Here is a 72,089-nt window from a genome sequence, read left to right as displayed (position 1 = left end):
GACGGCGACGGCGCGCAGCGACGGAGACGGCCCGACGGAGACGGCCCGACGGAGACGGCGACGGCGCGCAGCGACGGAGACGGCCCGACGGAGACAGCCCAACGGAGATGGCGACGGCGCGCAGCGACGGAGACGGCGACGACGCACAGCGACGGAGACGGCCCGACGGAGACGGCCCAACGGAGACGGCGACGGCGCGCAGCGATGGAGACGGCCCGACGGAGAGGGAGACGGCCCGACGGAAACGGCCCGACGGAGACGGCGACGGCGCGCAGTCACGGAGACAGCCCGACAGCGCGCAGCGACGGAGACGGCCCGATGGAGACGGCGACGGCAAGCAGCGACGGAAACGGCCCGACAGAGACGGCGACGGCGCGCGGCGACGGAGATGACCCGATGGCGCTCAGCGACGGGGACGGCCCGACGGAGACGGCCCGACGGAGACGGCGAAGGCGCGCAGTGACGGAGACCTCCCAACGGAGACGGCCCGATGGAGACGGCGACGGCGCGCAGCGACGGAGACGGCCCGACGGAGAGGGAGACGGCCCGACGGAGACGGCCCGACGGAGACGGCGACGGTGCGCAGCGACGGAGACGGCACACAGCGACGGAGACGGCCCGACGGAGACGGCCCGACGGAGATGTTCCCATGGCCCGACTGAGGCGTCCCGATGGAGCTACGAAGAGGTCCCGATGGAGCGGGAGAAGGCCCGACGGAGGGACTGAGAGAGCCCGACGGAGTGACAGAGACGGCCCCGACGGCAGGGTCCCGACGGAGAGGTTGCAACTGAGAGGTCGCGACGGAGCGATAGAGACGTCCCGAGGGAGCAACGAAGAGGTCGTGACGGAGTCGGCCCGACGGAGAGGGCCCGACAGAGACGGCGCGCAGCGACGGAGACGGCCCGACGGAGCGACTGAGAGGTTCCGACGGAGCGACGGAGACGTTCCGACGGAGACATCACGGAGCAAGGAGAGGTCCCGACGGAGACATCACATCCCGACGGAGATGGCCCGACGGAGACGGCCCGATGGAGACGGCGACAGCACGCAGCGACGGAAACGGCCCGACGGAGAGGGAGACGGCCCGACGGAGACGGCCCGACGGAGACGGCGATGGCGTCCAGCGACGGAGACGGCGCGCAGCGACGGAGACGGCCCGATGGAAAGGCGACGGCGCGCAGCGACGGAGATGGCGTGACGGAGACGGCGACGGCGCGCAGCGACGAAGACGGCCCGACGGAGAGGGAGATGGCCCGACGGAGACGGCCCGACGGAGACGGCGACGGCGCGCAGCGACGGAGACGGCCCGACGGAGACGGCCCGACGGAGACGGCGACGGCGCGCAGCGACGGAGACGGCCCGACGGAGACGGCCCGACGGAGACGGCGACGGCGCGCAGCGACGGAGACGGCCCGACGGAGACGGCCCGACGGAGATGGCGACGGCGCGCAGCGACGGAGACGGCGACGACGCGCAGCGACGGAGACGGCCCGACGGAGACGGCCCGACGGAGACGGCGACGGCGCGCAGCGACGGCGCGCAGCGACGGCGACGGCCCGATGGAGACGGCCCGACGGAGACGGCGATGGCGCGCAGCGACGGCGACGGCCCGACAGCGACGGAGACGGCCCGACAGCGACGGAGACGGCACGCAGCGACGGAGACGGCCCGACGGAGACGGCGACGGCGCGCAGCGACGGAGACGGCCCGACGGAGACGGCCCGACGGAGACGGCGACGGCGCGCAGCGACGGAGACGGCCCGACGGAGACGGCGACGGCGCGCAGCGACGGAGACGGCCCGACGGAGACGGCCCGACGGAGACGGCGACGGCGCGCAGCGACGGAGACGGCCCGACGGAGGCGGCCCGACGGAGACGGCGACGGCGCGCAGCGACGGAGACGGCCCGACGGAGGCGGCCCGACGGAGACGGCGACGGCGCGCAGCGACGGCGCGCAGCGACGGCGACGGCCCGACGGAGACGGCGACGGCGCGCAGCGACGGAGACGGCCCGACGGAGACGGCGCGCAGCGACGGAGACGGCGCACAGCGACGGAGACGGCGCACAGCGACGGAGACGGCCCGACAGAGACGGCCCGATGGAGACGGCGACGGCGCAAAGTGACGGAGACGGCCCGACGGAGACGGCGACGGCGCGCAGCGACGGAGACGGCCCGACGGCCCGACGGAGACGGCCCGACGGAGACGGCGACGGCGCCAGCGACGGAGGCAGCGCACAGCGACGGAGACGGCGCGCAGCGACGGAGACGGCCCGACGGAGACGGCCCGACAGAGATGGCGACGGCGCGCAGTGACGGAGACCTCCCAACGGAGACGGCCCGACGGAGACGGTGACGGCGCGCAGCAGCGGAGACGGCCCGACGGAGAGGGAGACGGCCCGACGGAGACGGCCCGACGGAGACGGCGACGGCGCGCAGCGACGGAGACGGCCCGACAGAGACGGCCCGACGGAGACGGCGACGACGCACAGCGACGGAGGCGGCCCGACGGGGACGGCCCGACGGAGACGGCGACGGCGCGCAGCGACGGAGACGGCCCGACGGAGAGAGAGACGGCCCGACGGAGACGGCCCGACGGAGACGGCGATGGCGCGCAGCGACGGAGACGGCGCACAGCGACGGAGACGGCGCGCAGCGACGGAGACGGCCCGACGGAGACGGCGACGGCACGCAGCGACGGAGACGGCCCGACGTCGCGCAGCGACGGAGACGGTCCGACGGAGACGGCCCGACGGATACGGCGACAGCGCGCAGCGATGGAGACGGCCCGACGGAGAGGGAGACGGCCCGACGGAAACGGCCCGACGGAGACGGCGACGGCGCGCAGTCACGGAGACAGCCCGACAGCGCGCAGCGACGGAGACGGCCCGACGGAGACGGGGACGGCAAGCAGCGACGGAAACGGCCCGACGGAGAGGGAGACGGCCCGACGGAGACGGCGATGGCGTCCAGCGACGGAGACGGCGCGCAGCGACGGAGACGGCCCGATGGAAAGGCGACGGCGCGCAGCGACGGAGATGGCGTGACGGAGACGGCGACGGCGCGCAGCGACGAATACGGCCCGATGGAGACGGCCCGACGGAGACGGCCCTACCGAGACGGCGACGGCGCGCAGCAGCGGAGACGGCCCGACGGAGACGGCCCGATGGAGACGGCGAAGGGGCGCAGCGATGGAGACGGCCCGACGGCGCGCAGCGACGGCGACGGCCCGACGGAGACGGCGATGGCGCTCAGCGACGGAGACCTCCCAACGGAGACGGCCCGACGGAGACGGAGACGGCGCGCAGCGACGGGGACGGCCCGACGGAGAGGGAGACGGCCCGACGGAGACGGCCCGACGGAGACTGCGACGGCGCGCAGCGACGGAGACGGCCCGACAGCGACGGAGACGGCACGCAGCGACGGAGACGGCCCGACGGAGACGGCGACGGCGCGCAGCGACGGAGACGGCCCGACGGAGACGGCCCGACGGAGACGGCGACGGCGCGCAGCGACGGAGACGGCCCGACGGAGACGGCCCGACGGAGACGGCGACGGCGCGCAGCGACGGAGACGGCCCGACGGAGACGGCCCGACGGAGACGGCGACGGCGCGCAGCGACGGAGACGGCCCGACGGAGACGGCCCGACGGAGACGGCGACGGCGCGCAGCGACGGAGACGGCCCGACGGAGACGGCCCGACGGAGACGGCGACGGCGCGCAGCGACGGAGACGGCCCGACGGAGACGGCCCGACGGAGACGGCGACGGCGCGCAGCGACGGAGACGGCCCGACGGAGACGGCCCGACGGAGACGGCGACGGCGCGCAGCGACGGAGACGGCCCGACGGAGACGGCCCGACGGAGACGGCGACGGCGCGCAGCGACGGAGACGGCCCGACGGAGACGGCCCAACGGAGATGGCGAGGGCGCGCAGCGACGGAGACGGCGACGACGCGCAGCGACGGAGAGGGCCCGACGGAGAGGGCCCGACGGAGACGGCGACGGCGCGCAGCGACGGCGCGCAGCGACGGCGACGGCCCGATGGAGACGGCGACAGCGCGCAGCGACGGAGACGGCCCGACGGAGACGGCCCGACGGCGACGGCGCGCAGCGACGGAGACGGCGCACAGCGACGGAGACGGTCCGACGGAGACGGCCCGACGGAGACGGCGACGGCGCGCAGCGACGGAGACGGCCCGACGGAGACGGCCCGACGGAGACGGCGACGGCCCGACAGCGACGGAGACGGCCCGACGGAGACGGCGACGGCGCGCAGCGACGGAGACGGCCCGACGGAGACGGCCCGACGGAGACGGCGACGGCGCGCAGCGACGGAGACGGCCCGACGGAGACGGCCCGACGGAGACGGCGACGGCGCGCAGCGACGGAGACGGCCCGACGGAGACGGCCCGACGGAGACGGCGACGGCGCGCAGCGACGGAGACGGCCCGACGGAGACGGCCCGACGGAGATGGCGACGGCGCGCAGCGACGGAGACGGCGACGACGCGCAGCGACGGAGACGGCCCGACGGAGGCGGCCCGACGGAGACGGCGACGGCGCGCAGCGACGGAGACGGCCCGACGGAGGCGGCCCGACGGAGACGGCGACGGCGCGCAGCGACGGAGACGGCCCGACGGAGGCGGCCCGACGGAGACGGCGACGGCGCGCAGCGACGGCGCGCAGCGACGGCGACGCCCCGACGGAGACGGCGACGGCGCGCAGCGACGGAGACGGCCCGACGGAGACGGCCCGACGGAGACGGCGCGCAGCGACGGAGACGGCGCACAGCGACGGAGACGGCCCGACGGAGACGGCCCGATGGAGACGGCGACGGCGCAAAGTGACGGAGACGGCCCGACGGAGACGGCGACGGCGCGCAGCGACGGAGACGGCCCGACGGCCCGACGGAGACGGCCCGACGGAGACGGCGACGGCGCCAGCGACGGAGGCAGCGCACAGCGACGGAGACGGCGCGCAGCGACGGAGACGGCCCGACGGAGACGGCCCGACAGAGATGGCGACGGCGCGCAGTGACGGAGACGGCGCGCAGCGACGGAGATGGCCCGACGGAGACGGCCCGATGGAGATGGCGACGGCATGCAGCGATGGAGACCTCCCAACGGAGACGGCCCGACGGAGACGGTGATGGCGCGCAGCAGCGGAGACGGCCCGACGGAGAGGGAGACGGCCCGACGGAGACGGCCCGACGGAGACGGCGACGGCGCGCAGCGACGGAGACGGCCCGACAGAGACGGCCCGACGGAGACGGCGACGACGCACAGTGACGGAGACGGCCCGACGGGGACGCCCCGACGGAGACGGCGACGGCGCGCAGCGACGGAGACGGCCCGACGGAGAGAGAGACGGCCCGACGGAGACGGCCCGACGGAGACGGCGATGGCGCGCAGCGACGGAGACGGCGCGCAGCGACGGAGACGGCCCGACGGAGACGGCGACGGCACGCAGCGACGGAGACGGCCCGACGGCGCGCAGCGACGGAGACGGTCCGACGGAGACGGCCCGACGGATACGGCGACAGCGCGCAGCAATGGAGACGGCCCGACGGAGAGGGAGACGGCCCGACGGAAACGGCCCGACGGAGACGGCGACGGCGTGCAGTCACGGAGACAGCCCGACAGCGCGCAGCGACGGAGACGGCCCGACGGAGACGGCGACGGCAAGCAGCGACGGAAACGGCCCGACGGAGAGGGAGACGGCCCGACGGAGACGGCGATGGCGTCCAGCGACGGAGACGGCGCGCAGCGACGGAGACGGCCCGATGGAAAGGCGACGGCGCGCAGCGACGGAGATGGCGTGATGGAGACGGCGACGGCGCGCAGCAACGAATACGGCCCGATGGAGACGGCCCGACGGAGACGGCCCTACCGAGACGGCGACGGCGCGCAGCAGCGGAGACGGCCCGACGGAGACGGCCCGACGGAGACGGCGAAGGGGCGCAGCGATGGAGACGGCCCGACGGCGCGCAGCGACGGAGACGGCCCGACGGAGACGGCGACGGCGCGCAGCGACGGAGACGGCGCACAGCGACGGAGACGGCACGCAGCGACGGAGACGGCCCGACGGGGACGGCGATGGCGCTCAGCGACGGAGACCTCCCAACGGAGACGGCCCGACGGAGACGGCGACGGCGCGCAGCGACGGGGACGGCCCGACGGAGAGGGAGACGGCCCGACGGAGACGGCCCGACGGAGACGGCGACGGCGCGCAGCGACAGAGACGGCGCACAGCGACGGAGACGGCGCGCAGCGACGGAGACGGCCCGACGGAGACGGAGACGGCGCGCAGCGACGGAGACGGCGACGGCGCGCAGCGACGGAGACGGCCCGACGGAGAGAGAGACGGCCCGACGGAGACGGCCCGACGGAGACGGCGACGGCGCGCAGCGACGGAGACGGCCCGACGGAGACGGCCCGACGGAGACGGCGACGGCGCGCAGCGACGGAGACGGCCCGACGGAGACAGCCCAACGGAGATGGCGACGGCGCGCAGCGACGGAGACGGCGACGACGCACAGCGACGGAGACGGCCCGACGGAGACGGCCCGACGGAGACGGCGACGGCGCGCAGCGATGGAGACGGCCCGACGGAGAGGGAGACGGCCCGACGGAAACGGCCCGACGGAGACGGCGACGGCGCGCAGTCACGGAGACAGCCCGACAGCGCGCAGCGACGGAGACGGCCCGATGGAGACGGCGACGGCAAGCAGCGACGGAAACGGCCCGACAGAGACGGCGACGGCGCGTGGCGACGGAGATGACCCGATGGCGCTCAGCGACGGGGACGGCCCGACGGAGACGGCCCGACGGAGACGGCGAAGGCGCGCAGTGACGGAGACCTCCCAACGGAGACGGCCCGATGGAGACGGCGACGGCGCGCAGCGACGGAGACGGCCCGACGGAGAGGGAGACGGCCCGACGGAGACGGCCCGACGGAGACGGCGACGGTGCGCAGCGACGGAGACGGCACACAGCGACGGAGACGGCCCGACGGAGACGGCCCGACGGAGATGTTCCCATGGCCCGACTGAGGCGTCCCGATGGAGCTACGAAGAGGTCCCGATGGAGCGGGAGAAGGCCCGACGGAGGGACTGAGAGAGCCCGACGGAGTGACAGAGACGGCCCCGACGGCACGGTCCCGACGGAGAGGTTGCAACTGAGAGGTCGCGACGGAGCGATAGAGACGTCCCGAGGGAGCAACGAAGAGGTCGTGACGGAGTCGGCCCGACGGAGAGGGCCCGACAGAGACGGCGCGCAGCGACGGAGACGGCCCGACGGAGCGACTGAGAGGTTCCGACGGAGCGACGGAGACGGCCCGACGGAGACATCACGGAGCAAGGAGAGGTCCCGACGGAGACATCACATCCCGACGGAGATGGCCCGACGGAGACGGCCCGATGGAGACGGCGACAGCACGCAGCGACGGAAACGGCCCGACGGAGAGGGAGACGGCCCGACGGAGACGGCCCGACGGAGACGGCGATGGCGTCCAGCGACGGAGACGGCGCGCAGCGACGGAGACGGCCCGATGGAAAGGCGAAGGCGCGCAGCGACGGAGATGGTGTGACGGAGACGGCGACGGCGCGCAGCGACGAAGACGGCCCGACGGAGAGGGAGATGGCCCGACGGAGACGGCCCGACGGAGACGGCGACGGCGCGCAGCGACGGAGACGGCCCGACGGAGACGGCCCGACGGAGACGGCGACGGCGCGCAGCGACGGAGACGGCCCGACGGAGACGGCCCAACGGAGATGGCGACGGCGCGCAGCGACGGAGACGGCGACGACGCGCAGCGACGGAGACGGCCCGACGGAGACGGCCCGACGGAGACGGCGACGGCGCGCAGCGACGGCGCGCAGCGACGGCGACGGCCCGATGGAGACGGCGACAGCGCGCAGCGACGGAGACGGTCCAACGGAGACGGCCCGACGGAGACGGCGCGCAGCGACGGAGACGGCGCACAGCGACGGAGACGGCCCGACGGAGACGGCCCGACGGAGACGGCGACGGCGCGCAGCGACGGAGACGGCCCGATGGAGACGGCGACGGCGCGCAGCGACGGAGACGGCCCGACGGAGACGGCCCGACGGAGACGGCGATGGCCCGACAGCGACGGAGACGGCCCGACAGCGACGGAGACGGCACGCAGCGACGGAGACGGCCCGACGGAGACGGCGACGGCGCGCAGCGACGGAGACGGCCCGACGGAGACGGCCCGACGGAGACGGCGACGGCGCGCAGCGACGGAGACGGCCCGACGGAGACGGCCCGACGGAGACGGCGACGGCGCGCAGCGACGGAGACGGCGACGGCGCGCAGCGACGGAGACGGCGACGACGCGCAGCGACGGAGACGGCCCGACGGAGGCGGCCCGACGGAGACGGCGACGGCGCGCAGCGACGGAGACGGCGACGGCGCGCAGCGACGGAGACGGCCCGACGGAGGCGGCCCGACGGAGACGGCGACGGCGCGCAGCGACGGCGCGCAGCGACGGCGACGGCCCGATGGAGACGGCGACGGCGCGCAGCGACGGAGACGGCCCGACGGAGACGGCCCGACGGAGACGGCGCGCAGCGACGGAGACGGCGCACAGCGACGGAGACGGCGCACAGCGACGGAGACGGCCCGACAGAGACGGCCCGATGGAGACGGCGATGGCGCAAAGTGACGGAGACGGCCCGACGGAGACGGCGACGGCGCGCAGCGACGGAGACGGCCCGACGGCCCGACGGATACGGCCCGACGGAGACGGCGACGGCGCCAGCGACGGAGGCAGCGCACAGCGACGGAGACGGCGCACAGCGACGGAGACGGCCCGACGGAGACGGCCCGACAGAGATGGCGACGGCGCGCAGTGACGGAGACCTCCCAACGGAGACGGCCCGACGGAGACGGTGACGGCGCGCAGCAGCGGAGACGGCCCGACGGAGAGGGAGACGGCCCGACGGAGACGGCCCGACGGAGACGGCGACGGCGCCAGCGACGGAGGCAGCGCACAGCGACGGAGACGGCGCGCAGCGACGGAGACGGCCCGACGGAGACGGCCCGATGGAGATGGCGACGGCATGCAGCGATGGAGACCTCCCAACGGAGACGGCCCGACGGAGACGGTGACGGCGCGCAGCAGCGGAGACGGCCCGACGGAGAGGGAGACGGCCCGACGGAGACGGCCCGATGGAGACGGCGACGGCGCGCAGCGACGGAGACGGCCCGACAGAGACGGCCCGACGGAGACGGCGACGACGCACAGCGACGGAGACGGCCCGACGGGGACGGCCCGACGGAGACGGCGACGGCGCGCAGCGACGGAGACGGCCCGACGGAGAGAGAGACGGCCCGACGGAGACGGCCCGACGGAGACGGCGATGGCGCGCAGCGACGGAGACGGCGCACAGCGACGGAGACGGCGCGCAGCGACGGAGACGGCCCGACGGAGACGGCGACGGCACGCAGCGACGGAGACGGCCCGACGGCGCGCAGCGACGGAGACGGTCCGACGGAGACGGCCCGACGGATACGGCGACAGCGCGCAGCGATGGAGACGGCCCGACGGAGAGGGAGACGGCCCGACGGAAACGGCCCGACGGAGACGGCGACGGCGCGCAGTCACGGAGACAGCCCGACAGCGCGCAGCGACGGAGACGGCCCGACGGAGACGGGGACGGCAAGCAGCGACGGAAACGGCCCGACGGAGAGGGAGACGGCCCGACGGAGACGGCGATGGCGTCCAGCGACGGAGACGGCGCGCAGCGACGGAGACGGCCCGATGGAAAGGCGACGGCGCGCAGCGACGGAGATGGCGTGACGGAGACGGCGACGGCGCGCAGCGACGAATACGGCCCGATGGAGACGGCCCGACGGAGACGGCCCTACCGAGACGGCGACGGCGCGCAGCAGCGGAGACGGCCCGACGGAGACGGCCCGACGGAGACGGCGACGGCGCGCAGCGACGGGGACGGCCCGACGGCGCGCAGCGACGGAGACGGCGCACAGCGACGGAGACGGCACGCAGCGACGGAGACGGCCCGACGGGGACGGCGATGGCGCTCAGCGACGGAGACCTCCCAACGGAGACGGCCCGACGGAGACGGAGACGGCGCGCAGCGACGGGGACGGCCCGACGGAGAGGGAGACGGCCCGACGGAGACGGCCCAACGGAGACGGCGACGGCGCGCAGCGACGGAGACGGCCCGACAGCGACGGAGACGGCGCGCAGCGACGGAGACGGCCCGACAGCGACGGAGACGGCACGCAGCGACGGAGACGGCCCGACGGAGACGGCCCGACGGAGACGGCGACGGCGCGCAGCGGCGGAGACGGCCCGACGGAGACGGCCCGACGGAGACGGCGACGGCGCGCAGCGACGGAGACGGCCCGACGGAGACGGCGACGGCGCGCAGCGACGGAGACGGCCCGACGGAGACGGCCCGACGGAGACGGCGACGGCGCGCAGCGACGGAGACGGCCCGACGGAAACGGCCCGACGGAGACGGCGACGGCGCGCAGCGACGGAGACGGCCCGACGGAGACGGCCCAACGGAGATGGCGACGGCGCGCAGCGACGGAGACGGCGACGACGCGCAGCGACGGAGAGGGCCCGACGGAGAGGGCCCGACGGAGACGGCGACGGCGCGCAGCGACGGCGCGCAGCGACGGCGACGGCCCGATGGAGACGGCGACAGCGCGCAGCGACGGAGACGGCCCGACGGAGACGGCCCGACGGAGACGGCGCGCAGCGACGGAGACGGCGCACAGCGACGGAGACGGTCCGACGGAGACGGCCCGACGGAGACGGCGACGGCGCGCAGCGACGGAGACGGCCCGACGGAGACGGCGACGGCGCGCAGCGACGGAGACGGCCCGACGGAGACGGCCCGACGGAGACGGCGACGGCCCGACAGCGACGGAGACGGCCCGACGGAGACGGCGACGGCGCGCAGCGACGGAGACGGCCCGACGGAGACGGCCCGACGGAGACGGCGACGGCGCGCAGCGACGGAGACGGCCCGACGGAGACGGCCCGACGGAGACGGCGACGGCCCGCAGCGACGGAGACGGCCCGACGGAGACGGCCCGACGGAGACGGCGACGGCGCGCAGCGACGGAGACGGCCCGACGGAGACGGCCCGACGGAGACGGCGACGGCGCGCAGCGACGGAGACGGCGACGGCGCGCAGCGACGGAGACGGCCCGACGGAGGCGGCCCGACGGAGACGGCGACGGCGCGCAGCCACGGAGACGGCCCGACGGAGGCGGCCCGACGGAGACGGCGACGGCGCGCAGCGACGGCGCGCAGCGACGGCGACGGCCCGATGGAGACGGCGACGACGCGCAGCGACGGAGACGGCCCGACGGAGACGGCCCGACGGAGACGGCGCGCAGCGACGGAGACGGCGCACAGCGACAGAGACGGCCCGACGGAGACGGCCCGATGGAGACGGCGACGGCGCAAAGTGACGGAGACGGCCCGACGGAGACGGCGACGGCGCGCAGCGACGGAGACGGCCCGACGGCCCGACGGAGACGGCCCGACGGAGACGGCGACGGCGCCAGCGACGGAGGCAGCGCACAGCGACGGAGACGGCGCGCAGCGACGGAGACGGCCCGACGGAGACGGCCCGACAGAGATGGCGACGGCGCGCAGTGACGGAGACGGCGCGCAGCGACGGAGATGGCCCGACGGAGACGGCCCGATGGAGATGGCGACGGCATGCAGCGATGGAGACCTCCCAACGGAGACGGCCCGACGGAGACGGTGACGGCGCGCAGCAGCGGAGACGGCCCGACGGAGAGGGAGACGGCCCGACGGAGACGGCCCGACGGAGACGGCGACGGCGCGCAGAGACGGAGACGGCCCGACAGAGACGGCCCGACGGAGACGGCGACGACGCACAGTGACGGAGACGGCCCGACGGGGACGCCCCGACGGAGACGGCGACGGCGCGCAGCGACGGAGACGGCCCGACGGAGAGAGAGACGGCCCGACGGAGACGGCCCGACGGAGACGGCGATGGCGCGCAGCGACGGAGACGGCGCGCAGCGACGGAGACGGCCCGACGGAGACGGCGACGGCACGCAGCGACGGAGACGGCCCGACGGCGCGCAGCGACGGAGACGGTCCGACGGAGACGGCCCGACGGATACGGCGACAGCGCGCAGCAATGGAGACGGCCCGACGGAGAGGGAGACGGCCCGACGGAAACGGCCCGACGGAGACGGCGACGGCGCGCAGTCACGGAGACAGCCCGACAGCGCGCAGCGACGGAGACGGCCCGACGGAGACGGGGACGGCAAGCAGCGACGGAAACGGCCCGACGGAGAGGGAGACGGCCCGACGGAGACGGCGATGGCGTCCAGCGACGGAGACGGCGCGCAGCGACGGAGACGGCCCGATGGAAAGGCGACGGCGCGCAGCGACGGAGATGGCGTGATGGAGACGGCGACGGCGCGCAGCGACGAATACGGCCCGATGGAGACGGCCCGACGGAGACGGCCCTACCGAGACGGCGACGGCGCGCAGCAGCGGAGACGGCCCGACGGAGACGGCCCGACGGAGACGGCGAAGGGGCGCAGCGATGGAGACGGCCCGACGGCGCGCAGCGACGGCGACGGCCCGACGGAGACGGCGACGGCGCGCAGCGACGGAGACGGCGCACAGCGACGGAGACGGCACGCAGCGACGGAGACGGCCCGACGGGGACGGCGATGGCGCTCAGCGACGGAGACCTCCCAACGGAGACGGCCCGACGGAGACGGAGACGGCGCGCAGCGACGGGGACGGCCCGACGGAGAGGGAGACGGCCCGACGGAGACGGCCCGACGGAGACGGCGACGGCGCGCAGCGACAGAGACGGCGCACAGCGACGGAGACGGCGCGCAGCGACGGAGACGGCCCGACGGAGACGGAGACGGCGCGCAGCGACGGAGACGGCGACGGCGCGCAGCGACGGAGACGGCCCGACGGAGAGAGAGACGGCCCGACGGAGACGGCCCGACGGAGACGGCGACGGCGCGCAGCGACGGAGACGGCCCGACGGAGACGGCCCGACGGAGACGGCGACGGCGCGCAGCGACGGAGACGGCCCGACGGAGACAGCCCAACGGAGATGGCGACGGCGCGCAGCGACGGAGACGGCGACGACGCACAGCGACGGAGACGGCCCAACGGAGACGGCCCGACGGAGACGGCGACGGCGCGCAGCGATGGAGACGGCCCGACGGAGAGGGAGACGGCCCGACGGAAACGGCCCGACGGAGACGGCGACGGCGCGCAGTCACGGAGACAGCCCGACAGCGCGCAGCGACGGAGACGGCCCGATGGAGACGGCGACGGCAAGCAGCGACGGAAACGGCCCGACAGAGACGGCGACGGCGCGCGGCGACGGAGATGACCCGATGGCGCTCAGCGACGGGGACGGCCCGACGGAGACGGCCCGACGGAGACGGCGAAGGCGCGCAGTGACGGAGACCTCCCAACGGAGACGGCCCGATGGAGACGGCGACGGCGCGCAGCGACGGAGACGGCCCGACGGAGAGGGAGACGGCCCGACGGAGACGGCCCGACGGAGACGGCGACGGTGCGCAGCGACGGAGACGGCACACAGCGACGGAGACGGCCCGACGGAGACGGCCCGACGGAGATGTTCCCATGGCCCGACTGAGGCGTCCCGATGGAGCTACGAAGAGGTCCCGATGGAGCGGGAGAAGGCCCGACGGAGGGACTGAGAGAGCCCGACGGAGTGACAGAGACGGCCCCGACGGCACGGTCCCGATGGAGAGGTTGCAACTGAGAGGTCGCGACGGAGCGATAGAGACGTCCCGAGGGAGCAACGAAGAGGTCGTGACGGAGTCGGCCCGACGGAGAGGGCCCGACAGAGACGGCGCGCAGCGACGGAGACGGCCCGACGGAGCGACTGAGAGGTTCCGACGGAGCGACGGAGACGTCCCGACGGAGACATCACGGAGCAAGGAGAGGTCCCGACGGAGACATCACATCCCGACGGAGATGGCCCGACGGAGACGGCCCGATGGAGACGGCGACAGCACGCAGCGACGGAAACGGCCCGACGGAGAGGGAGACGGCCCGACGGAGACGGCCCGACGGAGACGGCGATGGCGTCCAGCGACGGAGACGGCGCGCAGCGACGGAGACGGCCCGATGGAAAGGCGACGGCGCGCAGCGACGGAGATGGCGTGACGGAGACGGCGACGGCGCGCAGCGACGAAGACGGCCCGACGGAGAGGGAGATGGCCCGACGGAGACGGCCCGACGGAGACGGCGACGGCGCGCAGCGACGGAGACGGCCCGACGGAGACGGCCCGACGGAGACGGCGACGGCGCGCAGCGACGGAGACGGCCCGACGGAGACGGCCCAACGGAGATGGCGACGGCGCGCAGCGACGGAGACGGCGACGACGCGCAGCGACGGAGACGGCCCGACGGAGACGGCCCGACGGAGACGGCGACGGCGCGCAGCGACGGCGCGCAGCGACGGCGACGGCCCGATGGAGACGGCGACAGCGCGCAGCGACGGAGACGGTCCAACGGAGACGGCCCGACGGAGACGGCGCGCAGCGACGGAGACGGCGCACAGCGACGGAGACGGCCCGACGGAGACGGCCCGACGGAGACGGCGACGGCGCGCAGCGACGGAGACGGCCCGATGGAGACGGCGACGGCGCGCAGCGACGGAGACGGCCCGACGGAGATGGCCCGACGGAGACGGCGACGGCCCGACAGCGACGGAGACGGCCTGACAGCGACGGAGACGGCACGCAGCGACGGAGACGGCCCGATGGAGACGGCCCGACGGCGCGCAGCGACGGAGACGGCCCGACGGAGACGGCCCGACGGAGACGGCGACGGCGCGCAGCGACGGAGACGGCCCGACGGAGACGGCCCGACGGAGACGGCGACGGCGCGCAGCGACGGAGACGGCCCGACGGAGACGGCCCGACGGAGATGGCGACGGCGCGCAGCGACGGAGACGGCGACGACGCGCAGCGACGGAGACGGCCCGACGGAGGCGGCCCGACGGAGACGGCGACGGCGCGCAGCGACGGAGATGGCGACGGCGCGCAGCGACGGAGACGGCCCGACGGAGGCGGCCCGACGGAGACGGCGACGGCGCGCAGCGACGGCGCGCAGCGACGGCGACGGCCCGATGGAGACGGCGACGGCGCGCAGCGACGGAGACGGCCCGACGGAGACGGCGCGCAGCGACGGAGACGGCGCGCAGCGACGGAGACGGCGCACAGCGACGGAGACGGCCCGACAGAGACGGCCCGATGGAGACGGCGATGGCGCAAAGTGACGGAGACGGCCCGACGGAGACGGCGACGGCGCGCAGCGACGGAGACGGCCCGACGGCCCGACGGAGACGGCCCGACGGAGACGGCGACGGCGCCAGCGACGGAGGCAGCGCACAGCGACGGAGACGGCGCGCAGCGACGGAGACGGCCCGACGGAGACGGCCCGACAGAGATGGCGACGGCGCGCAGTGACGGAGACCTCCCAACGGAGACGGCCCGACGGAGACGGTGACGGCGCGCAGCAGCGGAGACGGCCCGACGGAGAGGGAGACGGCCCGACGGAGACGGCCCGACGGAGACGGCGACGGCGCCAGCGACGGAGGCAGCGCACAGCGACGGAGACGGCGCGCAGCGACGGAGACGGCCCGACGGAGACGGCCCGATGGAGATGGCGACGGCATGCAGCGATGGAGACCTCCCAACGGAGACGGCCCGACGGAGACGGTGACGGCGCGCAGCAGCGGAGACGGCCCGACGGAGAGGGAGACGGCCCGACGGAGACGGCCCGACGGAGACGGCGACGGCGCGCAGCGACGGAGACGGCCCGACAGAGACGGCCCGACGGAGACGGCGACGACGCACAGCGACGGAGACGGCCCGACGGGGACGGCCCGACGGAGACGGCGACGGTGCGCAGCGACGGAGACGGCCCGACGGAGAGAGAGACGGCCCGACGGAGACGGCCCGACGGAGACGGCGACGGCGCGCAGCGACGGAGACGGCGCGCAGCGACGGAGACGGCCTGACGGAGACGGCGACGGCACGCAGCGACGGAGACGGCCCGACGGCGCGCAGCGACGGAGACGGTCCGACGGAGACGGCCCGACGGATACGGCGACAGCGCGCAGCGATGGAGACGGCCCGACGGAGAGGGAGACGGCCCGACGGAAACGGCCCGACGGAGACGGCGACGGCGCGCAGTCACGGAGACAGCCCGACAGCGCGCAGCGACGGAGACGGCCCGACGGAGACGGGGACGGCAAGCAGCGACGGAAACGGCCCGACGGAGAGGGAGACGGCCCGACGGAGACGGCGATGGCGTCCAGCGACGGAGACGGCGCGCAGCGACGGAGACGGCCCGATGGAAAGGCGACGGCGCGCAGCGACGGAGATGGCGTGACGGAGACGGCGACGGCGCGCAGCGACGAATACGGCCCGATGGAGACGGCCCGACGGAGACGGCCCTACCGAGACGGCGACGGCGCGCAGCAGCGGAGACGGCCCGACGGAGACGGCCCGATGGAGATGGCGAAGGGGCGCAGCGATGGAGACGGCCCGACGGCGCGCAGCGACGGAGACGGCCCGACGGAGACGGCGACGGCGCGCAGCGACGGAGACGGCGCACAGCGACGGAGACGGCACGCAGCGACGGAGACGGCCCGACGGGGACGGCGATGGCGCTCAGCGACGGAGACCTCCCAACGGAGACGGCCCGACGGAGACGGAGACGGCGCGCAGCGACGGGGACGGCCCGACGGAGAGGGAGACGGCCCGACGGAGACGGCCCGACGGAGACGGCGACGGCGCGCAGCGACAGAGACGGCGCACAGCGACGGAGACGGCGCGCAGCGACGGAGACGGCCCGACGGAGACGGCGACGGCGCGCAGCGACGGAGACGGCGACGGCGCACAGCGACGGAGACGGCCCGACGGAGAGAGAGACGGCCCGACGGAGACGGCCCGACGGAGACGGCGACGGCGCGCAGCGACGGAGACGGCCCGACGGAGACGGCCCGACGGAGACGGCGATGGCGTCCAGCGACGGAGACGGCCCGACGGAGACGGCCCGACGGAGATGGCGACGGTGCGCAGCGACGGAGACGGCGACGACGCACAGCGACGGAGAGGGCCCGACGGAGACGGCCCGACGGAGACGGCGACGGCGCGCAGCGATGGAGACGGCCCGACGGAGAGGGAGACGGCCCGACGGAAACGGCCCGACGGAGACGGCGACGGCGCGCAGTCACGGAGACAGCCCGACAGCGCGCAGCGACGGAGACGGCCCGATGGAGACGGCGACGGCAAGCAGCGACGGAAACGGCCCGACGGAGAGGGAGACGGCCCGACGGAGACGGCGATGGCGTCCAGCGACGGAGACGGCGCGCAGCGACGGAGACGGCCCGATGGAAAGGCGACGGCGCGCAGCGACGGAGATGGCCCGACGGAGACGGCGACGGCGCGCAGCGACGAATACGGCCCGATGGAGACGGCCCGACGGAGACGGCCCTACCGAGACGGCGACGGCGCGCAGCGACGGAGACCTCCCAACGGAGACGGCCCGACGGAGACGGTGACGGCGCGCAGCAGCGGAGACGGCCCGACGGAGACGGCCCGATGGAGACGGCGACGACGCACAGCGACGGAGACGGCCCGACGGGGACGGCGAAGGGGCGCAGCGATGGAGACGGCCCGACGGCGCGCAGCGACGGAGACGGCCCGACGGAGACGGCGACGGCGCGCAGCGACGGAGACGGCGCACAGCGACGGAGACGGCACGCAGCGACGGAGACGGCCCGACGGGGACGGCGATGGCGCTCAGCGACGGAGACCTCCCAACGGAGACGGCCCGACGGAGACGGAGACGGCGCGCAGCGACGGGGACGGCCCGACGGAGAGGGAGACGGCCCGACGGAGACGGCCCGACGGAGACGGCGACGGCGCGCAGCGACAGAGACGGCGCACAGCGACGGAGACGGCGCGCAGCGACGGAGACGGCCCGACGGAGACGGAGACGGCGCGCAGCGACGGAGACGGCGACGGCGCGCAGCGACGGAGACGGCCCGACGGAGAGAGAGACGGCCCGACGGAGACGGCCCGACGGAGACGGCGACGGCGCGCAGCGACGGAGACGGCGACGGCGCGCAGCGACGGAGACGGCCCGACGGAGACGGCCCGACGGAGATGGCGACGGCGCGCAGCGACGGAGACGGTCCGACGGAGACGGCGACGGCGCGCAGCGACGGAGACGGTCCGACGGAGACGGCCCGACAGATACGGCGACAGCGCGCAGCGATGGAGACGGCCCGACGGAGAGGGAGACGGCCCGACGGAAACGGCCCGACGGAGACGGCGACGGCGCGCAGTCACGGAGACAGCCCGACAGCGCGCAGCGACGGAGACGGCCCGACGGAGACGGGGACGGCAAGCAGCGACGGAAACGGCCCGACGGAGAGGGAGACGGCCCGACGGAGACGGCGATGGCGTCCAGCGACGGAGACGGCGCGCAGCGACGGAGACGGCCCGATGGAAAGGCGACGGCGCGCAGCGACGGAGATGGCGTGATGGAGACGGCGACGGCGCGCAGCGACGAATACGGCCCGATGGAGACGGCCCGACGGAGACGGCCCTACCGAGACGGCGACGGCGCGCAGCAGCGGAGACGGCCCGACGGAGACGGCCCGACGGAGACGGCGAAGGGGCGCAGCGATGGAGACGGCCCGACGGCGCGCAGCGACGGCGACGGCCCGACGGAGACGGCGACGGCGCGCAGCGACGGAGACGGCGCACAGCGACGGAGACGGCACGCAGCGACGGAGACGGCCCGACGGGGACGGCGATGGCGCTCAGCGACGGAGACCTCCCAACGGAGACGGCCCGACGGAGACGGAGACGGCGCGCAGCGACGGGGACGGCCCGACGGAGAGGGAGACGGCCCGACGGAGACGGCCCGACGGAGACGGCGACGGCGCGCAGCGACAGAGACGGCGCACAGCGACGGAGACGGCGCGCAGCGACGGAGACGGCCCGACGGAGACGGAGACGGCGCGCAGCGACGGAGACGGCGACGGCGCGCAGCGACGGAGACGGCCCGACGGAGAGAGAGACGGCCCGACGGAGACGGCCCGACGGAGACGGCGACGGCGCGCAGCGACGGAGACGGCCCGACGGAGACGGCCCGACGGAGACGGCGACGGCGCGCAGCGACGGAGACGGCCCGACGGAGACAGCCCAACGGAGATGGCGACGGCGCGCAGCGACGGAGACGGCGACGACGCACAGCGACGGAGACGGCCCAACGGAGACGGCCCGACGGAGACGGCGACGGCGCGCAGCGATGGAGACGGCCCGACGGAGAGGGAGACGGCCCGACGGAAACGGCCCGACGGAGACGGCGACGGCGCGCAGTCACGGAGACAGCCCGACAGCGCGCAGCGACGGAGACGGCCCGATGGAGACGGCGACGGCAAGCAGCGACGGAAACGGCCCGACAGAGACGGCGACGGCGCGCGGCGACGGAGATGACCCGATGGCGCTCAGCGACGGGGACGGCCCGACGGAGACGGCCCGACGGAGACGGCGAAGGCGCGCAGTGACGGAGACCTCCCAACGGAGACGGCCCGATGGAGACGGCGACGGCGCGCAGCGACGGAGACGGCCCGACGGAGAGGGAGACGGCCCGACGGAGACGGCCCGACGGAGACGGCGACGGTGCGCAGCGACGGAGACGGCACACAGCGACGGAGACGGCCCGACGGAGACGGCCCGACGGAGATGTTCCCATGGCCCGACTGAGGCGTCCCGATGGAGCTACGAAGAGGTCCCGATGGAGCGGGAGAAGGCCCGACGGAGGGACTGAGAGAGCCCGACGGAGTGACAGAGACGGCCCCGACGGCACGGTCCCGATGGAGAGGTTGCAACTGAGAGGTCGCGACGGAGCGATAGAGACGTCCCGAGGGAGCAACGAAGAGGTCGTGACGGAGTCGGCCCGACGGAGAGGGCCCGACAGAGACGGCGCGCAGCGACGGAGACGGCCCGACGGAGCGACTGAGAGGTTCCGACGGAGCGACGGAGACGTCCCGACGGAGACATCACGGAGCAAGGAGAGGTCCCGACGGAGACATCACATCCCGACGGAGATGGCCCGACGGAGACGGCCCGATGGAGACGGCGACAGCACGCAGCGACGGAAACGGCCCGACGGAGAGGGAGACGGCCCGACGGAGACGGCCCGACGGAGACGGCGATGGCGTCCAGCGACGGAGACGGCGCGCAGCGACGGAGACGGCCCGATGGAAAGGCGACGGCGCGCAGCGACGGAGATGGCGTGACGGAGACGGCGACGGCGCGCAGCGACGAAGACGGCCCGACGGAGAGGGAGATGGCCCGACGGAGACGGCCCGACGGAGACGGCGACGGCGCGCAGCGACGGAGACGGCCCGACGGAGACGGCCCGACGGAGACGGCGACGGCGCGCAGCGACGGAGACGGCCCGACGGAGACGGCCCAACGGAGATGGCGACGGCGCGCAGCGACGGAGACGGCGACGACGCGCAGCGACGGAGACGGCCCGACGGAGACGGCCCGACGGAGACGGCGACGGCGCGCAGCGACGGCGCGCAGCGACGGCGACGGCCCGATGGAGACGGCGACAGCGCGCAGCGACGGAGACGGTCCAACGGAGACGGCCCGACGGAGACGGCGCGCAGCGACGGAGACGGCGCACAGCGACGGAGACGGCCCGACGGAGACGGCCCGACGGAGACGGCGACGGCGCGCAGCGACGGAGACGGCCCGATGGAGACGGCGACGGCGCGCAGCGACGGAGACGGCCCGACGGAGATGGCCCGACGGAGACGGCGACGGCCCGACAGCGACGGAGACGGCCTGACAGCGACGGAGACGGCACGCAGCGACGGAGACGGCCCGATGGAGACGGCCCGACGGCGCGCAGCGACGGAGACGGCCCGACGGAGACGGCCCGACGGAGACGGCGACGGCGCGCAGCGACGGAGACGGCCCGACGGAGACGGCCCGACGGAGACGGCGACGGCGCGCAGCGACGGAGACGGCCCGACGGAGACGGCCCGACGGAGATGGCGACGGCGCGCAGCGACGGAGACGGCGACGACGCGCAGCGACGGAGACGGCCCGACGGAGGCGGCCCGACGGAGACGGCGACGGCGCGCAGCGACGGAGATGGCGACGGCGCGCAGCGACGGAGACGGCCCGACGGAGGCGGCCCGACGGAGACGGCGACGGCGCGCAGCGACGGCGCGCAGCGACGGCGACGGCCCGATGGAGACGGCGACGGCGCGCAGCGACGGAGACGGCCCGACGGAGACGGCGCGCAGCGACGGAGACGGCGCGCAGCGACGGAGACGGCGCACAGCGACGGAGACGGCCCGACAGAGACGGCCCGATGGAGACGGCGATGGCGCAAAGTGACGGAGACGGCCCGACGGAGACGGCGACGGCGCGCAGCGACGGAGACGGCCCGACGGCCCGACGGAGACGGCCCGACGGAGACGGCGACGGCGCCAGCGACGGAGGCAGCGCACAGCGACGGAGACGGCGCGCAGCGACGGAGACGGCCCGACGGAGACGGCCCGACAGAGATGGCGACGGCGCGCAGTGACGGAGACCTCCCAACGGAGACGGCCCGACGGAGACGGTGACGGCGCGCAGCAGCGGAGACGGCCCGACGGAGAGGGAGACGGCCCGACGGAGACGGCCCGACGGAGACGGCGACGGCGCCAGCGACGGAGGCAGCGCACAGCGACGGAGACGGCGCGCAGCGACGGAGACGGCCCGACGGAGACGGCCCGATGGAGATGGCGACGGCATGCAGCGATGGAGACCTCCCAACGGAGACGGCCCGACGGAGACGGTGACGGCGCGCAGCAGCGGAGACGGCCCGACGGAGAGGGAGACGGCCCGACGGAGACGGCCCGACGGAGACGGCGACGGCGCGCAGCGACGGAGACGGCCCGACAGAGACGGCCCGACGGAGACGGCGACGACGCACAGCGACGGAGACGGCCCGACGGGGACGGCCCGACGGAGACGGCGACGGTGCGCAGCGACGGAGACGGCCCGACGGAGAGAGAGACGGCCCGACGGAGACGGCCCGACGGAGACGGCGACGGCGCGCAGCGACGGAGACGGCGCGCAGCGACGGAGACGGCCTGACGGAGACGGCGACGGCACGCAGCGACGGAGACGGCCCGACGGCGCGCAGCGACGGAGACGGTCCGACGGAGACGGCCCGACGGATACGGCGACAGCGCGCAGCGATGGAGACGGCCCGACGGAGAGGGAGACGGCCCGACGGAAACGGCCCGACGGAGACGGCGACGGCGCGCAGTCACGGAGACAGCCCGACAGCGCGCAGCGACGGAGACGGCCCGACGGAGACGGGGACGGCAAGCAGCGACGGAAACGGCCCGACGGAGAGGGAGACGGCCCGACGGAGACGGCGATGGCGTCCAGCGACGGAGACGGCGCGCAGCGACGGAGACGGCCCGATGGAAAGGCGACGGCGCGCAGCGACGGAGATGGCGTGACGGAGACGGCGACGGCGCGCAGCGACGAATACGGCCCGATGGAGACGGCCCGACGGAGACGGCCCTACCGAGACGGCGACGGCGCGCAGCAGCGGAGACGGCCCGACGGAGACGGCCCGATGGAGATGGCGAAGGGGCGCAGCGATGGAGACGGCCCGACGGCGCGCAGCGACGGAGACGGCCCGACGGAGACGGCGACGGCGCGCAGCGACGGAGACGGCGCACAGCGACGGAGACGGCACGCAGCGACGGAGACGGCCCGACGGGGACGGCGATGGCGCTCAGCGACGGAGACCTCCCAACGGAGACGGCCCGACGGAGACGGAGACGGCGCGCAGCGACGGGGACGGCCCGACGGAGAGGGAGACGGCCCGACGGAGACGGCCCGACGGAGACGGCGACGGCGCGCAGCGACAGAGACGGCGCACAGCGACGGAGACGGCGCGCAGCGACGGAGACGGCCCGACGGAGACGGCGACGGCGCGCAGCGACGGAGACGGCGACGGCGCACAGCGACGGAGACGGCCCGACGGAGAGAGAGACGGCCCGACGGAGACGGCCCGACGGAGACGGCGACGGCGCGCAGCGACGGAGACGGCCCGACGGAGACGGCCCGACGGAGACGGCGATGGCGTCCAGCGACGGAGACGGCCCGACGGAGACGGCCCGACGGAGATGGCGACGGTGCGCAGCGACGGAGACGGCGACGACGCACAGCGACGGAGAGGGCCCGACGGAGACGGCCCGACGGAGACGGCGACGGCGCGCAGCGATGGAGACGGCCCGACGGAGAGGGAGACGGCCCGACGGAAACGGCCCGACGGAGACGGCGACGGCGCGCAGTCACGGAGACAGCCCGACAGCGCGCAGCGACGGAGACGGCCCGATGGAGACGGCGACGGCAAGCAGCGACGGAAACGGCCCGACGGAGAGGGAGACGGCCCGACGGAGACGGCGATGGCGTCCAGCGACGGAGACGGCGCGCAGCGACGGAGACGGCCCGATGGAAAGGCGACGGCGCGCAGCGACGGAGATGGCCCGACGGAGACGGCGACGGCGCGCAGCGACGAATACGGCCCGATGGAGACGGCCCGACGGAGACGGCCCTACCGAGACGGCGACGGCGCGCAGCGACGGAGACCTCCCAACGGAGACGGCCCGACGGAGACGGTGACGGCGCGCAGCAGCGGAGACGGCCCGACGGAGACGGCCCGATGGAGACGGCGACGACGCACAGCGACGGAGACGGCCCGACGGGGACGGCGAAGGGGCGCAGCGATGGAGACGGCCCGACGGCGCGCAGCGACGGAGACGGCCCGACGGAGACGGCGACGGCGCGCAGCGACGGAGACGGCGCACAGCGACGGAGACGGCACGCAGCGACGGAGACGGCCCGACGGGGACGGCGATGGCGCTCAGCGACGGAGACCTCCCAACGGAGACGGCCCGACGGAGACGGAGACGGCGCGCAGCGACGGGGACGGCCCGACGGAGAGGGAGACGGCCCGACGGAGACGGCCCGACGGAGACGGCGACGGCGCGCAGCGACAGAGACGGCGCACAGCGACGGAGACGGCGCGCAGCGACGGAGACGGCCCGACGGAGACGGAGACGGCGCGCAGCGACGGAGACGGCGACGGCGCGCAGCGACGGAGACGGCCCGACGGAGAGAGAGACGGCCCGACGGAGACGGCCCGACGGAGACGGCGACGGCGCGCAGCGACGGAGACGGCGACGGCGCGCAGCGACGGAGACGGCCCGACGGAGACGGCCCGACGGAGATGGCGACGGCGCGCAGCGACGGAGACGGTCCGACGGAGACGGCGACGGCGCGCAGCGACGGAGACGGTCCGACGGAGACGGCCCGACAGATACGGCGACAGCGCGCAGCGATGGAGACGGCCCGACGGAGAGGGAGACGGCCCGACGGAAACGGCCCGACGGAGACGGCGACGGCGCGCAGTCACGGAGACAGCCCGACAGCGCGCAGCGACGGAGACGGCCCGACGGAGACGGGGACGGCAAGCAGCGACGGAAACGGCCCGACGGAGAGGGAGACGGCCCGACGGAGACGGCGATGGCGTCCAGCGACGGAGACGGCGCGCAGCGACGGAGACGGCCCGATGGAAAGGCGACGGCGCGCAGCGACGGAGATGGCGTGACGGAGACGGCGACGGCGCGCAGCGACGAATACGGCCCGATGGAGACGGCCCGACGGAGACGGCCCTACCGAGACGGCGACGGCGCGCAGCAGCGGAGACGGCCCGACGGAGACGGCCCGACGGGGACGGCGAAGGGGCGCAGCGATGGAGACGGCCCGACGGCGCGCAGCGACGGAGACGGCCCGACGGAGACGGCGACGGCGCGCAGCGACGGAGACGGCGCACAGCGACGGAGACGGCACGCAGCGACGGAGACGGCCCGACGGGGACGGCGATGGCGCTCAGCGACGGAGACCTCCCAACGGAGACGGCCCGACGGAGACGGAGACGGCGCGCAGCGACGGGGACGGCCCGACGGAGAGGGAGACGGCCCGACGGAGACGGCCCGACGGAGACGGCGACGGCGCGCAGCGACAGAGACGGCGCACAGCGACGGAGACGGCGCGCAGCGACGGAGACGGCCCGACGGAGACGGAGACGGCGCGCAGCGACGGAGACGGCGACGGCGCGCAGCGACGGAGACGGCCCGACGGAGAGAGAGACGGCCCGACGGAGACGGCCCGACGGAGACGGCGACGGCGCGCAGCGACGGAGACGGCGACGGCGCGCAGCGACGGAGACGGCCCGACGGAGACGGCCCGACGGAGATGGCGACGGCGCGCAGCGACGGAGACGGTCCGACGGAGACGGCGACGGCGCGCAGCGACGGAGACGGTCCGACGGAGACGGCCCGACGGAGACGGCGACGGCGCACAGCGACGGAGACGGCCCGACGGAGACGGCCCGACGGAGACGGCGACGGCGCGCAGCGACGGAGACGGCGACGACGCGCAGCGACGGAGACGGCCCGACGGAGGCGGCCCGACGGAGACGGCGACGGCGCGCAGCGACGGAGACGGCCCGACGGAGGCGGCCCGACGGAGACGGCGACGGCGCGCAGCGACGGCGCGCAGCGACGGCGACGGCCCGATGGAGACGGCGACGGCGCGCAGCGACGGAGACGGCCCGACGGAGACGGCCCGATGGAGACGGCGCGCAGCGACGGAGACGGCGCACAGCGACGGAGACGGCCCGACAGAGACGGCCCGATGGAGACGGCGACGGCGCAAAGTGACGGAGACGGCCCGACGGAGACGGCGACGGCGCGCAGCGACGGAGACGGCCCGACGGCCCGACGGAGACGGCCCGACGGAGACGGCGACGGCGCCAGCGACGGAGGCAGCGCACAGCGACGGAGACGGCGCGCAGCGACGGAGACGGCCCGACGGAGACGGCCCGACAGAGATGGCGACGGCGCGCAGTGACGGAGACCTCCCAACGGAGACGGCCCGACGGAGACGGTGACGGCGCGCAGCAGCGGAGACGGCCCGACGGAGAGGGAGACGGCCCGACGGAGACGGCCCGATGGAGACGGCGACGGCGCCAGCGACGGAGGCAGCGCACAGCGACGGAGACGGCGCGCAGCGACGGAGACGGCCCGACGGAGACGGCCCGATGGAGATGGCGACGGCATGCAGCGATGGAGACCTCCCAACGGAGACGGCCCGACGGAGACGGTGACGGCGCGCAGCAGCGGAGACGGCCCGACGGAGAGGGAGACGGCCCGACGGAGACGGCCCGACGGAGACGGCGACGGCGCGCAGCGACGGAGACGGCCCGACAGAGACGGCCCGACGGAGACGGCGACGACGCACAGCGACGGAGACGGCCCGACGGGGACGGCCCGACGGAGACGGCGACGGCGCGCAGCGACGGAGACGGCCCGACGGAGAGAGAGACGGCCCGACGGAGACGGCCCGACGGAGACGGCGATGGCGCGCAGCGACGGAGACGGCGCACAGCGACGGAGACGGCGCGCAGCGACGGAGACGGCCCGACGGAGACGGCGACGGCACGCAGCGACGGAGACGGCCCGACGGCGCGCAGCGACGGAGACGGTCCGACGGAGACGGCCCGACGGATACGGCGACAGCGCGCAGCGATGGAGACGGCCCGACGGAGAGGGAGACGGCCCGACGGAAACGGCCCGACGGAGACGGCGACGGCGCGCAGTCACGGAGACAGCCCGACAGCGCGCAGCGACGGAGACGGCCCGACGGAGACGGGGACGGCAAGCAGCGACGGAAACGGCCCGACGGAGAGGGAGACGGCCCGACGGAGACGGCGATGGCGTCCAGCGACGGAGACGGCGCGCAGCGACGGAGACGGCCCGATGGAAAGGCGACGGCGCGCAGCGACGGAGATGGCGTGACGGAGACGGCGACGGCGCGCAGCGACGAATACGGCCCGATGGAGACGGCCCGACGGAGACGGCCCTACCGAGACGGCGACGGCGCGCAGCAGCGGAGACGGCCCGACGGAGACGGCCCGATGGAGATGGCGAAGGGGCGCAGCGATGGAGACGGCCCGATGGCGCGCAGCGACGGAGACGGCCCGACGGAGACGGCGACGGCGCGCAGCGACGGAGACGGCGCACAGCGACGGAGACGGCACGCAGCGACGGAGACGGCCCGACGGGGACGGCGATGGCGCTCAGCGACGGAGACCTCCCAACGGAGACGGCCCGACGGAGACGGAGACGGCGCGCAGCGACGGGGACGGCCCGACGGAGAGGGAGACGGCCCGACGGAGACGGCCCGACGGAGACGGCGACGGCGCGCAGCGACAGAGACGGCGCACAGCGACGGAGACGGCGCGCAGCGACGGAGACGGCCCGACGGAGACGGCGACGGCGCGCAGCGACGGAGACGGCGACGGCGCGCAGCGACGGAGACGGCCCGACGGAGAGAGAGACGGCCCGACGGAGACGGCCCGACGGAGACGGCGACGGCGCGCAGCGACGGAGACGGCCCGACGGAGACGGCCCGACGGAGACGGCGATGGCGTCCAGCGACGGAGACGGCCCGACGGAGACGGCCCGACGGAGATGGCGACGGCGCGCAGCGACGGAGACGGCGACGACGCACAGCGACGGAGACGGCCCGACGGAGACGGCCCGACGGAGACGGCGACGGCGCGCAGCGATGGAGACGGCCCGACGGAGAGGGAGACGGCCCGACGGAAACGGCCCGACGGAGACGGCGACGGCGCGCAGTCACGGAGACAGCCCGACAGCGCGCAGCGACGGAGACGGCCCGATGGAGACGGCGACGGCAAGCAGCGACGGAAACGGCCCGACGGAGAGGGAGACGGCCCGACGGAGACGGCGATGGCGTCCAGCGACGGAGACGGCGCGCAGCGACGGAGACGGCCCGATGGAAAGGCGACGGCGCGCAGCGACGGAGATGGCCCGACGGAGACGGCGACGGCGCGCAGCGACGAATACGGCCCGATGGAGACGGCCCGACGGAGACGGCCCTACCGAGACGGCGACGGCGCGCAGCGACGGAGACCTCCCAACGGAGACGGCCCGACGGAGACGGTGACGGCGCGCAGCAGCGGAGACGGCCCGACGGAGACGGCCCGATGGAGACGGCGACGACGCACAGCGACGGAGACGGCCCGACGGGGACGGCGAAGGGGCGCAGCGATGGAGACGGCCCGACGGCGCGCAGCGACGGAGACGGCCCGACGGAGACGGCGACGGCGCGCAGCGACGGAGACGGCGCACAGCGACGGAGACGGCACGCAGCGACGGAGACGGCCCGACGGGGACGGCGATGGCGCTCAGCGACGGAGACCTCCCAACGGAGACGGCCCGACGGAGACGGAGACGGCGCGCAGCGACGGGGACGGCCCGACGGAGAGGGAGACGGCCCGACGGAGACGGCCCGACGGAGACGGCGACGGCGCGCAGCGACAGAGACGGCGCACAGCGACGGAGACGGCGCGCAGCGACGGAGACGGCCCGACGGAGACGGAGACGGCGCGCAGCGACGGAGACGGCGACGGCGCGCAGCGACGGAGACGGCCCGACGGAGAGAGAGACGGCCCGACGGAGACGGCCCGACGGAGACGGCGACGGCGCGCAGCGACGGAGACGGCGACGGCGCGCAGCGACGGAGACGGCCCGACGGAGACGGCCCGACGGAGATGGCGACGGCGCGCAGCGACGGAGACGGTCCGACGGAGACGGCGACGGCGCGCAGCGACGGAGACGGTCCGACGGAGACGGCCCGACAGATACGGCGACAGCGCGCAGCGATGGAGACGGCCCGACGGAGAGGGAGACGGCCCGACGGAAACGGCCCGACGGAGACGGCGACGGCGCGCAGTCACGGAGACAGCCCGACAGCGCGCAGCGACGGAGACGGCCCGACGGAGACGGGGACGGCAAGCAGCGACGGAAACGGCCCGACGGAGAGGGAGACGGCCCGTCGGAGACGGCGATGGCGTCCAGCGACGGAGACGGCGCGCAGCGACGGAGACGGCCCGATGGAAAGGCGACGGCGCGCAGCGACGGAGATGGCGTGACGGAGACGGCGACGGCGCGCAGCGACGAATACGGCCCGATGGAGACGGCCCGACGGAGACGGCCCTACCGAGACGGCGACGGCGCGCAGCAGCGGAGACGGCCCGACGGAGACGGCCCGACGGGGACGGCGAAGGGGCGCAGCGATGGAGACGGCCCGACGGCGCGCAGCGACGGAGACGGCCCGACGGAGACGGCGACGGCGCGCAGCGACGGAGACGGCGCACAGCGACGGAGACGGCACGCAGCGACGGAGACGGCCCGACGGGGACGGCGATGGCGCTCAGCGACGGAGACCTCCCAACGGAGACGGCCCGACGGAGACGGAGACGGCGCGCAGCGACGGGGACGGCCCGACGGAGAGGGAGACGGCCCGACGGAGACGGCCCGACGGAGACGGCGACGGCGCGCAGCGACAGAGACGGCGCACAGCGACGGAGACGGCGCGCAGCGACGGAGACGGCCCGACGGAGACGGAGACGGCGCGCAGCGACGGAGACGGCGACGGCGCGCAGCGACGGAGACGGCCCGACGGAGACGGCCCGACGGAGACAGCGATGGCGCGCAGCGACGGAGACGGTCCGACGGAGACGGCGACGGCGCGCAGCGACGGAGACGGTCCGACGGAGACGGCCCGACGGAGACGGCGACGGCGCGCAGCGACGGAGACGGCCCGACGGAGACGGCCCGACGGAGACGGCGACGGCGCGCAGCGACGGAGACGGCGACGACGCGCAGCGACGGAGACGGCCCGACGGAGGCGGCCCGACGGAGACGGCGACGGCGCGCAGCGACGGAGACGGCCCGACGGAGGCGGCCCGACGGAGACGGCGACGGCGCGCAGCGACGGCGACGGCCCGATGGAGACGGCGACGGCGCGCAGCGACGGAGACGGCCCGACGGAGACGGCCCGATGGAGACGGCGCGCAGCGACGGAGACGGCGCACAGCGACGGAGACGGCCCGACAGAGACGGCCCGATGGAGAAGGCGACGGCGCAAAGTGACGGAGACGGCCCGACGGAGACGGCGACGGCGCGCAGCGACGGAGACGGCCCGACGGCCCGACGGAGACGGCCCGACGGAGACGGCGACGGCGCCAGCGACGGAGGCAGCGCACAGCGACGGAGACGGCGCGCAGCGACGGAGACGGCCCGACGGAGACGGCCCGACAGAGATGGCGACGGCGCGCAGTGACGGAGACCTCCCAACGGAGACGGCCCGACGGAGACGGTGACGGCGCGCAGCAGCGGAGACGGCCCGACGGAGAGGGAGACGGCCCGACGGAGACGGCCCGATGGAGACGGCGACGGCGCCAGCGACGGAGGCAGCGCACAGCGACGGAGACGGCGCGCAGCGACGGAGACGGCCCGACGGAGACGGCCCGATGGAGATGGCGACGGCATGCAGCGATGGAGACCTCCCAACGGAGACGGCCCGACGGAGACGGTGACGGCGCGCAGCAGCGGAGACGGCCCGACGGAGAGGGAGACGGCCCGACGGAGACGGCCCGACGGAGACGGCGACGGCGCGCAGCGACGGAGACGGCCCGACAGAGACGGCCCGACGGAGACGGCGACGACGCACAGCGACGGAGACGGCCCGACGGGGACGGCCCGACGGAGACGGCGACGGCGCGCAGCGACGGAGACGGCCCGACGGAGAGAGAGACGGCCCGACGGAGACGGCCCGACGGAGACGGCGATGGCGCGCAGCGACGGAGACGGCGCACAGCGACGGAGACGGCGCGCAGCGACGGAGACGGCCCGACGGAGACGGCGACGGCACGCAGCGACGGAGACGGCCCGACGGCGCGCAGCGACGGAGACGGTCCGACGGAGACGGCCCGACGGATACGGCGACAGCGCGCAGCGATGGAGACGGCCCGACGGAGAGGGAGACGGCCCGACGGAAACGGCCCGACGGAGACGGCGACGGCGCGCAGTCACGGAGACAGCCCGACAGCGCGCAGCGACGGAGACGGCCCGACGGAGACGGGGACGGCAAGCAGCGACGGAAACGGCCCGACGGAGAGGGAGACGGCCCGACGGAGACGGCGATGGCGTCCAGCGACGGAGACGGCGCGCAGCGACGGAGACGGCCCGATGGAAAGGCGACGGCGCGCAGCGACGGAGATGGCGTGACGGAGACGGCGACGGCGCGCAGCGACGAATACGGCCCGATGGAGACGGCCCGACGGAGACGGCCCTACCGAGACGGCGACGGCGCGCAGCAGCGGAGACGGCCCGACGGAGACGGCCCGATGGAGACGGCGAAGGGGCGCAGCGATGGAGACGGCCCGACGGCGCGCAGCGACGGAGACGGCCCGACGGAGACGGCGACGGCGCGCAGCGACGGAGACGGCGCACAGCGACGGAGACGGCACGCAGCGACGGAGACGGCCCGACGGGGACGGCGATGGCGCTCAGCGACGGAGACCTCCCAACGGAGACGGCCCGACGGAGACGGAGACGGCGCGCAGCGACGGGGACGGCCCGACGGAGAGGGAGACGGCCCGACGGAGACGGCCCGACGGAGACGGCGACGGCGCGCAGCGACAGAGACGGCGCACAGCGACGGAGACGGCGCGCAGCGACGGAGACGGCCCGACGGAGACGGAGACGGCGCGCAGCGACGGAGACGGCGACGGCGCGCAGCGACGGAGACGGCCCGACGGAGAGAGAGACGGCCCGACGGAGACGGCCCGACGGAGACGGCGACGGCGCGCAGCGACGGAGACGGCCCGACGGAGACGGCCCGACGGAGACGGCGATGGCGTCCAGCGACGGAGACGGCCCGACGGAGACGGCCCGACGGAGATGGCGACGGCACGCAGCGACGGAGACGGCGACGACGCACAGCGACGGAGACGGCCCGACGGAGACGGCCCGACGGAGACGGCGACGGCGCGCAGCGATGGAGACGGCCCGACGGAGAGGGAGACGGCCCGACGGAAACGGCCCGACGGAGACGGCGACGGCGCGCAGTCACGGAGACAGCCCGACAGCGCGCAGCGACGGAGACGGCCCGATGGAGACGGCGACGGCAAGCAGTGACGGAAACGGCCCGACGGAGAGGGAGACGGCCCGACGGAGACGGCGATGGCGTCCAGCGACGGAGACGGCGCGCAGCGACGGAGACGGCCCGATGGAAAGGCGACGGCGCGCAGCGACGGAGATGGCGTGACGGAGACGGCGACGGCGCGCAGCGACGAATACGGCCCGATGGAGACGGCCCGACGGAGACGGCCCTACCGAGACGGCGACGGCGCGCAGCGACGGAGACCTCCCAACGGAGACGGCCCGACGGAGACGGTGACGGCGCGCAGCAGCGGAGACGGCCCGACGGAGACGGCCCGATGGAGACGGCGACGACGCACAGCGACGGAGACGGCCCGACGGGGACGGCGAAGGGGCGCAGCGATGGAGACGGCCCGACGGCGCGCAGCGACGGAGACGGCCCGACGGAGACGGCGACGGCGCGCAGCGACGGAGACGGCGCACAGCGACGGAGACGGCACGCAGCGACGGAGACGGCCCGACGGGGACGGCGATGGCGCTCAGCGACGGAGACCTCCCAACGGAGACGGCCCGACAGAGACGGAGACGGCGCGCAGCGACGGGGACGGCCCGACGGAGAGGGAGACGGCCCGACGGAGACGGCCCGACGGAGACGGCGACGGCGCGCAGCGACAGAGACGGCGCACAGCGACGGAGACGGCGCGCAGCGACGGAGACGGCCCGACGGAGACGGAGACGGCGCGCAGCGACGGAGACGGCGACGGCGCGCAGCGACGGAGACGGCCCGACGGAGAGAGAGACGGCCCGACGGAGACGGCCCGACGGAGACGGCGACGGCGCGCAGCGACGGAGACGGCGACGGCACGCAGCGACGGAGACGGCCCGACGGAGACGGCCCGACGGAGATGGCGACGGCGCGCAGCGACGGAGACGGTCCGACGGAGACGGCGACGGCGCGCAGCGACGGAGACGGTCCGACGGAGACGGCCCGACAGATACGGCGACAGCGCGCAGCGATGGAGACGGCCCGACGGAGAGGGAGACGGCCCGACGGAGACGACCCGACGGAGACGGCGACAGCGCGCAGCGACGGAGACGGCCCGACAGCGCGCAGCGACGGAGACGGCCCGACGGAGACGGCCCGATGGAGACGGCGACGGCACGCAGCGACGGAGACGGCCCGACGGAGAGGGAGACGGCCCGACGGAGACGGCCCGACGGAGACGGCGATGGCGTCCAGCGACGGAGACGGCGCGCAGCAACGGAGACGGCCCGACGGAGACGGCGACGGCGCGCAGCGACGGAGATGGCGTGACGGAGACGGCGACGGCGCACAGCGACGAAAACGGCCCGACGGAGAGGGAGATGGCCCGACGGAGACGGCCCGACGGAGACGGCGCACAGCGACGGAGACGGCGCGCAGCGACGGAGACGGCCCGACGGAGAGGGAGATGGCCCGACGGAGACGGCCCGACGGAGACGGCGACGGCGCGCAGCGACAGAGACGGCGCACAGCGACGGAGACGGCGCGCAGCGACGGAGACGGCCCGACGGAGACGGAGACGGCGCGCAGCGACGGAGACGGCGACGGCGCGCAGCGACGGAGACGGCCCGACGGAGAGAGAGACGGCCCGACGGAGACGGCCCGACGGAGACGGCGACGGCGCGCAGCGACGGAGACGGCGACGGCACGCAGCGACGGAGACGGCCCGACGGAGACGGCCCGACGGAGATGGCGACGGCGCGCAGCGACGGAGACGGTCCGACGGAGACGGCGACGGCGCGCAGCGACGGAGACGGTCCGACGGAGACGGCCCGACAGATACGGCGACAGCGCGCAGCGATGGAGACGGCCCGACGGAGAGGGAGACGGCCCGACGGAGACGACCCGACGGAGACGGCGACAGCGCGCAGCGACGGAGACGGCCCGACAGCGCGCAGCGACGGAGACGGCCCGACGGAGACGGCCCGATGGAGACGGCGACGGCACGCAGCGACGGAGACGGCCCGACGGAGAGGGAGACGGCCCGACGGAGACGGCCCGACGGAGACGGCGATGGCGTCCAGCGACGGAGACGGCGCGCAGCAACGGAGACGGCCCGACGGAGACGGCGACGGCGCGCAGCGACGGAGATGGCGTGACGGAGACGGCGACGGCGCACAGCGACGAAAACGGCCCGACGGAGAGGGAGATGGCCCGACGGAGACGGCCCGACGGAGACGGCGCACAGCGACGGAGACGGCGCGCAGCGACGGAGACGGCCCGACGGAGACGGCGACGGCGCGCAGCGACGGAGACGGCCCGACGGGGACGGCCCGACGGAGACGGCGACGGCGCGCAGCGACGGAGACGGCCCGACGGAGACGGCGACGGCGAGCAGCAACGGAGACGGCCCGACGGAGAAGGCCCGACGGCGCGCAGCGACGGAGACGGCCCGACGGAGACGGCCCGACGGAGACGGCGACGGAGACGGCCCGACGGAGACGGCGACGGCGCGCGGCGACGGCGACGGCGCGCGCCGACGGAGACGGAGACGGCCCGACGGAGACGGCGACGGCGCGCGGCGACGGAGATCGCCCGACGGAGACGGCCCGACGGAGACGGCGAAGGCGCGTGGCGACAGCGACGGCGCGCGGCGACGGCCCGACGGAGACGGCGACGGCGTGCGGCGACGGAGACGGAGACGGCCCGACGGAGACGGCGACGGAGACGGCGACGGCGCGCGGCGACGGAGATGACCCGACGGAGATCGCCCGACGGAGACGGCGAAGGCGCGCGGCGACGGAGACGGCGAAGGCGCGCGGCGACGGAGACGGCGACGGCGCGTGGCGACGGCGCACGGCGACGGCGACGGCCCGACGGAGACGGCGACGGCGTGCGGCGACGGAGACGGAGACGGCCCGACGGAGACGGCGACGGAGACGGAGACGGCCCGACGGAGACGGCGACGGCGCGCGGCGACGGAGATGACCCGACGGAGACGGCCCGACGGAGACGGCCCGACGGAGACGGCGATGGCGCGCGGCGACGGAGACGTCCCAACGGAGATCGCCCGACGGAGACGACGACGGCACCCAGCGACGGGGACGGCCCGACGGAGACGGCGACGGCGCGCGGAGACGGAGACGGCCCGACGGAGACGGCCCGATGGAGACGGCGACCGCACGAAGCGACGGAGACGGCCCGACGGAGACGGAGACGGAGACGGAGACGGCCCGACGGAGACGGCGATGGCACGCAGCGACGGAGACGGCCCGACGGAGACGGCGACGACGCGCAGCGACGGAGACTGCCCGACGGAGAGAGAGACGGCCCGACGGAGATCGCCCGACGGAGACGGCGGCAGCGCACAGTGACGGAGACGGCCCGACGGATAAGGCCCGACTGCGACGGCGTGCAGCAACAGAGACGGCCGTACGGCGACGGCCCGACGGAGATGGCGACGGCGCGCAGCGACGGAGACGGCCCGACGGAGACGGAGACGGCGCGCAGCGACGGAGATCGCCCGATGGAGACGGCGACGGCCCGACGGAGACAGCCCGACGGAGACAGCGACGGCACGCAGCGACGGAGACGGCCCGACGGATAAGGCCCGACTGCGACGGCGTGCAGCAACAGAGACGGCCCTACGGCGACGGCCCGATGGAGACGGCCCGACGGAGATGGCGACGGCCCAACAGAGACGGCCCGACGGAGACGGCGACGGCGCGCAGCGACGGAGACGGCCCAACGGAGAGGAAGACGGCCCGACGGAGACAGCCCGACGGAGACGGCGACGGCGCGCAGCGACGGAGACGCCCCGACGGAGAAGGCCCGACGGAGACGGCGACGGCGCGCAGCGACGGAGACGGCCCGACGGAGAGGGAGACGGCCCGACGGAGACGGCCCGACGGAGACGGCGACGGCGCGCAGCGACGGGGACGGCCCGACGGGGACGGCGACGGCGCGCAGCGACGGCGACGGCCCGACGGAGATGGCGACGGCGCAGCGACGGAGACCTCCCAACGGAGACGGCCCGACGGAGACGGTGACGGCGCGCAGCGGCGGAGACGGCCCGACGGAGAGGGAGACGGCCCGACGGAGACGGACCGACGGAGAAGGCGACAGCGCGCAGCGATGGAGACGCCCCGATGGAGACGGCCCGACGGCGCGCAGCGACGGAGACAGCCCGACGGAGACGGCCCGACGGAGACGGAGACGGCCCGACGGAGACGGACCGACGGAGAAGGCGACGGCAAGCAGCGACGGAGACGGCCCGACGGAGAGGGAGACGGCCCGACGGAGACGGCGACGGCGCGCAGCGACGGAGACGGCGCGCAGCGACGGAGACGGCCCGATGGAGACGGCGATGGCACACAGCGACGGAGACGGCCCGACGGCGACGGCCCGACGGAGACGGCGACGGCGCGCAGCGACGGAGACGGCCAGACGGCGACGGCCCGACGGAGACGGCGACGGCGCGCAGCGACGGAGACGGCCCGATGGAGACGGCGACGGCGCGCAGCGACGGAGACGGCCCGACGGAGATGGCCCGACGGAGACGGCGACGGCCCGACAGCGACGGAGACGGCCTGACAGCGACGGAGACGGCACGCAGCGACGGAGACGGCCCGATGGAGACGGCCCGACGGCGCGCAGCGACGGAGACGGCCCGACGGAGACGGCCCGACGGAGACGGCGACGGCGCGCAGCGACGGAGACGGCCCGACGGAGACGGCGACGGCGCGCAGCGACGGAGACGGCCCGACGGAGACGGCCCGACGGAGATGGCGACGGCGCGCAGCGACGGAGACGGCGACGACGCGCAGCGACGGAGACGGCCCGACGGAGGCGGCCCGACGGAGACGGCGACGGCGCGCAGCGACGGAGATGGCGACGGCGCGCAGCGACGGAGACGGCCCGACGGAGGCGGCCCGACGGAGACGGCGACGGCGCGCAGCGACGGCGCGCAGCGACGGCGACGGCCCGATGGAGACGGCGACGGCGCGCAGCGACGGAGACGGCCCGACGGAGACGGCGCGCAGCGACGGAGACGGCGCGCAGCGACGGAGACGGCGCACAGCGACGGAGACGGCCCGACAGAGACGGCCCGATGGAGACGGCGATGGCGCAAAGTGACGGAGACGGCCCGACGGAGACGGCGACGGCGCGCAGCGACGGAGACGGCCCGACGGCCCGACGGAGACGGCCCGACGGAGACGGCGACGGCGCCAGCGACGGAGGCAGCGCACAGCGACGGAGACGGCGCGCAGCGACGGAGACGGCCCGACGGAGACGGCCCGACAGAGATGGCGACGGCGCGCAGTGACGGAGACCTCCCAACGGAGACGGCCCGACGGAGACGGTGACGGCGCGCAGCAGCGGAGACGGCCCGACGGAGAGGGAGACGGCCCGACGGAGACGGCCCGACGGAGACGGCGACAGCGCCAGCGACGGAGGCAGCGCACAGCGACGGAGACGGCGCGCAGCGACGGAGACGGCCCGACGGAGACGGCCCGATGGAGATGGCGACGGCATGCAGCGATGGAGACCTCCCAACGGAGACGGCCCGACGGAGACGGTGACGGCGCGCAGCAGCGGAGACGGCCCGACGGAGAGGGAGACGGCCCGACGGAGACGGCCCGACGGAGACGGCGACGGCGCGCAGCGACGGAGACGGCCCGACAGAGACGGCCCGACGGAGACGGCGACGACGCACAGCGACGGAGACGGCCCGACGGGGACGGCCCGACGGAGACGGCGACGGCGCGCAGCGACGGAGACGGCCCGACGGAGAGAGAGACGGCCCGACGGAGACGGCCCGACGGAGACGGCGACGGCGCGCAGCGACGGAGACGGCGCACAGCGACGGAGACGGCGCGCAGCGACGGAGACGGCCTGACGGAGACGGCGACGGCACGCAGCGACGGAGACGGCCCGACGGCGCGCAGCGACGGAGACGGTCCGACGGAGACGGCCCGACGGATACGGCGACAGCGCGCAGCGATGGAGACGGCCCGACGGAGAGGGAGACGGCCCGACGGAAACGGCCCGACGGAGACGGCGACGGCGCGCAGTCACGGAGACAGCCCGACAGCGCGCAGCGACGGAGACGGCCCGACGGAGACGGGGACGGCAAGCAGCGACGGAAACGGCCCGACGGAGAGGGAGACGGCCCGACGGAGACGGCGATGGCGTCCAGCGACGGAGACGGCGCGCAGCGACGGAGACGGCCCGATGGAAAGGCGACGGCGCGCAGCGACGGAGATGGCGTGACGGAGACGGCGACGGCGCGCAGCGACGAATACGGCCCGATGGAGACGGCCCGACGGAGACGGCCCTACCGAGACGGCGACGGCGCGCAGCAGCGGAGACGGCCCGACGGAGACGGCCCGATGGAGACGGCGAAGGGGCGCAGCGATGGAGACGGCCCGACGGCGCGCAGCGACGGAGACGGCCCGACGGAGACGGCGACGGCGCGCAGCGACGGAGACGGCGCACAGCGACGGAGACGGCACGCAGCGACGGAGACGGCCCGACGGGGACGGCGATGGCGCTCAGCGACGGAGACCTCCCAACGGAGACGGCCCGACGGAGACGGAGACGGCGCGCAGCGACGGGGACGGCCCGACGGAGAGGGAGACGGCCCGACGGAGACGGCCCGACGGAGACGGCGACGGCGCGCAGCGACAGAGACGGCGCACAGCGACGGAGACGGCGCGCAGCGACGGAGACGGCCCGACGGAGACGGCGACGGCGCGCAGCGACGGAGACGGCGACGGCGCGCAGCGACGGAGACGGCCCGACGGAGAGAGAGACGGCCCGACGGAGACGGCCCGACGGAGACGGCGACGGCGCGCAGCGACGGAGACGGCCCGACGGAGACGGCCCGACGGAGACGGCGATGGCGTCCAGCGACGGAGACGGCCCGACGGAGACGGCCCGACGGAGATGGCGACGGCGCGCAGCGACGGAGACGGCCCGACGGAGACGGAGACGGCGCGCAGCGACGGAGACGGCGACGGCGCGCAGCGACGGAGACGGCCCGACGGAGAGAGAGACGGCCCGACGGAGACGGCCCGACGGAGACGGCGACGGCGCGCAGCGACGGAGACGGCCCGACGGAGACGGCCCGACGGAGACGGCGATGGCGTCCAGCGACGGAGACGGCCCGACGGAGACGGCCCGATGGAGACGGCGACGGCGCGCAGCGACGGAGACGGCGACGACGCACAGCGACGGAGACGGCCCAACGGAGACGGCCCGACGGAGACGGCGACGGCGCGCAGCGATGGAGACGGCCCGACGGAGAGGGAGACGGCCCGACGGAAACGGCCCGACGGAGACGGCGACGGCGCGCAGTCACGGAGACAGCCCGACAGCGCGCAGCGACGGAGACGGCCCGATGGAGACGGCGACGGCAAGCAGCGACGGAAACGGCCCGACGGAGAGGGAGACGGCCCGACGGAGACGGCGATGGCGTCCAGCGACGGAGACGGCGCGCAGCGACGGAGACGGCCCGATGGAAAGGCGACGGCGCGCAGCGACGGAGATGGCCCGACGGAGACGGCGACGGCGCGCAGCGACGAATACGGCCCGATGGAGACGGCCCGACGGAGACAGCCCTACCGAGACGGCGACGGCGCGCAGCGACGGAGACCTCCCAACGGAGACGGCCCGACGGAGACGGTGACGGCGCGCAGCAGCGGAGACGGCCCGACGGAGACGGCCCGATGGAGACGGCGACGACGCACAGCGACGGAGACGGCCCGACGGGGACGGCGAAGGGGCGCAGCGATGGAGACGGCCCGACGGCGCGCAGCGACGGAGACGGCCCGACGGAGACGGAGACGGCGCGCAGCGACGGAGACGGCGCACAGCGACGGAGACGGCACGCAGCGACGGAGACGGCCCGACGGGGACGGCGATGGCGCTCAGCGACGGAGACCTCCCAACGGAGACGGCCCGACGGAGACGGAGACGGCGCGCAGCGACGGGGACGGCCCGACGGAGAGGGAGACGGCCCGACGGAGACGGCCCGACGGAGACGGCGACGGCGCGCAGCGACAGAGACGGCGCACAGCGACGGAGACGGCGCGCAGCGACGGAGACGGCCCGACGGAGACGGAGACGGCGCGCAGCGACGGAGACGGCGACGGCGCGCAGCGACGGAGACGGCCCGACGGAGAGAGAGACGGCCCGACGGAGACGGCCCGACGGAGACGGCGACGGCGCGCAGCGACGGAGACGGCGACGGCGCGCAGCGACGGAGACGGCCCGACGGAGACGGCCCGACGGAGATGGCGACGGCGCGCAGCGACGGAGACGGTCCGACGGAGACGGCGACGGCGCGCAGCGACGGAGACGGTCCGACGGAGACGGCCCGACAGATACGGCGACAGCGCGCAGCGATGGAGACGGCCCGACGGAGAGGGAGACGGCCCGACGGAAACGGCCCGACGGAGACGGCGACGGCGCGCAGTCACGGAGACAGCCCGACAGCGCGCAGCGACGGAGACGGCCCGACGGAGACGGCGACGGCAAGCAGCGACGGAAACGGCCCGACGGAGAGGGAGACGGCCCGACGGAGACGGCCCGATGGAGACGGCGAAGGGGCGCAGCGATGGAGACGGCCCGACGGCGCGCAGCGACGGAGACGGCCCGACGGAGACGGCGACGGCGCGCAGCGACGGAGACAGCGCACAGCGACGGAGACGGCACGCAGCGACGGAGACGGCCCGACGGGGACGGCGATGGCGCTCAGCGACGGAGACCTCCCAACGGAGACGGCCCGACGGAGACGGAGACGGCGCGCAGCGACGGGGACGGCCCGACGGAGAGGGAGACGGCCCGACGGAGACGGCCCGACGGAGACGGCGACGGCGCGCAGCGACAGAGACGGCGCACAGCGACGGAGACGGCGCGCAGCGACGGAGACGGCCCGACGGAGACGGAGACGGCGCGCAGCGACGGAGACGGCGACGGCGCGCAGCGACGGAGACGGCCCGACGGAGAGAGAGACGGCCCGACGGAGACGGCCCGACGGAGACGGCGACGGCGCGCAGCGACGGAGACGGCGACGGCGCGCAGCGACGGAGACGGCCCGACGGAGACGGCCCGACGGAGATGGCGACGGCGCGCAGCGACGGAGACGGTCCGACGGAGACGGCGACGGCGCGCAGCGACGGAGACGGTCCGACGGAGACGGCCCGACAGATACGGCGACAGCGCGCAGCGATGGAGACGGCCCGACGGAGAGGGAGACGGCCCGACGGAGACGACCCGACGGAGACGGCGACAGCGCGCAGCGACGGAGACGGCCCGACAGCGCGCAGCGACGGAGACGGCCCGACGGAGACGGCCCGATGGAGACGGCGACGGCACGCAGCGACGGAAACGGCCCGACGGAGAGGGAGACGGCCCGACGGAGACGGCCCGACGGAGACGGCGATGGCGTCCAGCGACGGAGACGGCGCGCAGCAACGGAGACGGCCCGACGGAGACGGCGACGGCGCGCAGCGACGGAGATGGCGTGACGGAGACGGCGACGGCGCACAGTGACGAAAACGGCCCGACGGAGAGGGAGATGGCCCGACGGAGACGGCCCGACGGAGACGGCGCACAGCGACGGAGACGGCGCGCAGCGACGGAGACGGCCCGACGGAGACGGCGACGGCGCGCAGCGACGGAGACGGCCCGACGGGGACGGCCCGACGGAGACGGCGACGGCGCGCAGCGACGGAGACGGCCCGACGGAGACGGCGACGGCGAGCAGCAACGGAGACGGCCCGACGGAGAAGGCCCGACGGCGCGCAGCGACGGAGACGGCCCGACGGAGACGGCCCGACGGAGACGGCGACGGAGACGGCCCGACGGAGACGGCGACGGCGCGCGGCGACGGCGACGGCGCGCGCCGACGGAGACGGAGACGGCCCGACGGAGACGGCGACGGCGCGCGGCGACGGAGATCGCCCGACGGAGACGGCGAAGGCGCGCGGCGACGGAGACGGCGAAGGCGCCTGGCGACAGCGACGGCGCGCGGCGACGGCCCGACGGAGACGGCGACGGCGTGCGGCGACGGAGACGGAGACGGCCCGACGGAGACGGCGACGGAGACGGCGACGGCGCGCGGCGACGGAGATGACCCGACGGAGATCGCCCGACGGAGACGGCGAAGGCGCGCGGCGACGGAGACGGCGAAGGCGCGCGGCGACGGAGACGGCGACGGCGCGTGGCGACGGCGCACGGCGACGGCGACGGCCCGACGGAGACGGCGACGGCGTGCGGCGACGGAGACGGAGACGGCCCGACGGAGACGGCGACGGAGACGGAGACGGCCCGACGGAGACGGCGACGGCGCGCGGCGACGGAGATGACCCGACGGAGACGGCCCGACGGAGACGGCCCGACGGAGACGGCGATGGCGCGCGGCGACGGAGACGTCCCAACGGAGATCGCCCGACGGAGACGACGACGGCACCCAGCGACGGGGACGGCCCGACGGAGACGGCGACGGCGCGCGGAGACGGAGACGGCCCGACGGAGACGGCCCGATGGAGACGGCGACCGCACGAAGCGACGGAGACGGCCCGACGGAGAGGGAGACGGAGACGGAGACGGCCCGACGGAGACGGCGATGGCACGCAGCGACGGAGACGGCCCGACGGAGACGGCGACGACGCGCAGCGACGGAGACTGCCCGACGGAGAGAGAGACGGCCCGACGGAGACGGCCCGACGGAGACGGCGGCGGCGCACAGTGACGGAGACGGCCCGACGGATAAGGCCCGACTGCGACGGCGTGCAGCAACAGAGACGGCCGTACGGCGACGGCCCGACGGAGATGGCGACGGCGCGCAGCGACGGAGATCGCCCGATGGAGACGGCGACCGCCCGACGGAGACAGCCCGACGGAGACAGCGACGGCACGCAGCGACGGAGACGGCCCGACGGATAAGGCCCGACTGCGACGGCGTGCAGCAACAGAGACGGCCCTACGGCGACGGCCCGATGGAGACGGCCCGACGGAGATGGCGACGGCCCAACAGAGACGGCCCGACGGAGACGGCGACGGCGCGCAGCGACGGAGACGGCCCGACGGAGACGGCCCGACGGAGACGGCGACGGCGCGCAGCGACGGCGACGGCCCGACAGCGACGGAGACGGCCCGACAGCGACGGAGACGGCACGCAGCGACGGAGACGGCCCGACGGAGACGGCCCGACGGAGACGGCGACGGCGCGCAGCGACGGAGACGGCCCGACAGCGACGGAGACGGCATGCAGCGACGGAGACGGCCCGACGGAGACGGCCCGACGGAGACGGCGACGGCGCGCAGCGACGGAGACGGCCCGACGGAGACGGCCCGACGGAGACGGCGACGGCGCGCAGCGACGGAGACGGCCCGACAGCGACGGAGACGGCACGCAGCGACGGAGACGGCCCGACGGAGACGGCCCGACGGAGACGGCGACGGCGCGCAGCGACGGAGACGGCCCGACGGAGACGGCGACGGCGCGCAGCGATGGAGACGGCCCGACGGCCCGACGGAGACGGCCCGACGGAGACGGCGACGGCGCCAGCGACGGAGGCAGCGCACAGCGACGGAGACGGCGCGCAGCGACGGAGACGGCCCGACGGAGACGGCCCGACAGAGATGGCGACGGCGCGCAGTGACGGAGACCTCCCAACGGAGACGGCCCGACGGAGACGGTGACGGCGCGCAGCAGCGGAGACGGCCCGACGGAGAGGGAGACGGCCCGACGGAGACGGCCCGATGGAGACGGCGACGGCGCCAGCGACGGAGGCAGCGCACAGCGACGGAGACGGCGCGCAGCGACGGAGACGGCCCGACGGAGACGGCCCGATGGAGATGGCGACGGCATGCAGCGATGGAGACCTCCCAACGGAGACGGCCCGACGGAGACGGTGACGGCGCGCAGCAGCGGAGACGGCCCGACGGAGAGGGAGACGGCCCGACGGAGACGGCCCGACGGAGACGGCGACGGCGCGCAGCGACGGAGACGGCCCGACAGAGACGGCCCGACGGAGACGGCGACGACGCACAGCGACGGAGACGGCCCGACGGGGACGGCCCGACGGAGACGGCGACGGCGCGCAGCGACGGAGACGGCCCGACGGAGAGAGAGACGGCCCGACGGAGACGGCCCGACGGAGACGGCGATGGCGCGCAGCGACGGAGACGGCGCACAGCGACGGAGACGGCGCGCAGCGACGGAGACGGCCCGACGGAGACGGCGACGGCACGCAGCGACGGAGACGGCCCGACGGCGCGCAGCGACGGAGACGGTCCGACGGAGACGGCCCGACGGATACGGCGACAGCGCGCAGCGATGGAGACGGCCCGACGGAGAGGGAGACGGCCCGACGGAAACGGCCCGACGGAGACGGCGACGGCGCGCAGTCACGGAGACAGCCCGACAGCGCGCAGCGACGGAGACGGCCCGACGGAGACGGGGACGGCAAGCAGCGACGGAAACGGCCCGACGGAGAGGGAGACGGCCCGACGGAGACGGCGATGGCGTCCAGCGACGGAGACGGCGCGCAGCGACGGAGACGGCCCGATGGAAAGGCGACGGCGCGCAGCGACGGAGATGGCGTGACGGAGACGGCGACGGCGCGCAGCGACGAATACGGCCCGATGGAGACGGCCCGACGGAGACGGCCCTACCGAGACGGCGACGGCGCGCAGCAGCGGAGACGGCCCGACGGAGACGGCCCGATGGAGACGGCGAAGGGGCGCAGCGATGGAGACGGCCCGACGGCGCGCAGCGACGGCGACGGCCCGACGGAGACGGCGACGGCGCGCAGCGACGGAGACGGCGCACAGCGACGGAGACGGCACGCAGCGACGGAGACGGCCCGACGGGGACGGCGATGGCGCTCAGCGACGGAGACCTCCCAACGGAGACGGCCCGACGGAGACGGAGACGGCGCGCAGCGACGGGGACGGCCCGACGGAGAGGGAGACGGCCCGACGGAGACGGCCCGACGGAGACGGCGACGGCGCGCAGCGACAGAGACGGCGCACAGCGACGGAGACGGCGCGCAGCGACGGAGACGGCCCGACGGAGACGGAGACGGCGCGCAGCGACGGAGACGGCGACGGCGCGCAGCGACGGAGACGGCCCGACGGAGAGAGAGACGGCCCGACGGAGACGGCCCGACGGAGACGGCGACGGCGCGCAGCGACGGAGACGGCCCGACGGAGACGGCCCGACGGAGACGGCGATGGCGTCCAGCGACGGAGACGGCCCGACGGAGACGGCCCGACGGAGATGGCGACGGCGCGCAGCGACGGAGACGGCGACGACGCACAGCGACGGAGACGGCCCGACGGAGACGGCCCGACGGAGACGGCGACGGCGCGCAGCGATGGAGACGGCCCGACGGAGAGGGAGACGGCCCGACGGAAACGGCCCGACGGAGACGGCGACGGCGCGCAGTCACGGAGACAGCCCGACAGCGCGCAGCGACGGAGACGGCCCGATGGAGACGGCGACGGCAAGCAGCGACGGAAACGGCCCGACGGAGAGGGAGACGGCCCGACGGAGACGGCGATGGCGTCCAGCGACGGAGACGGCGCGCAGCGACGGAGACGGCCCGATGGAAAGGCGACGGCGCGCAGCGACGGAGATGGCCCGACGGAGACGGCGACGGCGCGCAGCGACGAATACGGCCCGATGGAGACGGCCCGACGGAGACGGCCCTACCGAGACGGCGACGGCGCGCAGCGACGGAGACCTCCCAACGGAGACGGCCCGACGGAGACGGTGACGGCGCGCAGCAGCGGAGACGGCCCGATGGAGACGGCCCGATGGAGACGGCGACGACGCACAGCGACGGAGACGGCCCGACGGGGACGGCGAAGGGGCGCAGCGATGGAGACGGCCCGACGGCGCGCAGCGACGGAGACGGCCCGACGGAGACGGCGACGGCGCGCAGCGACGGAGACGGCGCACAGCGACGGAGACGGCACGCAGCGACGGAGACGGCCCGACGGGGACGGCGATGGCGCTCAGCGACGGAGACCTCCCAACGGAGACGGCCCGACGGAGACGGAGACGGCGCGCAGCGACGGGGACGGCCCGACGGAGAGGGAGACGGCCCGACGGAGACGGCCCGACGGAGACGGCGACGGCGCGCAGCGACAGAGACGGCGCACAGCGACGGAGACGGCGCGCAGCGACGGAGACGGCCCGACGGAGACGGAGACGGCGCGCAGCGACGGAGACGGCGACGGCGCGCAGCGACGGAGACGGCCCGACGGAGAGAGAGACGGCCCGACGGAGACGGCCCGACGGAGACGGCGACGGCGCGCAGCGACGGAGACGGCCCGACGGAGACGGCCCGACGGAGATGGCGACGGCGCGCAGCGACGGAGACGGTCCGACGGAGACGGCGACGGCGCGCAGCGACGGAGACGGTCCGACGGAGACGGCCCGACAGATACGGCGACAGCGCGCAGCGATGGAGACGGCCCGACGGAGAGGGAGACGGCCCGACGGAGACGACCCGACGGAGACGGCGACAGCGCGCAGCGACGGAGACGGCCCGACAGCGCGCAGCGACGGAGACGGCCCGACGGAGACGGCCCGATGGAGACGGCGACGGCACGCAGCGACGGAGACGGCGCGCAGCAACGGAGACGGCCCGACGGAGACGGCGACGGCGCGCAGCGACGGAGATGGCGTGACGGAGACGGCGACGGCGCACAGCGACGAAAACGGCCCGACGGAGAGGGAGATGGCCCGACGGAGACGGCCCGACGGAGACGGCGCACAGCGACGGAGACGGCGCGCAGCGACGGAGACGGCCCGACGGAGACGGCGACGGCGCGCAGCGACGGAGACGGCCCGACGGGGACGGCCCGACGGAGACGGCGACGGCGCGCAGCGACGGAGACGGCCCGACGGAGACGGCGACGGCGAGCAGCAACGGAGACGGCCCGACGGAGAAGGCCCGACGGCGCGCAGCGACAGAGACGGCCCGACGGAGACGGCCCGACGGAGACGGCGACGGAGACGGCCCGACGGAGACGGCGACGGCGCGCGGCGACGGCGACGGCGCGCGCCGACGGAGACGGAGACGGCCCGACGGAGACGGCGACGGCGCGCGGCGACGGAGATCGCCCGACGGAGACGGCCCGACGGAGACGGCGAAGGCGCGCGGCGACGGAGACGGCGAAGGCGCGTGGCGACAGCGACGGCGCGCGGCGACGGCCCGACGGAGACGGCGACGGCGTGCGGCGACGGAGACGGAGACGGCCCGACGGAGACGGCGACGGAGACGGCGACGGCGCGCGGCGACGGAGATGACCCGACGGAGATCGCCCGACGGAGACGGCGAAGGCGCGCGGCGACGGAGACGGCGAAGGCGCGCGGCGACGGAGACGGCGACGGCGCGTGGCGACGGCGCACGGCGACGGCGACGGCCCGACGGAGACGGCGACGGCGTGCGGCGACGGAGACGGAGACGGCCCGACGGAGACGGCGACGGAGACGGAGACGGCCCGACGGAGACGGCGACGGCGCGCGGCGACGGAGATGACCCGACGGAGACGGCCCGACGGAGACGGCCCGACGGAGACGGCGATGGCGCGCGGCGACGGAGACGTCCCAACGGAGATCGCCCGACGGAGACGACGACGGCACCCAGCGACGGGGACGGCCCGACGGAGACGGCGACGGCGCGCGGAGACGGAGACGGCCCGACGGAGACGGCCCGATGGAGACGGCGACCGCACGAAGCGACGGAGACGGCCCGACGGAGACGGAGACGGAGACGGAGACGGCCCGACGGAGACGGCGATGGCACGCAGCGACGGAGACGGCCCGACGGAGACGGCGACGACGCGCAGCGACGGAGACTGCCCGACGGAGAGAGAGACGGCCCGACGGAGATCGCCCGACGGAGACGGCGGCGGCGCACAGTGACGGAGACGGCCCGACGGATAAGGCCCGACTGCGACGGCGTGCAGCAACAGAGACGGCCGTACGGCGACGGCCCGACGGAGATGGCGACGGCGCGCAGCGACGGAGACGGCCCGACGGAGACGGAGACGGCGCGCAGCGACGGAGATCGCCCGATGGAGACGGCGACGGCCCGACGGAGACAGCCCGACGGAGACAGCGACGGCACGCAGCGACGGAGACGGCCCGACGGATAAGGCCCGACTGCGACGGCGTGCAGCAACAGAGACGGCCCTACGGCGACGGCCCGATGGAGACGGCCCGACGGAGATGGCGACGGCCCAACAGAGACGGCCCGACGGAGACGGCGACGGCGCGCAGCGACGGAGACGGCCCGACGGAGAGGAAGACGGCCCGACGGAGACAGCCCGACGGAGACGGCGACGGCGCGCAGCGACGGAGACGCCCCGACGGAGAAGGCCCGACGGAGACGGCGACGGCGCGCAGCGACGGAGACGGCCCGACGGAGAGGGAGACGGCCCGACGGAGACGGCCCGACGGAGACGGCGACGGCGCGCAGCGACGGGGACGGCCCGACGGGGACGGCGACGGCGCGCAGCGACGGCGACGGCCCGACGGAGATGGCGACGGCGCAGCGACGGAGACCTCCCAACGGAGACGGCCCGACGGAGACGGTGACGGCGCGCAGCGGCGGAGACGGCCCGACGGAGAGGGAGACGGCCCGACGGAGACGGACCGACGGAGAAGGCGACAGTGCGCAGCGATGGAGACGCCCCGATGGAGACGGCCCGACGGCGCGCAGCGACGGAGACAGCCCGACGGAGACGGCCCGACGGAGACGGACCGACGGAGAAGGCGACGGCGCGCAGCGACGGAGACGGCCCGACGGAGAGGGAGACGGCCCGACGGAGACGGCGACGGCGCGCAGCGACGGAGACGGCGCGCAGCGACGGAGACGGCCCGATGGAGACGGCGATGGCACACAGCGACGGAGACGGCCAGACGGCGACGGCCCGACGGAGACGGCGACGGCGCGCAGCGACGGAGACGGCCAGACGGCGACGGCCCGACGGAGACGGCGACGGCGCGCAGCGACGGAGACGGCCAGACGGCGACGGCCCGACGGAGACGGCGACGGCGCGCAGCGACGGAGACGGCCCGACGGAGACGGCCCGACGGAGACGGCGACGGCGCGCAGCGACGGAGACGGCCCGACGGAGACGGCGACGGCGCGCAGCGACGGAGACGGCCCGACGGAGACGGAGACGGCGCTCAGCGACGGAGACAGCCCGACAGCGACGGAGACGGCCCGACGGAGACGGCGACGGCGCGCGGCGACGGAGACGGCCCGACGGAGACGGCCCGACGGAGACGGCGACGGCGCGCGGCGACGGAGACGGCCCGACGGAGACGGCCCGACGGAGATGGCGACGGCGCGCGGCGACGGAGACGGCCTGACGGAGAGGGAGACGGCCCGACGGAGACGGCCCGACTGAGACGGCGACGGCGCGCAGCGACGCAGACGGCGCACAGCAACGGAGACAGCGCGCAGCGACGGAGACGGCCCGACGGAGACGGCGACGGCGCGCAGCGATGGAGACGGCCCGACGGAGACGGCCCAACGGAGACGGCAACGGCGCGCAGCGACGGAGACCTCCCAACGGAGACGGCCCGACGGAGACGGTGACGGCGCGCAGCAGCGGAGACGGCCCGACGGAGAGGGAGACGGCCCGACGGAGACGGCCCGACGGAGACGGCGACGGCGCGCAGCGACGGAGACGGCCCGACGGAGACAGCCCGACGGAGACGGCGACGGCGCGCTGCGACGGAGACCTCCCGACGGAGACGGCGCGGCGGAGACGGCCCGACGGAGAGGGAGACGGCCCGACGGAGACGGCCCGACGGAGACGGCGACGGCGCGCAGCGACGGAGATGGCCCGACGGAGACAGCCTGACGGAGACGGCGACGGCGCGCAGCGACGGAGACCTCCCGACGGAGACGGCGCGGCGGAGACGGCCCGACGGAGAGGGAGACGGCCCGACGGAGACGGCCCGACGGAGACGGCGACGGCGCGCAGCGACGGAGACGGCGCACAGTGACGGAGATGGCCCGACAGCGATGGAGACGGCACACAGCTACGGAGACGGCCTGATGGAGATGGCCCGACGGAGACGGCGACGGCGCGCGGCGACGGAGACGGCCCGACGGAGACGGCGACGGCAACGGCCCGACGGAGATCGCCCGACGGAGACGGCGACGGCACGCGGCGACGGCGACGGCCCAACGGAGACAGCCCGACGGAGACGGCGACGGTACGCAGCGACGGCGACGGCCCGATGGAGACGGCGACAGCGCGCAGCGACGGAGACGGCCCGACGGAGACGGCCCGACGGAGACGGCGCGCAGCGACGGAGACGGCGCACAGCGACGGAGACGGCCCGACGGAGACGGCCCGACGGAGATGTTCCCATGGCCCGACTGAGGCGTCCCGATGGAGCTACGAAGAGGTCCCGATGGAGTGGTCCCGATGGAGCGGGAGAAGGCCCGACGGAGGGACTGAGAGAGCCCGACGGAGTGACAGAGACGGCCCCGACGGCACGGTCCCGACGGAGAGGTTGCAACTGAGAGGTCGCGACGGAGCGATAGAGACGTCCCGAGGGAGCAACGAAGAGGTCGTGACGGAGTCGGCCCGACGGAGAGGGCCCGACAGAGACGGCGCGCAGCGACGGAGACGGCCCGACGGAGCGACTGAGAGGTTCCGACGGAGCGACGGAGACGTCCCGACGGAGACATCACGGAGCAAGGAGAGGTCCCGACGGAGACATCACATCCCGACGGAGATGGCCCGACGGAGACGGCCCGAAGGAGACGGCGACGGCGCGCAGCGACGGAGACGGCCCGACGGAGATCGCCCGACGGAGACGGCGACGGCGCGCAGCGACGGAGACGGCCCGACGGAGACGGCCCGACGGCGCGCAGCGACGGAGACGGCCCGACGGAGACGGCCCGACGGCCCGACAGCGACGGAGACGGCCCGACAGCGACGGAGACGGCCCGACGGCGCGCAGCGACGGAGACGGCCCGACGGAGACGGCCCGACGGAGACGGCCTGACGGAGATGGCCCGACGGCGCTCAGCGACGGAGACGGCCCGACGGAGATGGCCCGACGGAGACGGCGACGGCGCGCAGCGACGGAGACCTCCCAACGGAGACGGCCCGATGGAGACGGCGACGGCGCGCAGCGACGGAGACGGCCCGACGGAGAGGGAGACGGCCCGACGGAGACGGCCCGACGGAGACGGCGACGGTGCGCAGCGACGGAGACGGCGCACAGCGACGGAGACGGCCCGACGGAGACGGCCCGACGGAGACGGCCCGACGGAGCGACGGAGACGTCCCGACAGAGATGTTCCCATGGCCCGACTGAGGCGTCCCGATGGAGCTACGAAGAGGTCCCGATGGAGTGGTCCCGATGGAGCGGGAGAAGGCCCGACGGAGGGACTGAGAGAGCCCGACGGAGTGACAGAGACGGCCCCGACGGCACGGTCCCGACGGAGAGGTTGCAACTGAGAGGTCGCGACGGAGCGATAGAGACGTCCCGAGGGAGCAACGAAGAGGTCGTGACGGAGTCGGCCCGACGGAGATGGCCCGACAGAGACGGCGCGCAGCGACGGAGACGGCCCGACGGAGCGACTGAGAGGTTCCGACGGAGCGACGGAGACGTCCCGACGGAGACATCACGGAGCAAGGAGAGGTCCCGACGGAGACATCACATCCCGACGGAGACGGCCCGACGGAGATCGCCCGACGGAGACGGCGACGGCGCACGGAGACGGCGACGGCGCGCGGCGAAAGAGACGGCCCGACGGAGACGGTGACGGCGCGCGGCGACGGAGACGACCCGACGGCGCTCAGCGACGGAGACGGCCCGACGGAGACGGCCCGACGGAGACGGCGAAGGCGCGCAGCGACGGAGATGACCCGACGGCGCTCAGCGACGGAGACGGCCCGACGGAGACGGAGACGGCGCGCAGCGACGGAGACGGCGACGGCGCGCAGTGACGGAGACGGCCCGACGGAGAGAGAGACGGCCCGACGGAGACGGCCCGACGGAGACGGCGACGGCGCGCAGCGACGGAGACGGCCCGACGGAGACGGCCCGACGGAGACGGCGACGGCGCGCAGCGACGGAGACGGCCCGACGGAGACAGCCCGACGGAGATGGCGACGGCGCGCAGCGACGGAGACGGCGACGACGCACAGCGACGGAGACGGCCCAACGGAGACGGCCCGACGGAGACGGCGACGGCGCGCAGCGATGGAGACGGCCCGACGGAGAGGGAGACGGCCCGACGGAAACGGCCCGACGGAGACGGCGACGGCGCGCAGTCACGGAGACAGCCCGACAGCGCGCAGCGACGGAGACGGCCCGATGGAGACGGCGATGGCAAGCAGCGACGGAAACGGCCCGACAGAGACGGCGACGGCGCGCGGCGACGGAGATGACCCGATGGCGCTCAGCGACGGGGACGGCCCGACGGAGACGGCCCGACGGAGACGGCGAAGGCGCGCAGTGACGGAGACCTCCCAACGGAGACGGCCCGATGGAGACGGCGACGGCGCGCAGCGACGGAGACGGCCCGACGGAGAGGGAGACGGCCCGACGGAGACGGCCCGACGGAGACGGCGACGGTGCGCAGCGACGGAGACGGCACACAGCGACGGAGACGGCCCGACGGAGACGGCCCGACGGAGATGTTCCCATGGCCCGACTGAGGCGTCCCGATGGAGCTACGAAGAGGTCCCGATGGAGCGGGAGAAGGCCCGACGGAGGGACTGAGAGAGCCCGACGGAGTGACAGAGACGGCCCCGACGGCACGGTCCCGACGGAGAGGTTGCAACTGAGAGGTCGCGACGGAGCGATAGAGACGTCCCGAGGGAGCAACGAAGAGGTCGTGACGGAGTCGGCCCGACGGAGAGGGCCCGACAGAGACGGCGCGCAGCGACGGAGACGGCCCGACGGAGCGACTGAGAGGTTCCGACGGAGCGACGGAGACGTCCCGACGGAGACATCACGGAGCAAGGAGAGGTCCCGACGGAGACATCACATCCCGACGGAGATGGCCCGACGGAGACGGCCCGATGGAGACGGCGACAGCACGCAGCGACGGAAACGGCCCGACGGAGAGGGAGACGGCCCGACGGAGACGGCCCGACGGAGACGGCGATGGCGTCCAGCGACGGAGACGGCGCGCAGCGACGGAGACGGCCCGATGGAAAGGCGACGGCGCGCAGCGACGGAGATGGCGTGACGGAGACGGCGACGGCGCGCAGCGACGAAGACGGCCCGACGGAGAGGGAGATGGCCCGACGGAGACGGCCCGACGGAGACGGCGACGGCGCGCAGCGACGGAGACGGCCCGACGGAGACGGCGACGGCGCGCAGCGACGGAGACGGCCCGACGGAGACGGCCCAACGGAGATGGCGACGGCGCGCAGGGACGGAGACGGCGACGACGCGCAGCGACGGAGACGGCCCGACGGAGACGGCCCGACGGAGACGGCGACGGCGCGCAGCGACGGCGCGCAGCGACGGCGACGGCCCGATGGAGACGGCGACAGCGCGCAGCGACGGAGACGGTCCAACGGAGACGGCCCGACGGCGCGCAGCGACGGAGACGGCGCACAGCGACGGAGACGGCCCGACGGAGACGGCCCGACGGAGACGGCGACGGCGCGCAGCGACGGAGACGGCCCGACGGAGATGGCCCGACGGAGACGGCGACGGCCCGACAGCGACGGAGACGGCCCGACAGCGACGGAGACGGCACGCAGCGACGGAGACGGCCCGACGGAGACGGCGACGGCGCGCAGCGACGGAGACGGCCCGACGGAGACGGCCCGACGGAGACGGCGACGGCGCGCAGCGACGGAGACGGCCCGACGGAGACGGCCCGACGGAGACGGCGACGGCGCGCAGCGACGGAGACTGCCCGACGGAGACGGCCCGACGGAGACGGCGCGCAGCGACGGAGATGGCCCGACGGAGGCGGCCCGACGGAGACGGCGACGGCGCGCAGCGACGGCGCGCAGCGACGGCGACGGCCCGATGGAGACGGCGACGGCGCGCAGCGACGGAGACGGCCCGACGGAGACGGCCCGACGGAGACGGCGCGCAGCGACGGAGACGGCGCACAGCGACGGAGACGGCGCACAGCGACGGAGACGGCCCGACAGAGATGGCCCGATGGAGACGGCGACGGCGCAAAGTGACGGAGACGGCCCGACGGAGACGGCGACGGCGCGCAGCGACGGAGACGGCCCGACGGCCCGACGGAGACGGCCCGACGGAGACGGCGACGGCGCCAGCGACGGAGGCAGCGCACAGCGACGGAGACGGCACGCAGCGACGGAGACGGCCCGACGGAGACGGCCCGACAGAGATGGCGACGGCGCGCAGTGACGGAGACCTCCCAACGGAGACGGCCCGACGGAGACGGTGACGGCGCGCAGCAGCGGAGACGGCCCGACGGAGAGGGAGACGGCCCGACGGAGACGGCCCGACGGAGACGGCGACGGCGCCAGCGACGGAGGCAGCGCACAGCGACGGAGACGGCGCGCAGCGACGGAGACGGCCCGACGGAGACGGCCCGATGGAGATGGCGACGGCATGCAGCGATGGAGACCTCCCAACGGAGACGGCCCGACGGAGACGGTGACGGCGCGCAGCAGCGGAGACGGCCCGACGGAGAGGGAGACGGCCCGACGGAGACGGCCCGACGGAGACGGCGACGGCGCGCAGCGATGGAGACGGCCCGACAGAGACGGCCCGACGGAGACGGCGACGACGCACAGCGACGGAGACGGCCCGACAGAGACGGCCCGACGGAGACGGCGACGGCGCGCAGCGACGGAGAGAGAGACGGCCCGACGGAGACGGCCCGACGGAGACGGCGACGGCGCGCAGCGACGGAGACGGCGCACAGCGACGGAGACGGCGCGCAGCGACGGAGACGGCCCGACGGAGACGGCGACGGCACGCAGCGACGGAGACGGCCCGACGGCGCGCAGCGGCGGAGACGGTCCGACGGAGACGGCCCGACGGATACGGCGACAGCGCGCAGCGATGGAGACGGCCCGACGGAGAGGGAGACGGCCCGACGGAAACGGCCCGACGGAGACGGCGACGGCGCGCAGTCACGGAGACAGCCCGACAGCGCGCAGCGACGGAGACGGCCCGACGGAGACGGGGACGGCAAGCAGCGACGGAAACGGCCCGACGGAGAGGGAGACGGCCCGACGGAGACGGCGATGGCGTCCAGCGACGGAGACGGCGCGCAGCGACGGAGACGGCCCGATGGAAAGGCGACGGCACGCAGCGACGGAGATGGCGTGACGGAGACGGCGACGGCGCGCAGCGACGAATACGGCCCGATGGAGACGGCCCGACGGAGACGGCCCTACCGAGACGGCGACGGCGCGCAGCAGCGGAGACGGCCCGACGGAGACGGCCCGATGGAGACGGCGAAGGGGCGCAGCGATGGAGACGGCCCGACGGCGCGCAGCGACGGAGACGGCCCGACGGAGACGGCGATGGCGCGCAGCGACGGAGACGGCGCACAGCGACGGAGACGGCACGCAGCGACGGAGACGGCCCGACGGGGACGGCGATGGCGCTCAGCGACGGAGACCTCCCAACGGAGACGGCCCGACGGAGACGGAGACGGCGCGCAGCGACGGGGACGGCCCGACGGAGAGGGAGACGGCCCGACGGAGACGGCCCGACGGAGACGGAGACGGCCCGACGGAGACGGAGACGGCGCGCAGCGACGGAGACGGCGACGGCGCGCAGCGACGGAGACGGCCCGACGGAGAGAGAGACGGCCCGACGGAGACGGCCCGACGGAGACGGCGACGGCACGCAGCGACGGAGACGGCCCGACGGAGACGGCCCGACGGAGACGGCGACGGCGCGCAGCGACGGAGACGGCCCGACGGAGACAGCCCGACGGAGATGGCGACGGCGCGCAGCGACGGAGACGGCGACGACGCACAGCGACGGAGACGGCCCAACGGAGACGGCCCGACGGAGACGGCGACGGCGCGCAGCGATGGAGACGGCCCGACGGAGAGGGAGACGGCCCGACGGAAACGGCCCGACGGAGACGGCGACGGCGCGCAGTCACGGAGACAGCCCGACAGCGCGCAGCGACGGAGACGGCCCGATGGAGACGGCGACGGCAAGCAGCGACGGAAACGGCCCGACGGAGAGGGAGACGGCCCGACGGAGACGGCGATGGCGTCCAGCGACGGAGACGGCGCGCAGCGACGGAGACGGCCCGATGGAAAGGCGACGGCGCGCAGCGACGGAGATGGCGTGACGGAGACGGCCACGGCGCGCAGCGACGAATACGGCCCGATGGAGACGGCCCGACGGAGACGGCCCTACCGAGACGGCGACGGCGCGCAGCGACGGAGACCTCCCAACGGAGACGGCCCGACGGAGACGGTGACGGCGCGCAGCAGCGGAGACGGCCCGACGGAGACGGCCCGATGGAGACGGCGACGACGCACAGCGACGGAGACGGCCCGACGGGGACGGCGAAGGGGCGCAGCGATGGAGACGGCCCGACGGCGCGCAGCGACGGAGACGGCCAGACGGCGACGGAGACGGCGCGCAGCGACGGAGACGGCGCGCAGCGATGGAGACGGCACGCAGCGACGGAGACGGCCCGACGGGGACGGCGATGGCGCTCAGCGACGGAGACGGCCCGACGGAGAGGGAGACGGCCCGACGGAGACGACCCGACGGAGACGGCGACAGCGCGCAGCGACGGAGACGGCCCGACAGCGCGCAGCGACGGAGACGGCCCGACGGAGACGGCCCGATGGAGACGGCGACGGCACGCAGCGACGGAAACGGCCCGACGGAGAGGGAGACGGCCCGACGGAGACGGCCCGACGGAGACGGCGAAGGCGTCCAGCGACGGAGACGGCGCGCAGCAACGGAGACGGCCCGACGGAGACGGCGACGGCGCGCAGCGACGGAGATGGCGTGACGGAGACGGCGACGGCGCACAGCGACGAAAACGGCCCGACGGAGAGGGAGATGGCCCGACGGAGACGGCCCGACGGAGACGGCGCACAGCGACGGAGACGGCGCGCAGCGACGGAGACAGCCCGACAGCGCGCAGCGACGGAGACGGCCCGACGGAGACGGCGACGGCGCGCAGCGACGGAGACGGCCCGACGGAGACGGCGACGGCGAGCAGCAACGGAGACGGCCCGACGGAGAAGGCCCGACGGCGCGCAGCGACGGAGACGGCCCGACGGAGACGGCCCGACGGAGACGGCGACGGAGACGGCCCGACGGAGACGGCGACGGCGCGCGGCGACGGCGACGGCGCGCGCCGACGGAGACGGAGACGGCCCGACGGAGACGGCGACGGCGCGCGGCGACGGAGATCGCCCGACGGAGATGGCGAAGGCGCGTGGCGACGGGGACGGCCCGACGGGGACGGAGACGGCGCGCAGCGACGGCGACGGCCCGACGGAGATGGCGACGGCGCAGCGACGGAGACCTCCCAACGGAGACGGCCCGACGGAGACGGTGACGGCGCGCAGCGGCGGAGACAGCCCGACGGAGAGGGAGACGGCCCGACGGAGACGGACCGACGGAGAAGGCGACAGCGCGCAGCGATGGAGACGCCCCGATGGAGACGGCCCGACGGCGCGCAGCGACGGAGACAGCCCGACGGAGACGGCCCGACGGAGACGGAGACGGCCCGACGGAGACGGACCGACGGAGAAGGCGACGGCGCGCAGCGACGGAGACGGCCCGACGGAGAGGGAGACGGCCCGACGGAGACGGCGACGGCGCGCAGCGACGGAGACGGCGCGCAGCGACGGAGACGGCCCGATGGAGACGGCGATGGCACACAGCGACGGAGACGGCCCGACGGCGACGGCCCGACGGAGACGGCGACGGCGCGCAGCGACGGAGACGGCCAGACGGCGACGGCCCGACGGAGACGGCGACGGCGCGCAGCGACGGAGACGGCCAGACGGCGACGGCCCGACGGAGACGGCGACGGCGCGCAGCGACGGAGACGGCCCGACGGAGACGGCCCGACGGAGACGGCGACGGCGCGCAGCGACGAATACGGCCCGATGGAGACGGCGACGGCGCGCAGCGACGGAGACGGCCCGACGGAGACGGCCCGACGGGGACGGCGACGGCGCGCAGTGACGGAGACCTCCCAACGGAGACGGCCCGACGGAGACGGTGACGGCGCGCAGCAGCGGAGACGGCCCGACGGAGAGGGAGACGGCCCGACGGAGACGGCCCGACGGAGACGGCGACGGCGCCAGCGACGGAGGCAGCGCACAGCGACGGAGACGGCGCGCAGCGACGGAGACGGCCCGACGGAGACGGCCCGATGGAGATGGCGACGGCATGCAGCGATGGAGACCTCCCAACGGAGACGGCCCGACGGAGACGGTGACGGCGCGCAGCAGCGGAGACGGCCCGACGGAGAGGGAGACGGCCCGACGGAGACGGCCCGACGGAGACGGCGACGGCGAGCAGCGACGGAGACGGCCCGACGGAGACGGCCCGACGGCGCGCAGCGACGGAGACGGCCCGACGGAGACGGCGACGGAGACGGCCCGACGGAGACGGCGACGGCGCGCGGCGACGGAGAGAGAGACGGCCCGACGGAGACGGCCCGACGGAGACGGCGACGGCGCGCAGCGACGGAGACGGCGCACAGCGACGGAGACGGCGCGCAGCGACGGAGACAGCCCGACGGAGACGGCGACGGCACGCAGCGACGGAGACGGCCCGACGGCGCGCAGCGACGGAGACGGTCCGACGGAGACGGCCCGAGGGATACGGCGACAGCGCGCAGCGATGGAGACGGCCCGACGGAGAGGGAGACGGCCCGACGGAAACGGCCCGACGGAGACGGCGACGGCGCGCAGTCACGGAGACAGCCCGACAGCGCGCAGCGACGGAGACGGCCCGACGGAGACGGGGACGGCAAGCAGCGACGGAAACGGCCCGACGGAGAGGGAGACGGCCCGACGGAGACGGCGATGGCGTCCAGCGACGGAGACGGCGCGCAGCGACGGAGACGGCCCGATGGAAAGGCGACGGCGCGCAGCGACGGAGATGGCGTGACGGAGACGGCGACGGCGCGCAGCGACGAATACGGCCCGATGGAGACGGCCCGACGGAGACGGCCCTACCGAGACGGCGACGGCGCGCAGCGACGGAGACCTCCCAACGGAGACGGCCCGACGGAGACGGCGACGACGCACAGCGACGGAGACGGCCCGACGGGGACGGCGAAGGGGCGCAGCGATGGAGACGGCCCGACGGCGCGCAGCGACGGAGACGGCCCGACGGAGACGGCGACGGCGCGCAGCGACGGAGACGGCGCACAGCGACGGAGACGGCACGCAGAGACGGAGACGGCCCGACGGGGACGGCGATGGCGCTCAGCGACGGAGACCTCCCAACGGAGACGGCCCGACGGAGACGGAGACGGCGCGCAGCGACGGGGACGGCCCGACGGAGAGGGAGACGGCCCGACGGAGACGGCCCGACGGAGATGGCGACGGCGCGCAGCGACAGAGACGGCGCACAGCGACGGAGACGGCGCGCAGCGACGGAGACGGACCGACGGAGACGGAGACGGCGCGCAGCGACGGAGACGGCCCGACGGAGAGAGAGACGGCCCGACGGAGACGGCCCGACGGAGACGGCGACGGCGCGCAGCGACGGAGACGGCCCGACGGAGAGAGAGACGGCCCGATGGCGACGGCGACGGCGCGCGGCTACGGAGCACAGCGACGGAGACGGCCCGACGGAGATGGCCCGACGGAGACGGCGACGGCCCGACAGCGACGGAGCGCAGCGACGGAGACGGCCCGACGGGGACGGCCCGACGGAGACGGCGACGGCGCGCGGCGACGGAGACGGCCCGACGGAGACGGCCCGACGGAGACGGCGACGGCGCGCAGCGACGGAGACGGCCCGATGGAGAGAGAGACGGCCCGACGGAGACGGCCCGACGGAGACGGCGATGGCGCGCAGCGACGGAGACGGCGCACAGCGACGGAGACGGCGCGCAGCGACGGAGACGGCCCGACGGAGACGGCGACGGCACGCAGCGACGGAGACAGCCCGACGGCGCGCAGCGACGGAGACGGTCCGACGGAGACGGCCCGACGGAGACGGCGACAGCGCGCAGCGATGGAGACGGCCCGACGGAGAGGGAGACGGCCCGACGGAGACGGCGACGGCGCGCAGCGACGGAGACGGCCCGACGGAGAGGGAGACGGCCTGACGGAGACGGCCCGACGGAGACGGCGACGGCGCCAGCGACGGAGACTGCGCACAGCGACGGAGACGGCGCGCAGCGACGGAGACGGCCCGACGGAGACGGCCCGACAGAGATGGCGACGGCGCGCAGTGACGGAGACGGCGCGCAGCGACGGAGACGGCCCGACGGAGACGGCCCGATAGAGATGGCGACGGCATGCAGCGACGGAGACCTCCCAACGGAGACGGCCCGACGGAGATGGCGACGGCGCGCAGTCACGGAGACAGCCCGACAGCGCGCAGCGACGGAGACGGCCCGACGGAGACGGCGACGGCAAGCAGCGACGGAAACGGCCCGACGGAGAGGGAGACGGCCCGACGGAGACGGCGATGGCGTCCAGCGACGGAGACGGCGCGCAGCGACGGAGACGGCCCGATGGAAAGGCGACGGCGCGCAGCGACGGAGATGGCGTGACGGAGACGGCGACGGCACGCAGCGACGAAGACGGCCCGATGGAGAGGGAGATGGCCCGACGGGGACGGCCCGACGGGGACGGGGACGGATTGAAGGAGACGGCCCGACGGGGACGGCGACGGCCCGACGGAGACGGCGACGACGCACAGCGACGGAGACGGCCCGACGGAGACGGCCCGACGGCGCGCAGTGACGGAGACTGCGACGGCGCGCAGCGACGGAGACGGCCGGACGGAGACGGCCCGATGGAGACGGCGACCGCACGAAGCGACGGAGACGGCCCGACGGAGACGGCGACAGTGCGCGGCGATGGAGACGGCCCGACGGAGACGGACCGACGGAGACGGCGACGGCGCGCGGCGACGGAGACGGCCCGACGGAGACGGACCGACGGAGACGGCGACGGCGCGCGGCGACGGAGACGGCCCGACGGAGACGGCCCGACGGCGCGCAGCGACGGAGACGGCCCGACGGAGACGGCGACGGAGACGGCCCGACGGAGACGGCGACGGCGCGCGGCGACGGCGCACGGAGACGGAGACGGAGACGGCCCGACGGAGACGGCGACGGAGACGGCGACGGAGACGGCGACGGCGCGCGGCGACGGAGATCGCCCGACGGAGACGGCCCGACGGAGACGGCGAAGGCGCGCGGCGACGGCGCGCGGCGACGGAGACGGCGACAGCGCGCAGCGATGGAGACGGCCCGACGGAGAGGGAGACGGCCCGACGGAGACGGCGACGGCGCGCAGCGACGGCGACGGCCCGATGGAGACGGCGACGGCGCGCAGCAACGGAGACGGCCCGACGGAGACGGCCCGACGGAGATGGCGACGGCGCGCAGCGACGGAGACGGTCCGACGGAGACGGCGACGGCGCGCAGCGACGGAGACGGTCCGACGGAGACGGCCCGACGGATACGGCGACAGCGCGCAGCGATGGAGACGGCCCGACGGAGAGGGAGACGGCCCGACGGAGACGACCCGACGGAGACGGCGACAGCGCGCAGCGACGGAGACGGCCCGACAGCGCGCAGCGACGGAGACGGCCCGACGGAGACGGCCCGATGGAGACGGCGACGGCACGCAGCGACGGAAACGGCCCGACGGAGAGGGAGACGGCCCGACGGAGACGGCCCGACGGAGACGGCGATGGCGTCCAGCGACGGAGACGGCGCGCAGCAACGGAGACGGCCCGACGGAGACGGCGACGGCGCGCAGCGACGGAGATGGCGTGACGGAGACGGCGACGGCGCACAGCGACGAAAACGGCCCGACGGAGAGGGAGATGGCCCGACGGAGACGGCCCGACGGAGACGGCGCACAGCGACGGAGACGGCGCGCAGCGACGGAGACGGCCCGACGGAGACGGCGACGGCGCGCAGCGACGGAGACGGCCCGACGGGGACGGCCCGACGGAGACGGCGACGGCGCGCAGCGACGGAGACGGCCTGACGGAGACGGCGACGGCGAGCAGCAACGGAGACGGCCCGACGGAGAAGGCCCGACGGCGCGCAGCGACGGAGACGGCCCGACGGAGACGGCGACGGAGACGGCCCGACGGAGACGGCGACGGCGCGCGGCGACGGCGACGGCGCGCGCCGACGGAGACGGAGACGGCCCGACGGAGACGGCGACGGCGCGCGGCGACGGAGATCGCCCGACGGAGACGGCCCGACGGAGACGGCGAAGGCGCGCGGCGACGGAGACGGCGAAGGCGCGTGGCGACGGGGACGGCCCGACGGGGACGGAGACGGCGCGCAGCGACGGCGACGGCCCGACGGAGATGGCGACGGCGCAGCGACGGAGACCTCCCAACGGAGACGGCCCGACGGAGACGGTGACGGCGCGCAGCGGCGGAGACGGCCCGACGGAGAGGGAGACGGCCCGACGGAGACGGACCGACGGAGAAGGCGACAGCGCGCAGCGATGGAGACGCCCCGATGGAGACGGCCCGACGGCGCGCAGCGACGGAGACAGCCCGACGGAGACGGCCCGACGGAGACGGAGACGGCCCGACGGAGACGGACCGACGGAGAAGGCGACGGCGCGCAGCGACGGAGACGGCCCGACGGAGAGGGAGACGGCCCGATGGAGACGGCGATGGCACACAGCGACGGAGACGGCCCGACGGCGACGGCCTGACGGAGACGGCGACGGCGCGCAGCGACGGAGACGGCCAGACGGCGACGGCCCGACGGAGACGGCGACGGCGCGCAGCGACGGAGACGGCCAGACGGCGACGGCCCGACGGAGACGGCGACGGCGCGCAGCGACGGAGACGGCCCGACGGAGACGGCCCGACGGAGACGGCGACGGCGCGCAGCGACGGAGACGGCCCGACGGAGACGGCGACGGCGCGCAGCGACGGAGACGGCCCGACGGAGACGGAGACGGCGCTCAGCGACGGAGACAGCCCGACAGCGACGGAGACGGCCCGACGGAGACGGCGAAGGCGCGCGGCGACGGAGACGGCCCGACGGAGACGGCCCGACGGAGACGGCGACGGCGCGCGGCGACGGAGACGGCCTGACGGAGACGGCCCGACGGAGATGGTGACGGCGCGCAGCGACGGAGACGGCCTGACGGAGAGGGAGACGGCCCGACGGAGACGGCCCGACGGAGACGGCGACGGCGCGCAGCGATGGAGACGGCCCGATAGAGACGGCCCGACGGAGACGGCGACGACGCACAGCGACGGAGACGGCCCGACGGGGACGGCCCGACAGAGACGGCGACGGCGTGCAGCGCCGGAGACGGTCCGACGGAGACGGCCTGACGGACACGGCGACAGTGCGCAGCGATGGAGACGGCCCGACGGAGAGGGAGACGGCCCGACGGAGAGGGAGACGGCCCGACGGAGACGGCCCGACGGAGACGGCCCGACAGCGCGCAGCGACGGAGACGGCCCGACGGAGACGGCCCGATGGAGACGGCGACGGCACGCAGCGACGGAAACGGCCCAACGGAGACGGCCCGACGGAGACGGCGATGGCGTCCAGCGACGGAGACGGCGCGCAGCGACGGAGACGGCCCGATGGAAAGGCGACAGCGCGCAGCGACGGAGATGGCGTGACGGAGACGGAGACGGCGCGCAGCGACGAAGACGGCCCGACGGAGAGGGAGACGGCCCTACGGAGACGGCCCGACGGAGACGGCGACGGCCCGACGGAGACAGCGACGGCGCGCAGCGACGGAGACGGCGCACAGCGACGGAGACGGCGCGCAGCGACGGAGACGGCCCGACGGAGACGGCGACGGCGCGCAGCGATGGAGACGGCCCGACGGAGACGGCCCGACGGAGACGGCAACGGCGCGCAGCGACGGAGACCTCCCAACGGAGACGGCCCGACGGAGACGGTGACGGCGCGCAGCAGCGGAGACGGCCCGACGGAGAGGGAGACGGCCCGATGGAGACGGCCCGACGGAGACGGCGACGGCGCGCAGCGACGGAGATGGCCCGACGGAGACAGCCCGACGGAGACGGCGACGGCGCGCTGCGACGGAGACCTCCCGACGGAGACGGCGCGGCGGAGACGGCCCGACGGAGAGGGAGACGGCCCGACGGAGACGGCCCGACGGAGACGGCGACGTCGCGCAGCGACGGAGATGGCCCGACGGAGACAGCCCGACGGAGACGGCGACGGCGCGCAGCGACGGAGACCTCCCGACGGAGACGGCGCGGCGGAGACGGCCCGACGGAGAGGGAGACGGCCCGACGGAGACGGCCCGACGGAGACGGCGACGGCGCGCAGCGACGGAGACGGCGCACAGTGACGGAGATGGCCCGACAGCGATGGAGACGGCACACAGCTACGGAGACGGCCTGATGGAGATGGCCCGACGGAGACGGCGACGGCGCGCGGCGACGGAGACGGCCCGACGGAGACGGCGACGGCAACGGCCCGACGGAGATCGCCCGACGGAGACGGCGACGGCACGCGGCGACGGCGACGGCCCAACGGAGACAGCCCGACGGAGACGGCGACGGCACGCAGTGACGGCGACGGCCCGATGGAGACGGCGACAGCGCGCAGCGACGGAGACGGCCCGACGGAGACGGCCCGACGGAGACGGCGCGCAGCGACGGAGACGGCGCACAGCGACGGAGACGGCCCGACGGAGATGTTCCCATGGCCCGACTGAGGCGTCCCGATGGAGCTACGAAGAGGTCCCGATGGAGTGGTCCCGATGGAGCGGGAGAAGGCCCGACGGAGGGACTGAGAGAGCCCGACGGAGTGACAGAGACGGCCCCGACGGCACGGTCCCGATGGAGAGGTTGCAACTGAGAGGTCGCGACGGAGCGATAGAGACGTCCCGAGGGAGCAACGAAGAGGTCGTGACGGAGTCGGCCCGACGGAGAGGGCCCGACAGAGACGGCGCGCAGCGACGGAGACGGCCCGACGGAGCGACTGAGAGGTTCCGACGGAGCGACGGAGACGTCCCGACGGAGACATCACGGAGCAAGGAGAGGTCCCGACGGAGACATCACATCCCGACGGAGATGGCCCGACGGAGACGGCCCGAAGGAGACGGCGACGGCGCGCAGCGACGGAGACGGCCCGACGGAGATCGCCCGACGGAGACGGCGACGGCGCGCAGCGACGGAGACGGCCCGACGGAGACGGCCCGACGGCGCGCAGCGACGGAGACGGCCCGACGGAGACGGCCCGACGGCGCGCAGCGACGGAGACGGCCCGACGGAGACGGCCCGAGGGCGCGCAGCGACGGAGACGGCCCGACGGAGACGGCCCGACGGCCCGACAGCGACGGAGACGGCCCGACAGCGACGGAGACGGCCCGACGGCGCGCAGCGACGGAGACGGCCCGACGGAGACGGCCCGACGGAGATGGCCCGACGGCGTGCAGCGACGGAGACGGCCCGACGTAGATGGCCCGACGGAGACGGCGACGGCGCGCAGCGACGGAGACGGCCCGACAGAGACGGCGACGGCGCGCGGCGACGGAGATGACCCGACGGCGCTCAGCGACGGAGACGGCCCGACGGAGATCGCCCGACGGAGACGGCGAAGGCGCGCAGCGACGGAGACCTCCCAACGGAGACGGCCCGATGGAGACGGCGACGGCGCGCAGCGACGGAGACGGCCCGACGGAGAGGGAGACGGCCCAACGGAGACGGCCCGACGGAGAGGGAGACGGCCCGACGGAGACGGCCCGACGGAGACGGCGACGGCGCGCAGCGACGGAGACGGCCCGACGGAGACAGCCCGACGGAGATGGCGACGGCGCGCAGCGACGGAGACGGCGACGACGCACAGCGACGGAGACGGCCCAACGGAGACGGCCCGACGGAGACGGCGACGGCGCGCAGCGATGGAGACGGCCCGACGGAGAGGGAGACGGCCCGATGGAAACGGCCCGACGGAGACGGCGACGGCGCGCAGTCACGGAGACAGCCCGACAGCGCGCAGTGACGGAGACGGCCCGATGGAGACGGCGACGGCAAGCAGCGACGGAAACGGCCCGACGGAGAGGGAGACGGCCCGACGGAGACGGCGATGGCGTCCAGCGACGGAGACGGCGCGCAGCGACGGAGACGGCCCGATGGAAAGGCGACGGCGCGCAGCGACGGAGATGGCGTGACGGAGACGGCGACGGCGCGCAGCGACGAAGACGGCCCGATGGAGACGGCCCGACGGAGACGGCCCTACCGAGACGGCGACGGCGCGCAGCGACGGAGACCTCCCAACGGAGACGGCCCGACGGAGACGGCGACGACGCACAGCGACGGAGACGGCCCGACGGGGACGGCGAAGGGGCGCAGTGATGGAGACGGCCCGACGGCGCGCAGCGACGGAGACGGCCCGACGGAGACGGCGACGGCGCGCAGCGACGGAGACGGCGCACAGCGACGGAGACGGCACGCAGCGACGGAGACGGCCCGACGGGGACGGCGATGGCGCTCAGCGACGGAGACCTCCCAACGGAGACGGCCCGACGGAGACGGAGACGGCGCGCAGCGACGGGGACGGCCCGACGGAGAGGGAGACGGCCCGACGGAGACGGCCCGACGGAGATGGCGACGGCGCGCAGCGACAGAGACGGTGCACAGCGACGGAGACGGCGCGCAGCGACGGAGACGGCCCGACGGAGACGGAGACGGCGCGCAGCGACGGAGACGGCCCGACGGAGAGAGAGACGGCCCGACGGAGACGGCCCGACGGAGACGGCGACGGCGCGCAGCGACGGAGACGGCGCGCAGCGACGGAGACGGCGCACAGCGACGGAGACGGCGCGCAGCGACGGAGACAGCCCGACGGAGACGGCGACGGCACGCAGCGACGGAGACGGCCCGACGGCGCGCAGCGACGGAGACGGTCCGACGGAGACGGCCCGACGGATACGGCGACAGCGCGCAGCGATGGAGACGGCCCGACGGAGAGGGAGACGGCCCGACGGAAACGGCCCGACGGAGACGGCGACGGCGCGCAGTCACGGAGACAGCCCGACAGCGCGCAGCGACGGAGACGGCCCGACGGAGACGGCGACGGCAAGCAGCGACGGAAACGGCCCGACGGAGAGGGAGACGGCCCGACGGAGACGGCGATGGCGTCCAGCGACGGAGACGGCGCGCAGCGACGGAGACGGCCCGATGGAAAGGCGACGGCGCGCAGCGACGGAGATGGCGTGACGGAGACGGCGACGGCGCGCAGCGACGAAGACGGCCCGATGGAGATGGCCCGACGGAGACGGCCCTACCGAGACGGCGACGGCGCGCAGCAGCGGAGACGGCCCGACGGAGACGGCCCGATGGAGACGGCGAAGGGGCGCAGCGATGGAGACGGCCCGACGGCGCGCAGCGACGGAGACGGCCCGACGGGGACGGCGATGGCGCGCAGCGACGGAGACGGCGCACAGCGACGGAGACGGCACGCAGCGACGGAGACGGCCCGACGGGGACGGCGATGGCGCTCAGCGACGGAGACCTCCCAACGGAGACGGCCCGACGGAGACGGAGACGGCGCGCAGCGACGGGGACGGCCCGACGGAGAGGGAGACGGCCCGACGGAGACGGCCCGACGGAGACGGCGACGGCGCGCAGCGACAGAGACGGCGCACAGCGACGGAGACGGTGCGCAGCGACGGAGACGGCCCGACGGAGACGGAGACGGCGCGCAGCGACGGAGACGGCGACGGCGCGCAGCGACGGAGACGGCCCGACGGAGAGAGAGACGGCCCGACGGAGACGGCCCGACGGAGACGGCGACGGCGCGCAGCGACGGAGACGGCCCGACGGAGACGGCCCGACGGAGACGGCGACGGCGCGCAGCGACGGAGACGGCCCGACGGAGACAGCCCGACGGAGATGGCGACGGCGCGCAGCGACGGAGACGGCGACGACGCACAGCGACGGAGACGGCCCAACGGAGACGGCCCGACGGAGACGGCGACGGCGCGCAGCGATGGAGACGGCCCGACGGAGACGGAGACGGCGCGCAGCGACGGAGACGGCGACGGCGCGCAGTGACGGAGACGGCCCGACGGAGAGAGAGACGGCCCGACGGAGACGGCCCGACGGAGACGGCGACGGCGCGCAGCGACGGAGACGGCCCGACGGAGACGGCCCGACGGAGACGGCGACGGCACGCAGCGACGGAGACGGCCCGACGGAGACAGCCCGACGGAGATGGCGACGGCGCGCAGCGACGGAGACGGCGACGACGCACAGCGACGGAGACGGCCCGACGGAGACGGCCCGACGGAGACGGCGACGGCGCGCAGCGATGGAGACGGCCCGACGGAGAGGGAGACGGCCCGATGGAAACGGCCCGACGGAGACGGCGACGGCGACGGCGCGCAGTCACGGAGACAGCCCGACAGCGCGCAGCGACGGAGACGGCCCGATGGAGACGGCGACGGCAAGCAGCGACGGAAACGGCCCGACGGAGAGGGAGACGGCCCGACGGAGACGGCGATGGCGTCCAGCGACGGAGACGGCGCGCAGCGACGGAGACGGCCCGATGGAAAGGCGACGGCGCGCAGCGACGGAGATGGCGTGACGGAGACGGCGACGGCGCGCAGCGACGAATACGGCCCGATGGAGACGGCCCGACGGAGACGGCCCTACCGAGACGGCGACGGCGCGCAGCGACGGAGACCTCCCAACAGAGACGGCCCGACGGAGACGGCGACGACGCACAGCGACGGAGACGGCCCGACGGGGACGGCGAAGGGGCGCAGCGATGGAGACGGCCCGACGGCGCGCAGCGACGGAGACGGCCCGACGGAGACGGCGACGGCGCGCAGCGACGGAGACGGCGCACAGCGACGGAGACGGCACGCAGCGACGGAGACGGCCCGACGGGGACGGCGATGGCGCTCAGCGACGGAGACCTCCCAACGGAGACGGCCCGACGGAGACGGAGACGGCGCGCAGCGACGGGGACGGCCCGACGGAGAGGGAGACGGCCCGACGGAGACGGCCCGACGGAGATGGCGACGGCGCGCAGCGACAGAGACGGCGCACAGCGACGGAGACGGCGCGCAGCGACGGAGACGGCCCGACGGAGACGGAGACGGCGCGCAGCGACGGAGACGGCCCGACGGAGAGAGAGACGGCCCGACGGAGACGGCCCGACGGAGACGGCGACGGCGCGCAGCGACGGAGACGGCCCGACGGAGAGAGAGACGGCCCGATGGCGACGGCGACGGCGCGCGGCTACGGAGCGCAGCGACGGAGACGGCCCGACGGGGACGGCCCGACGGAGACGGCGACGGCGCGCGGCGACGGAGCGCAGCGACGGAGACGGCCCGACGGGGACGGCCCGACGGAGACGGCGACGGCGCGCGGCGACGGAGACGGCCCGACGGAGACGGCCCGACGGAGACGGCGACGGCGCGCAGCGACGGAGACGGCCCGACGGAGAGAGAGACGGCCCGACGGAGACGGCCCGACGGAGACGGCGATGGCGCGCAGCGACGGAGACGGCGCACAGCGACGGAGACGGCGCGCAGCGACGGAGACGGCCCGACGGAGACGGCGACGGCATGCAGCGACGGAGACAGCCCGACGGCGCGCAGCGACGGAGACGGTCCGACGGAGACGGCCCGACGGATACGGCGACAGCGCGCAGCGATGGAGACGGCCCGACGGAGAGGGAGACGGCCCGACGGAGACGGCGACGGCGCGCAGCGACGGAGACGGCCCGACGGAGAGGGAGACGGCCTGACGGAGACGGCCCGACGGAGACGGCGACGGCGCCAGCGACGGAGACTGCGCACAGCGACGGAGACTGCGCACAGCGACGGAGACGGCGCGCAGCGACGGAGACGGCCCGACGGAGACGGCCCGACAGAGATGGCGACGGCGCGCAGTGACGGAGACGGCGCGCAGCGACGGAGACGGCCCGACGGAGACGGCCCGATAGAGATGGCGACGGCATGCAGCGACGGAGACCTCCCAACGGAGACGGCCCGACGGAGATGGCGACGGCGCGCAGTCACGGAGACAGCCCGACAGCGCGCAGCGACGGAGACGGCCCGACGGAGACGGCGACGGCAAGCAGCGACGGAAACGGCCCGACGGAGAGGGAGACGGCCCGACGGAGACGGCGATGGCGTCCAGCGACGGAGACGGCGCGCAGCGACGGAGACGGCCCGATGGAAAGGCGACGGCGCGCAGCGACGGAGATGGCGTGACGGAGACGGCGACGGCACGCAGCGACGAAGACGGCCCGATGGAGAGGGAGATGGCCCGACGGGGACGGCCCGACGGGGACGGGGACGGATTGAAGGAGACGGCCCGACGGGGACGGCGACGGCCCGACGGAGACGGCGACGGCGCACAGCGACGGAGACGGCCCGACGGAGACGGCCCGACGGCGCGCAGTGACGGAGACTGCGACGGCGCGCAGCGACGGAGACGGCCGGACGGAGACGGCCCGATGGAGACGGCGACCGCACGAAGCGACGGAGACGGCCCGACGGAGACGGCGACAGTGCGCGGCGATGGAGACGGCCCGACGGAGACGGACCGACGGAGACGGCGACGGCGCGCGGCGACGGAGACGGCCCGACGGAGACGGCCCGACGGCGCGCAGCGACGGAGACGGCCCGACGGAGACGGCGACGGAGACGGCCCGACGGAGACGGCGACGGCGCGCGGCGACGGCGCACGGAGACGGAGACGGAGACGGCCCGACGGAGACGGCGACGGAGACGGCGACGGAGACGGCGACGGCGCGCGGCGACGGAGATCGCCCGACGGAGACGGCCCGACGGAGACGGCGAAGGCGCGCGGCGACGGCGCGCGGCGACGGAGACGGCGACAGCGCGCAGCGATGGAGACGGCCCGACGGAGAGGGAGTCGGCCCGACGGAGACGGCGACGGCGCGCAGCGACGGCGACGGCCCGATGGAGACGGCGACGGCGCGCAGCGACGGAGACGGCCCGACGGAGACGGCCCGACGGAGATGGCGACGGCGCGCAGCGACGGAGACGGTCCGACGGAGACGGCGACGGCGCGCAGCGACGGAGACGGTCCGACGGAGACGGCCCGACGGATACGGCGACAGCGCGCAGCGATGGAGACGGCCCGACGGAGAGTGAGACGGCCCGACGGAGACGACCCGACGGAGACGGCGACAGCGCGCAGCGACGGAGACGGCCCGACAGCGCGCAGCGACGGAGACGGCCCGACGGAGACGGCCCGATGGAGACGGCGACGGCACGCAGCGACGGAAACGGCCCGACGGAGAGGGAGACGGCCCGACGGAGACGGCCCGAGGGAGACGGCGATGGCGTCCAGCGACGGAGACGGCGCGCAGCAACGGAGACGGCCCGACGGAGACGGCGACGGCGCGCAGCGACGGAGATGGCGTGACGGAGACGGCGACGGCGCACAGCGACGAAAACGGCCCGACGGAGAGGGAGATGGCCCGACGGAGACGGCCCGACGGAGACGGCGCACAGCGACGGAGACGGCGCGCAGCGACGGAGACGGCCCGACGGAGACGGCGACGGCGCGCAGCGACGGAGACGGCCCGACGGGGACGGCCCGACGGAGACGGCGACGGCGCGCAGCGACGGAGACGGCCCGACGGAGACGGCGACGGCGAGCAGCAACGGAGACGGCCCGACGGAGAAGGCCCGACGGCGCGCAGCGACGGAGACGGCCCGACGGAGACGG

The sequence above is a fragment of the Struthio camelus genome, chromosome 1, assembly GCF_040807025.1.
Source record: "Struthio camelus isolate bStrCam1 chromosome 1, bStrCam1.hap1, whole genome shotgun sequence".
Classification (NCBI taxonomy): Eukaryota; Metazoa; Chordata; class Aves; order Struthioniformes; family Struthionidae; genus Struthio; species Struthio camelus.
The sequence above is the reverse complement of the archived record's forward strand: the minus strand, read 5'-3'. Positions refer to the sequence as shown.